Source organism: Phoxinus phoxinus, assembly GCF_949152265.1.
Source record: "Phoxinus phoxinus genome assembly, chromosome: 22".
In the NCBI taxonomy this organism is placed as follows: Eukaryota; Metazoa; Chordata; class Actinopteri; order Cypriniformes; family Leuciscidae; genus Phoxinus; species Phoxinus phoxinus.
The window spans coordinates 25,652,541-25,724,629 of NC_136897.1; the positions used below are offsets into that span (position 1 = coordinate 25,652,541).

General features: G+C 39.9%; 1 protein-coding gene and 1 long non-coding RNA gene across 3 annotated transcripts; one reads left to right on the forward strand and one right to left on the reverse strand.

Moving 5' to 3' along the window:
- Positions 1 to 25,452: 25,452 nt before the first annotated feature.
- Positions 25,453 to 58,321, reverse strand: wnt4 (wingless-type MMTV integration site family, member 4). Of its 2 annotated transcripts, none has more exons than XM_079597127.1 (5): positions 57,899 to 58,321; positions 29,695 to 29,930; positions 29,478 to 29,609; positions 28,313 to 28,455; positions 25,453 to 28,228 (listed from the first exon to the last, which is right to left on the reverse strand). In XM_079597127.1, exons 2-5 carry the CDS (start codon positions 29,816 to 29,818, stop codon positions 27,758 to 27,760), a joined length of 870 nt encoding a protein of 289 aa, XP_079453253.1. In that variant the 5' UTR covers positions 29,819 to 29,930; positions 57,899 to 58,321; the 3' UTR covers positions 25,453 to 27,757. The 2 variants fall into 2 exon arrangements, with proteins under 2 accessions (XP_079453253.1, XP_079453252.1); XM_079597126.1 differs by lacking the exon at positions 57,899 to 58,321 and adding an exon at positions 40,427 to 41,017.
- LOC306990364 lies at positions 28,499 to 31,952 on the forward strand. Its single transcript, XR_013795862.1, has 4 exons — positions 28,499 to 28,559; positions 29,722 to 29,926; positions 30,024 to 30,081; positions 30,977 to 31,952. It is a non-coding gene; the product is annotated as an uncharacterized lncRNA (long non-coding RNA).
- Positions 58,322 to 72,089: the final 13,768 nt, after the last annotated feature.

Genomic DNA, 72,089 nt, shown 5'->3' on the forward strand with positions numbered 1-72,089 from the left:
TCTATATGTGTACCGAGTTTCATATTATTACATGCAAGCGTGTTTGATATATGGACATGTTTTTGAATCCCATTCCAGGGGGCGCTGCCGAGCCCCCCTGCCACGCCCGGGTCCCAGCTTCAGTCCGGCTCTAATGGCCGCGGGTTCTGACATTTGTGCAAAGTTTCAAGAGTTTTTGAGCACGTTAAGGCCCCCAAAAGTGCCCAAAAGGTAGTAAAATAATAATAATAATAAAGAAGAAGAAGAATAATAAATAATAATCCTAAGAAAAACAATAGGGCCTTCGCCTTTTCAAGGCTTGGGCCCTAATAATAAAGAAGAATAATCCGAAGGAAAACAATAGGGCCTTCGCCTTTTCAAGGCTTGGGCCCTAATAATAATAATAAAGAAGAATAAGAAGAAGAATAATAATCCTTAGAAAAACAATAGGGCCTTCGCCTTTTCAAGGCTTGGGCCCTAAATATAGCTGCAAGCAGCGATTACGGGCCCAAGCCGGTGGCACCGCCACCCCGGTGCCTTTAGTTACACTAAAGGCACCGAGGTGGCGGTGCCACCGGCTTGGGCCCTCCATCGCTGCTTGCAGCTATATTTATATATATATATATATATATATATATATATATATATATATATATAAACCGCCACCCCGGTGCCTTTAGGGTTCCTGTGCACGACGGGCAATAACGTAACTCCGCTTTGACTGTCGAGAAGAAGTCTGCTTTAGAGCTTGCATCAGTGTGGGTTCTGCAAAAGTGCGCATCGAGGGCACATATCAACCACAAAGTATGCGTGAGCACCCTTCTGAAACCTAAAATGAAAAATTAGACACCCTACAGTCTCATGGACTTAACGGTAACGGACACATGAAATCAGCAGCCATTGTAAGTACACAAGACCAAAAATTAATATGAAGTGTGGTATATATATTCATTGAAATTACTGTACTTTAAAACACTTGTTTAAAAGAAAAAACACATGTATACATAGTATAAAACACTAGATGCCACAATATACCTATTTTTAATAGAGTCTTTCTGCCCCCCTCCCCACACACACAGAGACAGGGGGGCTGTCTGTGTGTGTGCCCTCCCTCCCCTCCCCACACAGACACACACGGGGGGGGAGTGTCAGACAGACAGACAGACAGACACACACACACACACACACACACACACACACACACACAGAATGGCAGGGGGAACTCTGTCGGAGAGAGACAAAACCACATTCAAACCAAAATATCTGACTTCCTGTTGGTCGGAGCTAATGACTGTAAATGAGAAAGTTGTCCGGCTCGATAAGCACAATATACAGACCGAGTTTTGTGACTGTAGGTAAAAATAACCCCCCCACTTTAGTCAAAAGCATCTTGAAAGTAACACACTTCCTGCTGCCAGTTGGTGGCGCTATAACTTTGACTCACATTAGTTACATCCATGTGATCGGCCTCTTACAGCGAACACACTGCTGAAGTTTCATCAAGATCAATAAATGTATGAAGACGTTATAACACATCGTGTTTCTCTTTTCTCGCCATAAATTCGTTTCCTCGCCATGGCCAAACCGTTCGAGATATCAAAAATCCGTCCGCAATTTAGCATCCTCAATGTCTTGACTTCATGCTGACCGAGTTTGGTGAAGATCAAATTAAATTTCTTGGAGGAGTATATAAAATTCCAGGGGCGTGCGTTTTCATACAACCCATAATAGCCGACTTCCTGTTGGGCTGGCGTAAAACTTAGAGCACGAAAGTTGTTCGGCCCGATGAGATCTATATGTGTACCGAGTTTCATACTAATTCATGCAATATTCAGTTTGATATAGGGACCAAGTTTTCGGACCACGTTCAAGGGGGCGCTGTTGAGCCCCCCTGCCACGCCCGGGTACCAGCTTCAGGCCGGCCCTGATGGCCGCAGGTTCTGACCTGTGTGCAAAGTTTCAAGAGTTTTCGAGCACGTTAAGGGCCCCAAAAGTGCCCGAGAAGTCCCACACAGCAGAGAAAGGGTTAAAATAAAGCCCCCCTCCTCTCTCACACACACAGACACTGAGAGAGACTGGCAAAATTCCCATCAAATCACATTCAAACCAAAATATCTGACTTCCTGTTGGTCGGAGCTAATGACTGTAAATTAGAAAGTTGTCCGGCTCGGGGAGATAAATATAAATACCGATTTTTGTTACTGTAGGTAAAACTAATACCCCATTTTTGACTAAAGGTGGCGCTACTGAGCCCCTTACCACGCCCGTTTCTGAAACTTCACACATGCCTAGTACCTAATAAATCTGATATGCATGTTGAGTTTCATGCAATTTGAAGCATGTTAAGAGCCTCAAATGCACCCAAAAAGAATATAAAAGTTTAAAGCGTTGCCATGGCAACAGTATTTAAGATATCAATAATTCTTTCACAGGTCTACATCTGCCGTGTGTTTACATTATACACATAAAGTTTGAAGCAAATCGGGTAAAAATAAGAGGGTGAATTCAAAGCATTTTGAAAGTGACACACTTCCTGCTGCCAGTTGGTGGCGCTATAACTTTGACTCACAATAGTCACATCCATGTGATCGGCCTCTTACAACGAACACACTGCTGAAGTTTCATCAAGATCAATTAATGTATGAGGATGTTATAACACACTTCCTGTTTCCAATATTCGCCATAAATTCGTTTCCTCGCCACGGCCAAACCGTTCGAGATATCAAAAATCTCCTCGCAATTTATCATCCTCCATGTCTTGACTTCATGCACACCGAGTTTCGTGGTGATTGGTTGAATCGTCTAGGAGGAGTACTTTAAATTCCATTGCATGTGTTTTTTAAACTACGCCAAATAGCCGACTTCCTGTTGGGCTGGGGTAAAAAGTCAGAGCACGAAGGATATATGAACCGATGAGATCTATAAGTGTACCGAGTTTCATATTATTACACGCAAGCGTGTTTGATTTATGGACCAAGTTTTCGGACCGCGTTCCAGGGGGCGCTGTCGAGCCCCCCTGCCACGCCCGGGTACCAGCTTCAGTCCGGCTCTAATGGCCGCAGGTTCTGACATTTGTGCAAAGTTTCAAGAGTTTTTGAGCACGTTAAGGCCCCCAAAAGTGCCCAAAAGGTAGTAATATAATAATAATAATAGAGAAGAATAATCCGGAGGAAAACAATAGGGCCTTCGCCTTTTCAAGGCTTGGGCCCTAATAATAAATAATAAAGAAGAATAATCCGAAGGAAAACAATAGGGCCTTCGCCTTTTCAAGGCTTGGGCCCTAAATATAGCTGCAAGCAGCGATTACGGGCCCAAGCCGGTGGCACCGCCACCCTGGTGCCTTTAGTTTCACTAAAGGCACCGAGGTGGCGGTGCCACCGGCTTGGGCCCTCCATCGCTGCTTGCAGCTATATTTATTTATATATATATATATATATATATATATATATATATAAAAAGCCGCCACCCCGTTGCCTTTCGGGTTCCTGTGCACGACGGGCAATAACGTAACCCCGCTTTGACTGTCGAGAAGAAGTCTGCTTTAGAGCTTGTATCAGTGAGAGTCTTTCTGCTTCCCTCCAAACACACACAGAAAAGGGGGGGGGGGGGGCTGTCTGTGTGTGTGCCCTCTCTCCCTCCCCTCCCCCCCACTCCACACACACACACACACACACACACAGAGAGAATGGCAGGGGGAACTCTGTCAGAGAGAGACAAAACCACATTCAAACCAAAATATCTGACTTCCTGTTGGTCGGAGCTAATGACTGTAAATGAGAAAGTTGTCCGGATCGATAAGCACAATATACAGACCGAGTTTTGTGACTGTAGGTAAAAATAACCCACCCACTTTAGTCAAAAGTATCTTGAAAGTAACACACTTCCTGCTGCCAGTTGGTGGCGCTATAACTTTGACTCACAATAGTCACATCCATGTGATCGCCCTCTTACAACAAACACACTGCTGAAGTTTCATCCAGATCAATTAATGTATGAAGACGTTATAACACATTGTGTTTTTCTTTTCTCGCCATAACTTCATTTCCTCGCCACGGCCAAACCGTTCGAGATATCAAAAATCCGTCCGCAATTTAGCGTCCTCAATGTCTTGACTTCATGCTGACCGAGTTTGGTGGCGATAGGATCATTTTTCTTGGAGGAGTATATCAAATTCCAGGGGCATGCATTTTCATACAGCCCATAATAGCCGACTTCCTGTTGGACTGGTGTAAAACTTAGAGGACGAAAGTTGTTCGGACCCGATTAAATCTATATGTGTACCGAGTTTCATATTATTACATGCAAACGTGTTTGATATATGGACCAAGTTTTTCGGACCACGTTCAAGGGGGCGCTGTTGAGCTCCCCTGCCACGCCCGGGTACCAGCTTCAGCCCCGCCCTGATGGCCGCAGGTTCTGACCTGTGTGCAAAGTTTCAAGAGTTTTCGAGCACGTTAAGGGCCCCAAAAGTGCCCGAGAAGTCCCACACAGCAGAGAAAGGGTTAAAATAAAGCCCCCCTCCTCTCTCACACACACAGACACTGAGAGAGACTGGCAAAATTCCCATCAAATCACATTCAAACCAAAATATCTGACTTCCTGTTGGTCGGAGCTAATGACTGTAAATTAGAAAGTTGTCCGGCTCGGGGAGATAAATATAAATACCGATTTTTGTTACTGTAGGTAAAACTAATACCCCATTTTTGACTAAAGGTGGCGCTACTGAGCCCCTCCACCGCGCCCGTTTCTGAAACTTCACACATGCCTAGTACCTAATAAATCTGATATGCATGTTGAGTTTCATGCAATTTGAAGCATGTTAAGAGCCTCAAATGCACCCAAAAAGAATATAAAAGTTTAAAGTGTTGCCATGGCAACAGTATTTAAGATATCAATAATTCTTTCACAGGTCTACATCTGCCGTGTGTTTACATTATACACATAAAGTTTGAAGCAAATCGGGTAAAAATAAGAGGGTGAATTCAAAGCATTTTGAAAGTGACACACTTCCTGCTGCCAGTTGGTGGCGCTATAACTTTGACTCACAATAGTCACATCCATGTGATCGGCCTCTTACAGCGAACACACTGCTGAAGTTTCATCAAGATCAGTTAATGTATGAGGATGTTATAACACACTTCCTGTTTCCAATATTCGCCATAAATTCGTTTCCTCGCCACGGCCAAACCGTTCGAGATATCAAAAATCCCCTGGCAATTTTTCATCCTCCATGTCTTGACTTCATGCACACCGAGTTTCGTGGTGATTGGTTGAATCGTCTAGGAGGAGTATTTTAAATTCCATTGCATGTGTTTTTTAAACTACGCCAAATAGCCGACTTCCTGTTGGGCTGGGGTAAAAAGTCAGAGCACGAAGGATATATGAACCGATGAGATCTATAAGTGTACCGAGTTTCATATTATTCCACGCAAGCGTGTTTGATTTATGGACCAAGTTTTCGGACCGCGTTCCAGGGGGCGCTGTCGAGCCCCCCTGCCACGCCCGGGTACCAGCTTCAGTCCAGCTCTAATGGCCGCGGGTTCTGACATTTGTGCAAAGTTTCAAGAGTTTTTGAGCACGTTAAGGCCCCCAAAAGTGCCCAAAAGGTAGTAATATAATAATAATTAAAGCTGCAAGCAGCGATGAAAGGGCCCTCGCACCCGTGCCAACCGCCACCCGGTGGATTTAGGAAGACAGAGCACGGTGGGCATTGTGCATTTAAGTAGGTAACTATAGGAGTATGTCAAAGTCAGTTACAAAAATGTCCTTTATTATGGGGATAATAGCATGCGTTATCACTCAGATAAGTGTTGCTAGCATGTTTTAGCATGTTTCTAGCATGTTTAGAACTCAATGGCATATTAAATATGTCGCTAGCAATGCATCACAGTTTAAAACGTGTCACTTCCTGTCGACAGTAGGTGGCGCTATTACTTTAACTTAAAATTGTCATGTAGATGTGTTCAGGGCAGGACTCTTATCAAACGTGTGAAGTTTGGGGCAGATTGAACATTGCCTTCTTCAGTAACAACAACTTCCCGTTTCATTGCATTAGCATGCTTTAGCACTTAGCTAAGAATTGCTAGCATGTTTTAACATGTTTCTAACATGTATATAACTCAATGGCATATTTAATATGTTGCTAGTAATGCATCGCAGTGTTAAACATGTCACTTCCTGTTGCCAGTAGGTGGCGCTATTACTATAACTGAAAAGTGTCATGTAGATGTGTTCAGTACAGGACTCTTATCAAACGTGTGAAGTTTGGGGCAGATTGGACATTGCCTTCTTTAGTAACAACAACTTCCTCTTTCATTGCATTAGCATGCTTTAGCACTTAGCTAAGAATTGCTAGCATGTTTTAACAGGTTTCTAACATGTTTATTACTCAATGGCATATTTAATATGTTGCTAGTAATGCATCGCAGTGTTAAACATGTCACTTCCTGTTGCCAGTAGGTGGCGCTATTACTATAACTGAAAAGTGTCATGTAGATGTGTTCAGGGCAGAACTCTTATCAAACGTGTGAAATTGGGGCAAATTGAACATTCAATGCCTGAGTTACAGCAAATTCCTATTTAATTGCAGTAATAGCAAATAGCATGCTTTAGCACTTAGCTAATGTTTGTTAGCATGTTTTAGCATGTTTCCCGTATGTTGTTAACATGTTTAGCACTTGCTGGCAATTTTTTATATGTTATTAGGAGTCTAAAATGGTGTTAAACATGTCACTTCCTGTTGCCAGCAGGTGGCGCTATTACTCTAACTGATTATTCTCATGTAAATGTGTTCAGGACAGAACTCTTATCAAACCTGTGAAGTTTGGGGCAGATTGGACATTGCCTACCTGAGTAACAACAACTTCCTGTTTCATTGCATTAGCATGCTTTAACACTTAGCTAAGAATTGCTAGCATGTTTTAACAAGTTTCTAACATGTTTATAACTCAATGGTTTATTTAATATGTTGCTAGTACAGCATCACAGTGTTAAACATGTCACTTCCTGTTGCCAATAGGTGGCGCTATTACTATAACTGAATATTCTCATGTAAATGTGTTCAGGACAGAACTCTTATCAAACGTGTGAAGTTTGGGGCAGATTGGACATTCAATGCCTGAGTTACAGCAAATTCCTATTTAATTGCAGCAATATCATGCTTTAGCACTTAGCTAATGTTTGCTAGCATGTTTTAGCATGTTTCTAGTATGTTGTTAACATGTTTAGCACTTGCTGGCAATTTTGTATATGTAATTAGGAGTCCAAAACAGTGTTAAACATGTCACTTCCTGTTGCCAGCAGGTGGCGCTATGACTGTAACTGAATTTGAGCATGGTCATGTGTTCAGGACAGAACGCTTATCAACCGTGTGAAGTTTGGGGCAGATTGGACATTGTTTGCCTGAGTTACAGCAACTTCCTGTTTCATGGCGAAACATCAAAATTTGTCAGGCCGCCGAGGACACGCCCTTCGACGAAAACTCTAGATCTTCGCAATTTAACGTCGCAAAGGCCTTAAGATTACACTCACCAAATTTGAAGATGATCAGATTAAAACTGTAGGAGGAGTTCGTTAAAGTACGAGGCCTGAAAATGGCAAAAACTGCACAAAAATCAGAGAGGAAGTTCAAAATGGCTGACTTCCTGTTGTGTTTAAGGCTATGCTCCAAGAGACTTTTTTGTAGGTATTGGGTCATTACATGTATGTTCCGAATTTCGTACACGTACGTGAAGCGTAGCGGGAGGCGCACTCCGTTGAACCTTTATAGGTGGCGCTATCGAGCCATTTTACCCTGCCCAATTGTGAAACGCATATCAGATGTCAATTTTCGCCAGTTCTGACGCGTGTGCAAATTTTCGTGAGTTTTCGTGCATGTTTAGGCCCTCAAAATTGCGATTAAATGCGGAAAATAATAATAATAATAATAATAATAATAATAAACAGAGCAATTCCAATAGTGTCCTCGCACCATCGGTGCTCGGGCCCTAATAATAAAATATATATATATATATATATATATATAAATATAGCTGCAAGCAGCGATTACGGGCCCAAGCCGGTGGCACCGCCACCCTGGTGCCTTTAGTTACACTAAAGGCACCGGGCTGGCGCTGCCACCGGCTTGGGCCCTCCATCGCTGCTTGCAGCTATATTTATATATATATATATATATATATATATATATATATATATATATATATATATATATATATATATATATATATATATATATATATATATATATATATATATATATATATAAAGCCGCCACCCCCGTTGCCTTTCGGGTTCCTGTGCACGACGGGCAATAACGTAACCCCGCTTTGACTGTCGAGAAGAAGTCTGCTTTAGAGCTTGTATCAGTGTGAGTCTTTCTGCTCCCCTCCAAACACACACAGAAGGGGGGGGGGGGGGCTGTCTGTGTGTGTGTGCCCTCCCTCCCCCCCCCCCCCCCCCCACACACACACACACACACAGAGAGAATGGCAGGGGGAACTCTGTCAGAGAGAGACAAAACCACATTCAAACCAAAATATCTGACTTCATGTTGGTCGGAGCTTATGACTGTAAAAGAGAAAGTTGTCCGGATCGATAAGCATAATATACAGACCGAGTTTTGTGACTGTAGGTAAAAATAACCCCCCCACTTTAGTCAAAAGTATCTTGAAAGTAACACACTTCCTGCTGCCAGTTGGTGGCGCTATAACTTTGACTCACAATAGTCACATCCATGTGATAGCCCTCTTACAACAAACACACTGCTGAAGTTTCATCAAGATCAATAAATGTATGAAGACGTTATAACACTTTGTGTTTTTCTTTTCTCGCCATAACTTCGTTTCCTCGCCACGGCCAAACCATTCGAGATATCAAAAATCCGTCCGCAATTTAGCATCCTTAATGTCTTGACTTCATGCTGACCGAGTTTGGTGAAGATCAAATTACATTTCTTGGAGGAGTATATAAAATTCCAGGGGCGTGCGTTTTCATACAACCCATAATAGCCGACTTCCTGTTGGGCTGGCGTAAAACTTAGAGCACGAAAGTTGTTCGGCCCGATGAGATCTATATGTGTACCGAGTTTCATACTAATTCATGCAATATTCAGTTTGATATATGGACCAAGTTTTCGGACCCCGTTAAAGGGGGCGCTGTTGAGCCCCCCTGCCACGCCCGGGTACCAGCTTCAGCCCGGCCCTGATGGCCGCAGGTTCTGACCTGTGTGCAAAGTTTCAAGAGTTTTCGAGCACGTTAAGGGCCCCAAAAGTGCCCGAGAAGTCCCACACAGCAGAGAAAGGGTTAAAATAAAGCCCCCCTCCTCTCTCACACACACAGACACTGAGAGAGACTGGCAAAATTCCCATCAAATCACATTCAAACCAAAATATCTGACTTCCTGTTGGTCGGAGCTAATGACTGTAAATTAGAAAGTTGTCCGGCTCGGGGAGATAAATATAAATACCGATTTTTGTTACTGTAGGTAAAACTAATACTCCATTTTTGACTAAAGGTGGCGCTACTGAGCCCCTTACCACGCCCGTTTCTGAAACTTTGCACAAGTGTACTAGGCAATAAATGTAAAGTGTCTGTCGAGTTTCATGCAATTTCAAGCATGCTAAGAGTCTCAAAAACTTTAAAAAAGAATATTAAAGTTTGCTGCGTTGCCATGGCAACAGTATTTAAGATATCAATAATCCTTTCACAGGTCTACATCTGCCGTGTGTTTACATTATACACATAAAGTTTGAAGCAAATCGGGTAAAAATAAGAGGGTGATTTTAAAGCATTTTGAAAGTGACACACTTCCTGCTGCCAGTTGGTGGCGCTATAACTTTGACTCACAATAGTCACATCCATGTGATCGGCCTCTTACAGCGAACACACTGCTGAAGTTTCATCAAGATCAGTTAATGTATGAGGATGTTATAACACACTTCCTGTTTCCAATATTCGCCATAAATTCGTTTCCTCGCCACGGCCAAACCGTTCGAGATATCAAAAATCCCCTGGCAATTTTTCATCCTCAATGTCTTGACTTCATGCACACCGAGTTTCGTGGTGATTGGTTGAATTTTCTAGGAGGAGTATTTTAAATTCCATTGCATGTGTTTTTTAAACTACGCCAAATAGCCGACTTCCTGTTGGGCTGGGGTAAAAAGTCAGAGCACGAAGGATATATGAACCGATGAGATCTATAAGTGTACCGAGTTTCATATTATTACACGCAAGCGTGTTTGATTTATGGACCAAGTTTTCGGACCGCGTTCCAGGGGGCGCTGTCGAGCCCCCCTGCCACGCCCGGGTACCAGCTTCAGTCCGGCCCTAATGGCCGCGGGTTCCGACCCGTGTGCAAAGTTTCAAGAGTTTTTGAGCACGTTAAGAGACCCAAAAGTGCCCGAATAGTCGTAAGAAAAATAATAATAATAATAATAATAATAATAATAATAATAATAATAATAATCCGGAGGAAAACAATAGGGCCTTCGCCTTTTCAAGGCTTGGGCCCTAATAATAAATAATAAAGAAGAATAATCCGAAGGAAAACAATAGGGCCTTCGCCTTTTCAAGGCTTGGGCCCTAATAATAATAATAAAGAAGAATAAGAAGAAGAATAATAATCCTTAGAAAAACAATAGGGCCTTCGCCTTTTCAAGGCTTGGGCCCTAATAAAGGCACCGGGCTGGCGGTGCCACCGGCTTGGGCCCTCCATCGCTGCTTGCAGCTATATTTATTTATATATATATATATATATATATATATATATATATATATATATATAAAAAGCCGCCACCCCCGTTGCCTTTCGGGTTCCTGTGCACGACGGGCAATAACGTAACCCCGCTTTGACTGTCGAGAAGAAGTCTGCTTTAGAGCTTGTATCAGTGTGAGTCTTTCTGCTCCCCTCCAAACACACACAGAAAAGGGGGGGCTGTCTGTGTGTGTGCCCTCCCTCCCTCCCTCCCCACACACACACACACACACACACACACACACACACACACACACACACACACACACAATGACTGTAAAAACACTAATGACTGTAAATGAGAAAGTTGTCCGGATCGATAAGCACAATATACAGACCGAGTTTTGTGACTGTAGGTAAAAATAACCCCCCCACTTTAGTCAAAAGTATCTTGAAAGTAACACACTTCCTGCTGCCAGTTGGTGGCGCTATAACTTTGACTCACAATAGTCACATCCATGTGATCGCCCTCTTACAACAAACACACTGCTGAAGTTTCATCAAGATCAATTAATGTATGAAGATGTTATAACACATCGTGTTTCTCTTTTCTCGCCATAATTTTGTTTCCTCGCCACGGCCAAACCGTTCGAGCTATCAAAAATCCGTCCGCAATTTAGCGTCCTCAATGTCTTGACTTCATGCTGACCGAGTTTGGTGGCGATAGGATAATTTTTCTTGGACGAGTATATCAAATTCCAGGGGCATGCATTTTCATACAGCCCATAATAGCCGACTTCCTGTTGGACTGGCGTAAAACTTAGAGCACGAAAGTTGTTCGGCCCGATTAAATCTATATGTGTACCGAGTTTCATATTATTACATGCAAACGTGTTTGATATATGGACCAAGTTTTTCGGACCACGTTCAAGGGGGCGCTGTTGAGCTCCCCTGCCACGCCCGGGTACCAGCTTCAGCCCAGCCCTGATGGCCGCAGGTTCTGACCTGTGTGCAAAGTTTCAAGAGTTTTCGAGCACGTTAAGGGCCCCAAAAGTGCCCGAGAAGTCCCACACAGCAGAGAAAGGGTTAAAATAAAGCCCCCCTCCTCTCTCACACACACAGACACTGAGAGAGACTGGCAAAATTCCCATCAAATCACATTCAAACCAAAATATCTGACTTCCTGTTGGTCGGAGCTAATGACTGTAAATTAGAAAGTTGTCCGGCTCGGGGAGATAAATATAGATACCGATTTTTGTTACTGTAGGTAAAACTAATACCCCATTTTTGACTAAAGGTGGCGCTACTGAGCCCCTCCACCGCGCCCGTTTCTGAAACTTCACACATACCTAGTACCTAATAAATCTGATATGCATGTTGAGTTTCATGCAATTTGAAGCATGTTAAGAGCCTCAAATGCACCCAAAAAGAATATAACAGTTTAAAGCGTTGCCATGGCAACAGTATTTAAGATATCAATAATTCTTTCACAGGTCTACATCTGCCGTGTGTTTACATTATACACATAAAGTTTGAAGCAAATCGGGTAAAAATAAGAGGGTGAATTCAAAGCATTTTGAAAGTGACACACTTCCTGCTGCCAGTTGGTGGCGCTATAACTTTGACTCACAATAGTCACATCCATGTGATCGGCCTCTTACAACGAACACACTGCTGAAGTTTCATCAAGATCAATTAATGTATGAGGATGTTATAACACACTTCCTGTTTCCAATATTCGCCATAAATTCGTTTCCTCGCCACGGCCAAACCGTTCGAGATATCAAAAATCCCCTCGCAATTTTTCATCCTCCATGTCTTGACTTCATGCACACCGAGTTTCGTGGTGATTGGTTGAATCGTCTAGGAGGAGTATTTTAAATTCCATTGCATGTGTTTTTTAAACTACGCCAAATAGCCGACTTCCTGTTGGGCTGGGGTAAAAAGTCAGAGCACGAAGGATATATGAACCGATGAGATCTATAAGTGTACCGAGTTTCATATTATTACACGCAAGCGTGTTTGATTTATGGACCAAGTTTTCGGACCGCGTTCCAGGGGGCGCTGTCGAGCCCCCCTGCCACGCCCGGGTCCCAGCTTCAGTCCGGCTCTAATGGCCGCGGGTTCTGACATTTGTGCAAAGTTTCAAGAGTTTTTGAGCACGTTAAGGCCCCCAAAAGTGCCCAAAAGGTAGTAATATAATAATAATAAATAATAATATAGCTGCAAGCAGCGATTACGGGCCCAAGCCGGTGGCACCGCCACCCTGGTGCCTTTAGTTACACTAAAGGCACCGGGCTGGCGCTGCCCCCGGCTTGGGCCCTCCATCGCTGCTTGCAGCTATATTTATTTATATATATATATATATATATATATATATTATATATATATATATATATATATATATATATATATATATATATATAAGCCGCCACCCCCGTTGCCTTTCGGGTTCCTGTGCACGACGGGCAATAACGTAACCCGCTTTGACTGTCGAGAGGGCAATATAGCCCTATGTATCACTCGATTTTATTTAACCAAATGTTTTTTTAACAAAATATGTTATTTATCTGATTCATCCAACCCTATACTGCACTCTTTTACTAATACTATATTATATTTCATCGTTTTCATGTCTTGCCCTCAAACATATCTGTTTAATCTGCTTATTTTTAAGTTACACATAATACATTGATTGAAAAAGAAACTCAAACTTTTTGTTTATGGTAATATTATTTGATACAGAAAGAAATAATAGAGTAATGAGACTGTGGGAGTGAGGGGAGGGTAATGACAGCCAAAGGGAGACAGAGACAGATAAGTTTTGAAACTAAAAAAATGACATCCTAACTTTGATAATGTTTAAATATACATAAAAATGCAGCATATCATTAATTGAAATTAGTGTACTTTAAAACACTTGTTTAAAATAAAAAACACATTTATACATAGTATAAAACACTAGATGGCACAATTGTTCATAGTCTTTCTGCTCCCCTCCCCACACACACAGACAGGGGGGCTGTCTGTGTGTGTGCCCTCCCTCCCCTCCCCACACAGACACAGACACACACACACAGACACACACACACACTTACACTCACACACTCACACACACACACACACACACACACACACACACACACACACACACACACACACACACACACACACACACACACACACACACACACACACACACACACACACACACACACACACACACAGAATGGCTGGGGGAACTCTGTCAGAGAGAGGCAGAGAGAGACAAAACCACATTCAAACCAAAATATCTGACTCCCTGTTGGTCGGAGCTAATGACTGTAAATCAGAAAGTTGTCCGGCTCGATGTGCACAATATACATACCAAGTTTTGTGACTGTAGGTAAAACTAACCCCCCCACTTTTGTCAAAAGTAACACACTTCCTGCTGCCAGTTGGTGGCGCTATAACTTTGACTCACATTAGTTACATCCATGTGATCGCTCTCTTACAACAAACACGCTACTGAAGTTTCATCAAGATCAATTAATGTATGAAGACGTTATAACACATCGTGTTTCTCTTTTCTCGCCATAATTTTGTTTCCTCGCCACGGCCAAACTGTTCGAGATATCAAAAATCCGTCAGCAATTTAGTATCCTCAATGTCTTGACGTCATGCTGACCGAGTTTGGTTGCGATTGGATGAATTTTCTAGAAAGAGTGTTTCAAATTCCAGGGGCATGCGTTTTCATACCACCCACAATAGCCGACTTCCTGTTGGGCTGGCGTAAAACTTAGAGCACGAAATTTGTTCGGCCCGATGAGATCTAAATGTGTACCGAGTTTCATATTATTACATGCAAGCGTGTTTGATATACGGACAAGTGTTTGAATCCCATTCCAGGGGGCGCTGTCGAGCCCCCCTGCCACGCCCGGGTACCAGCTTCAGCCGCGGGTTCTGACCTGTGTGCAAAATTTCAAGAGTTTTCGAGCACACAGCAGAGAAAGGGTTAAACTAAACTAGCCCCCCTCCTCACACACACACACATACACAGATCCCCCCCTCCCCACCCCACACAGACAGACACACACACACAGAATGCCAGAGAGACAGAGAGAGACACAATTCACATTCAAACCACAATATCTGACTTTCTGTTGGTCGGAGCTAATGACTGTAAATTAGAAAGTTGTTCGGCTTGATAAGATCAATATACACGCTGAGTTTTGTAACTGTAGGTAAAACTATAACTAAGTTATAACACACTTTATGCATCCTTTTTTAATCATAAATTCGTTTCCTCGCCACGGCCAAACCGTTCGAGATATCAAAAATCCGTCCGCAATTTAGCATCCTCCATGTCTTGACTTCATGCACACCGAGTTTCGTGGTCATCGGATGAATTCTCTGGGAGAAGTGTTTCAAATGCCAGAACATGCGTTTCCATACAGCCCATAATAGCCGACTTCCTGTTGGACTGGCGTAAAACTTAGAGCACGAAAGTTGTTCGGCCCGATGAGATCTATATGTGTACCGAGTTTCATATTATTACATGCAAGCGTGTTTGATATATGGACATGTTTTTGAATCCCATTCCAGGGGGCGCTGCCGAGCCCCCCTGCCACGCCCGGGTCCCAGCTTCAGTCCGGCTCTAATGGCCGCGGGTTCTGACATTTGTGCAAAGTTTCAAGAGTTTTTGAGCACGTTAAGGCCCCCAAAAGTGCCCAAAAGGTAGTAAAATAATAATAATAATAATAAAGAAGAAGAATAATAAATAATAATCCTAAGAAAAACAATAGGGCCTTCGCCTTTTCAAGGCTTGGGCCCTAAAAATATATATATATATAAATATAGCTGCAAGCAGCGATTACGGGCCCAAGCCGGTGGCACCGCCACCCCGGTGCCTTTAGTTACACTAAAGGCACCTGGCTGGCGCTGCCCCCGGCTTGGGCCCTCCATCGCTGCTTGCAGCTATATTTATATATATATATATATATATATAAAGCCGCCACCCCGTTGCCTTTCGAGTTCCTGTGCACGACGGGCAATAACGTAACCCCGCTTTGACTGTCGAGAGGGCAATATAGCCCTATGTATCACTCGATTTTATTTAACCAAATGTTTTTTTAACAAAATATGTTATTTATCTGATTCATCCAACCCTATACTGCACTCTTTTACTAATACTATATTATATTTCATCGTTTTCATGTCTTGCCCTCAAACATATCTGTTTAATCTGCTTATTTTTAAGTTACACATAATACATTGATTGAAAAAGAAACTCAAACTTTTTGTTTATGGTAATATTATTTGATACAGAAAGAAATAAGTGAGACTGTGGGAGTGAGGGGAGGGTAATGACAGCCAAAGGGAGACAGAGACAGATAAGTTTTGAAACTAAAAAAATGACATCCTAACTTTGATAATGTTTAAATATACATAAAAATGCAGCATAATCATTAATTGAAATTAGTGTACTTTAAAACACTTGTTTAAAATAAAAAACACATTTATACATAGTATAAAACACTAGATGGCACAATTGTTCATAGTCTTTCTGCTCCCCTCCCCACACACACAGACAGGGGGGCTGTCTATGTGTGTGTGTGTGCCCTCCCTCCCCTCCCCACACAGACACAGACACATACACACACACACACACACACACACACACACACACACAGAATGGGTGGGGGAACTCTGTCAGAGAGAGGCAGAGAGAGACAAAACCACATTCAAACCAAAATATCTGACTTCCTGTTGGTCGGAGCTAATGACTGTAAACCAGAAAGTTGTCCGGCTCGATGTGCACAATATACATACCAAGTTTTGTGACTGTAGGTAAAACTAACCCCCCCACTTTTGTCAAAAGTAACACACTTCCTGCTGCCAGTTGGTGGCGCTATAACTTTGACTCACATTAGTTACATCCATGTGATCGCTCTCTTACAACAAACACGCTACTGAAGTTTCATCAAGATCAATTAATGTATGAAGACAATATAACACATCGTGTTTCTCTTTTCTCGCCATAATTTTGTTTCCTCGCCACGGCCAAACCGTTCGAGATATCAAAAATCCGTCAGCAATTTAGTATCCTCAATGTCTTGACGTCATGCTGACCGAGTTTGGTTGCGATTGGATGAATTTTCTAGAAAAAATGTTTCAAATTCCAGGGGCATGCGTTTTCATACCACCCACAATAGCCGACTTCCTGTTGGACTGGCGTAAAACTTAGAGCACGAAAGTTGTTCGGCCCGATGAGATCTAAATGTGTACCGAGTTTCATATTATTACATGCAAGCGTGTTTGATATACGGACAAGTGTTTGAATCCCATTCCAGGGGGCGCTGTCGAGCCCCCCTGCCACGCCCGGGTACCAGCTTCAGCCCGGCCCTGATGGGTTCTGACCTGTGTGCAACATTTCAAGAGTTTTCGAGCACGTTAAGGGCCCAAAAAGTGCCCGAGATTTTGCACACAGCAGAAAAAGGGTTAAACTAAACTAGCCCCCCTCCTCACACACACTCACACACATACACAGATCCCCCCCTCCCCTCCCCACCCCACACAGACAGACACACACACACAGAATAGCAGAGAGACAGAGAGAGACACAATTCACATTCAAACCACAATATCTGACTTTCTGTTGGTCGGAGCTAATGACTGTAAATTAGAAAGTTGTTCGGCTTGATAATATCAATATACACGCTGAGTTTTGTAACTGTAGGTAAAACTATAACTAAGTTATAACACACTTTATGCATCCTTTTTTAATCATAAATTAGTTTCCTCGCCACGGCCAAACCGTTCGAGATATCAAAAATCCGTCCGCAATTTAGCATCCTCCATGTCTTGACTTCATGCACACCGAGTTTCGTGGTCATCGGATGAATTCTCTGGGAGAAGTGTTTCAAATGCCAGAACATGCGTTTCCATACAGCCCATAATAGCCGACTTCCTGTTGGACTGGCGTAAAACTTAGAGCACGAAAGTTGTTCGGCCCGATGAGATCTATATGTGTACCGAGTTTCATATTATTACATGCAAGCGTGTTTGATATATGGACATGTTTTTGAATCCCATTCCAGGGGGCGCTGCCGAGCCCCCCTGCCACGCCCGGGTCCCAGCTTCAGCGCGGCCCTAATGGCCGCAGGTTCTGACATTTGTGCAAAGTTTCAAGAGTTTTTGAGCACGTTAAGGCCCCCAAAAGTGCCCAAAAGGTAGTAAAATAATAATAATAATAATAATAATAATAATAAGAAGAAGAAGAAGAAGAATAATAATCCTTAGAAAAACAATAGGGCCTTCGCCTTTTCAAGGCTTGGGCCCTAAATATAGCTGCAAGCAGCGATTACGGGCCCAAGCCGGTGGCACCGCCACCCTGGTGCCTTTAGTTACACTAAAGGCACCGGGCTGGCGCTGCCACCGGCTTGGGCCCTCCATCGCTGCTTGCAGCTATATTTATTTATATATATATATATATATATATATATATATATATATATATATATATATATAAAAAGCCGCCACCCCCGTTGCCTTTCGGGTTCCTGTGCACGACGGGCAATAACGTAACCCCGCTTTGACTGTCGAGAAGAAGTCTGCTTTAGAGCTTGCATCAGTGTGAGTCTTTCTGCTCCCCTCCAAACACACACAGAAAAGGGGGGGGCTGTCTTGTGTGTGTGCCCTCCCTCCCTCCCTCCCTCCCTCCCTCCCTCCCTCCCCCCCTCCCCACACACACACACACACACACACACACACACAGAGAGAATGGCAGGGGGAACTCTGTCAGAGAGAGACAAACCCACATTCAAACCAAAATATCTGACTTCCTGTTGGTCGGAGCTAATGACTGTAAATGAGAAAGTTGTCCGGATCGATAAGCACAATATACAGACCGAGTTTTGTGACTGTAGGTAAAAATAACCCCCCCACTTTAGTCAAAAGTATCTTGAAAGTAACACACTTCCTGCTGCCAGTTGGTGGCGCTATAACTTTGACTCACAATAGTCACATCCATGTGATCGCCCTCTTACAACAAACACACTGCTGAAGTTTCATCAAGATCAATAAATGTATGAAGACGTTATAACACATTGTGTTTTTCTTTTCTCGCCATAACTTCGTTTCCTCGCCACAACTTCGTTTCCTCGCCACGGCCAAACCGTTCGAGATATCAAAAATCCGTCCGCAATTTAGCGTCCTCAATGTCTTGACTTCATGCTGACCGAGTTTGGTGGCGATAGGATAATTTTTCTTGGAGGAGTATATCAAATTCCAGGGGCATGCATTTTCATACAGCCCATAATAGCCGACTTCCTGTTGGACTGGTGTAAAACTTAGAGCACGAAAGTTGTTCGGCCCGATTAAATCTATATGTGTACCGAGTTTCATATTATTACATGCAAACGTGTTTGATATATGGACCAAGTTTTTCGGACCACGTTCAAGGGGGCGCTGTTGAGCTCCCCTGCCACGCCCGGGTACCAGCTTCAGCCCAGCCCTGATGGCCGCAGGTTCTGACCTGTGTGCAAAGTTTCAAGAGTTTTCGAGCACGTTAAGGGCCCCAAAAGTGCCCAAGAAGTCCCACACAGCAGAGAAAGGGTTAAAATAAAGCCCCCCTCCTCTCTCACACACACAGACACTGATAGAGAATAGGCAAAATTCCCATCAAATCACATTCAAACCAAAATATCTGACTTCCTGTTGGTCGGAGCTAATGACTGTAAATTGGAAAGTTGTCCGGCTCGGGGAGATAAATATAAATACCGATTTTTGTTACTGTAGGTAAAACTAATACCCCATTTTTGACTAAAGGTGGCGCTACTGAGCCCCTCCACCGCGCCCGTTTCTGAAACTTCACACATGCCTAGTACCTAATAAATCTGATATGCATGTTGGGTTTCATGCAATTTGAAGCATGTTAAGAGCCTCAAATGCACCCAAAAAGAATATAAAAGTTTAAAGCGTTGCCATGGCGACAGTATTTAAGATATCAATAATCCTTTCACAGGTCTACATCTGCCGTGTGTTTACATTTATACAGATGAAGTTTGAAGCAAATCGGGTAAAAATAAGAGGGTGATTTCAAAGCATTTTGAAAGTGACACACTTCCTGCTGCCAGTTGGTGGCGCTATAACTTTGACTCACAATAGTCACATCCATGTGATCGGCCTCTTACAGCGAACACACTGCTGAAGTTTCATCAAGATCAGTTAATGTATGAGGATGTTATAACACACTTCCTGTTTCCAATATTCGCCATAAATTCGTTTCCTCGCCACGGCCAAACCGTTCGAGATATCAAAAATCCCCTCGCAATTTATCATCCTCCATGTCTTGACTTCATGCACACCGAGTTTCGTGGTCATCCGATGAATTCTCTAGGACAAGTGTTTCAAATGCCAGAACATGCGTTTCCATACAGCCCATAATAACCGACTTCCTGTTGGGCTGGCGTAAAACTTAGAGCACGAAAGTTGTTCGGCCCGATGAGATCTATACGTGTACCGAGTTTCATATTATTACATGCAAGCGTGTTTGAGATATGGACATGTTTTTGAATCCCATTCCAGGGGGCGCTGGCGAGCCCCCCTGCCACGCCCGGGTCCCAGCTTCAGTCGGGCCCTAATGGCCGCGGGTTCTGACATTTGTGCAAAGTTTCAAGAGTTTTTGAGCACGTTAAGGCCCCCAAAAGTGCCCGAATAGTCGTAAGAAAAATAATAATAATAGGCACCAGGGTGGCGGTGCCACCGGCTTGGGCCCGTAATCGCTGCTTGCAGCTATATTTATTTATTTATATATATATATATATATATATATAATATATATATATATATATATATATATATATATATATATAAAGCCGCCACCCCGTTGCCTTTCGGGTTCCTGTGCACGACGGGCAATAACGTAACCCCGCTTTGACTGTCGAGAAGAAGTCTACTTTAGAGCTTGTATCAGTGTGAGTCTTTCTGCTCCCCTCCAAACACACACAGAAAAGGGGGGGCTGTCTGTGTGTGTGCCCTCCCTCCCTCCCTCCCTCCCCACACACACACACACACACACGCACACACACACACACACACACACAGAGAATGGCTGGGGGAACTCTGTCAGAGAGAGACAAAACCACATTCAAACCAAAATATCTGACTTCCTGTTGGGCGGAGCTAATGACTGTAAATTAGAAAGTTGTCCGGATCGATAAGCACAATATACAGACCGAGTTTTGTGACTGTAGGTAAAACTAACCCCCCCACTTTTGTCAAAAGTAACACACTTCCTGCTGCCAGTTGGTGGCGCTATAACTTTGACTCACATTAGTTACATCCATGTGATCGCTCTCTTACAACAAACACGCTACTGAAGTTTCATCAAGATCAATTAATGTATGAAGATGTTATAACACATCGTGTTTCTTTTTTCTCGCCATAATTTCGTTTTCTCGCCACAGCCAAACTGTTCGAGATATCAAAAATCCGTCAGCAATTTAGTATCCTCAATGTCTTGACGTCATGCTGACCGAGTTTGGTTGCGATTGGATGAATTTTCTAGAAAGAGTGTTTCAAATTCCAGGGGCATGCATTTTCATACCACCCACAATAGCCGACTTCCTGTTGGACTGGCGTAAAACTTAGAGCACGAAAGTTGTTCGGCCCGATGAGATCTAAATGTGTACCGAGTTTCATATTATTACATGCAAGCGTGTTTGATATACGGACAAGTGTTTGAATCCCATTCCAGGGGGCGCTGTCGAGCCCCCCTGCCACGCCCGGGTACCAGCTTCAGCCCGGCCGCGGGTTCTAACCTGTGTGCAAAAGTTCAAGAGTTTTCGAGCACGTTAAGGGCCCCAAAAGTGCCCGAGATTTTGCACACAGCAGAGAAAGGGTTAAACTAAACTAGCCCCCCTCCTCACACACACACATACACAGATCCCCCCTCCCCTCCCCACCCCACACAGACAGACACACACACACAGAATAGCAGAGACAGAGAGAGACACAATTCACATTCAAACCACAATATCTGACTTTCTGTTGGTCGGAGCTAATGACTGTAAATTGTTGGTCGGAGCTAATGACTGTAAATTAGAAAGTTGTTCGGCTTGATAATATCAATATACACGCTGAGTTTTGTAACTGTAGGTAAAACTATAACTAAGTTATAACACACTTTATGCATCCTTTTTTAATCATAAATTCGTTTCCTCGCCACGGCCAAACCGTTCGAGATATCAAAAATCCGTCCGCAATTTAGCATCCTCCATGTCTTGACTTCATGCACACCGAGTTTCGTGGTCATCGGATGAATTCTCTGGGAGAAGTGTTTCAAATGCCAGAACATGCGTTTCCATACAGCCCATAATAGCCGACTTCCTGTTGGACTGGCGTAAAACTTAGAGCACGAAAGTTGTTCGGCCCGATGAGATCTACATGTGTACCGAGTTTCATATTATTACATGCAAGCGTGTTTGATATATGGACATGTTTTTGAATCCCATTCCAGGGGGCGCTGCCGAGCCCCCCTGCCACGCCCGGGTCCCAGCTTCAGCGCGGCCCTAATGGCCGCAGGTTCTGACATTTGTGCAAAGTTTCAAGAGTTTTTGAGCACGTTAAGGCCCCCAAAAGTGCCCAAAAGGTAGTAAAATAATAATAATAAAGAAGAAGAAGAATAATAATAATAAATATAGCTGCAAGCAGCGATTACGGGCCCAAGCCGGTGGCACCGCCACCCTGGTGCCTTTAGTTACACTAAAGGCACCGGGCTGGCGCTGCCACCGGCTTGGGCCCTCCATCGCTGCTTGCAGCTATATTTATTTATATATATATATATATATATATATATATATATAAAAAACCCGCCACCCCGGTGCCTTTAGGGTTCCTGTGCACGACGGGCAATAACGTAACTCCGCTTTGACTGTCGAGAAGAAGTCTGCTTTTAAGCTTGCATCAGTGTGGGTTCTGCAAAAGTGCGCATCGAGGGCACATATCAACCACAAAGTATGCGTGAGAACCCTTCTGAAACCTAAAATGAAAAATTAGACACCCTACAGTCTCATGGACTTAACGGACACATGAAATCAGCAGCCATTGTAAGTACACAACACCGAAAATTCCTATGAAAGTGGGGTATATATATTCATTGAAATTACTGTACTTTAAAACAATTGTTTAAAAAAAAAAAACACATATACATAGTATAAAACACTAGATGGCACAATATACATATTTTTAATAGAGTCTTTCTGCCCCCCTCCCCACACACACAGACAGGGGGGGCTGTCTGTGTGTGTGCCCTGCCTCCCCTCCCCACACAGACACACACAATGGGGGGGGGGGGGGGGCTGTCTGTGTGTGTGCCCTCCCCTCTCCACACACACACACACACTCACTCACACACACAGAATGGCAGGGGGAACTCTGGCAGAGAGAGGCAGAGAGAGACAAAACCACATTCAAACCAAAATATCTGACTTCCTGTTGGTCGGAGCTAATGACTGTAAATTAGAAAGTTGTCCGGCTCGATGTGCACAATATACATACCAAGTTTTGTTACTGTAGGTAAAACTAACCCCCCACTTTTGTCAAAAGCATCTTGAAAGTAACACACTTCTTGCTGCCAGTTGGTGGCGCTCTTAACTTTGACTCACATTGGTTACATCCATGTGATGGGCCTCTTACAGCGAGCACAATGCTGACGTTTCATCAAGATCAATTAATGTATGAAGACGTTATAACACATTGTGTTTCTCTTTTCTCGCCATAAATTTGTTTCCTCGCCACGGCCAAACCGTTCGAGATATCAAAAAGCCATCCGCAATTTAGCATCCTCCATGTCTTGATTTCATGCTGACCGAGTTTGGTGAAGATCAAATTAAATTTCTTGGAGGAGTATATCAAATTCCAGGGGCGTGCGTTTTCATACAACCCATAATAGCCGACTTCCTGTTGGGCTGGCGTAAAACTTAGAGCACGAAAGTTGTTCGGCCCGATGAGATCTATATGTGTACCGAGTTTCATACTAATTCATGCAATATTCAGTTTGATATATGGACCAAGTTTTCGGACCCCGTTAAAGGGGGCGCTGTTGAGCCCCCCTGCCACGCCTGGGTACCAGCTTCAGCCCGGCCCTGATGGCCGCAGGTTCTGACCTGTGTGCAAAGTTTCAAGAGTTTTCGAGCACGTTAAGGGCCCCAAAAGTGCCCGAGAAGTCCCACACAGCAGAGAAAGGGTTAAAATAAAGCCCCCCCTCCTCTCTCACACACACAGACACTGAGAGAGACTGGCAAAATTCCCATCAAATCACATTCAAACAAAAATATCTGACTTCCTGTTGGTCGGAGCTAATGACTGTCAATTAGAAAGTTGTCCGTCTCGGGGAGATAAATATAAATACCGATTTTTGTTACTGTAGGTAAAACTAATACCCCATTTTTGACTAAAGGTGGCGCTACTGAGCCCCTTACCACGCCCGTTTCTGAAACTTTGCACAAGTGTACTAGGCAATAAATGTAAAGTGTCTGTAGAGTTTCATGCAATTTCAAGCATGTTAAGAGTCTCAAAAACTTTAAAAAAGAATATTAAAGTTTAATGCGTTGCCATGGCAACAGTATTTAAGATATCAATAATCCTTTCACAGGTCTACATCTGTCGTGTGTTTACATTATACAGATGAAGTTTGAAGCAAATCGGGTAAAAATAAGAGGGTGATTTTAAAGCATTTTGAAAGTGACACACTTCCTGCTGCCAGTTGGTGGCGCTATAACTTTGACTCACAATAGTCACATCCATGTGATCGGCCTCTTACAACGAACACACTGCTGAAGTTTCATCAAGATCAATTAATGTATGAGGATGTTATAACACACTTCCTGTTTCCAATATTCGCCATAAATTTGTTTCCTCGCCACGGCCAAACCGTTCGAGATATCAAAAATCCCCTCGCAATTTAGCATCCTCCATGTCTTGGCTTCATGCTGACCGAGTTTCGTGGTCATCCGATGAATTCTCTAGGAGAAGTGTTTCAAATGCCAGAACATGCGTTTCCATACAACCCATAATAGCCGACTTCCTGTTGGACTGGCGTAAAACTTAGAGCACGAAAGTTGTTCGGCCCGATGAGATCTATATGTGTACCGAGTTTCATATTATTACATGCAAGCGTGTTTGATATATGGACATGTTTTTGAATCCCATTCCAGGGGGCGCTGGCGAGCCCCCCTGCCACGCCCGGGTACCAGCTTCAGTCGGGCTCTGATGGCCGCGGGTTCTGACATTTGTGCAAAGTTTCAAGAGTTTTTGAGCACGTTAAGGCCCCCAAAAGTGCCCAAAAGGTAGTAAAATAATAATAATAATAAAGAAGAAGAAGAAGAATAATAAATAATAATCCGGAGGAAAACAATAGGGCCTTCGCCTTTTCAAGGCTTGGGCCCTAATAATAATAAATAATAATCCGAAGGAAAACAATAGGGCCTTCGCCTTTTCAAGGCTTGGGCCCTAATAATAAATAATAAAGAAGAATAATCCTTTGGAAAACAATAGGGCCTTCGCCTTTTCAAGGCTTGGGCCCTAAATATATATTTAAATAGAATGTTAGTTTATTTAAAATATTTCACATTACTGTATTTTTGATTAAATTAAAGCAGCTTTGTTTAAAAAAAAAAAAAAAAAAATCTTACAGACACCTACATTTTGAGTGGTAGTGTGTTCCATGATAAAGGAATTTTTAATTATTATTATTATTATTTGTGGAAAGTGGACCTTAATTCAAGCTGTTGGGCAACAGCTCAGCGAAGTGGTGCTATTCTTCTTAAGATATTAGTACATTTTGTATAAAATGTAACTTATTCCTGTGATAGAAAAGCTTCCAGAATCATTACTTCAGTCATCAGTGTCATGATCCTTCAGAAAACATTATTATTATTATTATTATTATCAATGTTGTGCTGCTTTATATTTTTGTGGAAACCATAATGAACAGAAAGTTCAAAAGAACAGCAATTATTTCGTTACATTATTAATGCCTTTACAATCACTTTTGATCAATTTAATGTGGCCTTGATGATATAAAATAAAAGTATTCATTTGTACAATTTTTGGTTGCGGTTTATTTTATAATATTCCCCATGTACAGTAGGCTACATACGATGTACTTGTTACAGTAATTACAATAACTGGGTAATACTGACCCTGAACCTACTCCTAAACATAACCTTAACCCCTGTACTTACCTTATATTACCAGCACTGTCTTGGGTGAAGTACATCACATACTGTAAAATAAAGTGCAACCCATTTTTTTTTATATGATAAAAATCATACTGACTCCAGACTTTTCAATGGTACTGTAACTTAATTCAATATTTCTGGTTTAGTACAAGGCATAATATATTGTTAATGGCCAGTTTTTTCACACTTTGGCCTGGTTTCAGAGATAGGGCTTAGATTAATCCAGGATTAGGCTTTAGTGCAATTAGCACATTTAAGTAGTCCTTACAGTTAAGTATTGGTAAAGAGAAATGTGGTGGTAAAGTATTTAAGTTATAAAACGTGCTTTAAAAATGTTTACACATTACTGGTGCATCTTGAGACAAATCAATGGCACTGATATATTTTAAGATACGTCAGTGCAAGTTGCATGTTAAATCGGCTCAATACTGCATTTTAGTCTGCGACTAGACTTAAGAGTTTATATTTTAACACCCAGTATTAACCTATAATTCAGTTTAACAGTGATTGTAAGTATCCTAGAATTTTTATGTTCATTTTTTTATAATGAAAATGAGTGACGAGTCCAACTTAATGTTTGTGGGAATCAGCATTACTCCACAAATGCTGTCAACTGAGCTTAACTTGAACCCGGGATGTTACTTTACCATCGACTGCTGCAAGATTGCAAAACCAAACTTTACAAAATGTAGACTTTTCTCCTAGTGTGCAACCCATCAAACAAGACCAAACTATTGTACCCAGCTAAAAAAAAGAGCAGATTGGTCAGCGTGGTCTGTTTGGTGAAGCTAGTTCACTGCGGATACCTCCACGTACTGTCATTTGCAAAGAGCAATAAGCACAAGCACGAGGATGTCAGTCTTTGACACAGCATATATTTCAATTTAACATACATTCATATGAAATATAGTCCTCTTCAGTGTATAAGTCTTTACAAACCTATGTTTCTTTTAAAAGCATACTGGATAGCAAGTTGTACTATAGAGAAGCTTGGAGTTATGGTATCGTACATAGTCGCCATAAATAATTCAGTCACTCTGACTAATGGAGCAGGGAATGCTGGGGGATTTGTTTATTTGTGGTATGTGCGTCTGGAGAGGAAAAGTGCTAGAGTCATCGTGCACAGAATCCATGGTCGGTCCAAGCATCCCAAGCGGGTAAACAATTTATGTTTGTGAGTTTTGCGCCAGATGCATGGTTACAGCTCAGCACCAATGATCTGTCTGCGTCACTACGACTTTATTTTCAGAGCGCTCCTTTTGAACGGCTTGTTAACACTTGTGATATTTCCACTCCGCCTTGTTCGGAGTTGGTTCGCGTCCCTTCTAAAGCAGGGCTCGCTTTAACACTCATCTGGATACGCTATCGGTGAGTGATTCTTGAATTCAAGCAGCTGGAAAGTACATGTACGCCTGGACCGCATCTCAGCGCGTAGCGTGCCGATAGTTCGGTTAGTCCCATGTCCATCTTTCAAGATGAAGCCCTAAAGCAGCAGCTTTTAAACATTGACCTTTCTCCATATTCATGTGCCCCTGATCCCGCCGGGTCAACGTCTGTCAGTAACCCCGTTCCCAATGGCACTCCTCTGGTGCGCGTCACATTAAAAATTCACTCTCTATTCGATTGCAATAAGTTAAAAAATATACATATACATATAAAAATAAGAGAGCAACCGCAATTAAAAACAGAACGAGGAGAGAGAAAAATACTCTCAATTGGGACGTCAGATATATAGTCTCATGTATGACATGTTCCTCTTTCGTTGCATGAAATGCTCGGGAATGTCTCTGTCTTCCCTTGTGTGTGTTTGCCTAGTTTCCCTGTGCGTGTAGGGAAGTGTTGAGGGGAAGTTGCGCCGCCCGGATCACCGGCACGTGTGCATCTCTACCATCTTGCGACACTGTTTGCACTTGACGTAGCAGCACCAGTGGAACTTGCAGCTGCAGCGGTCGACCACCTCCACCTCCTCGGTGTGGAAGCCACGACCGCAGCACATGAGCTCGCAGCCGTCGATGGCCTTCGAGGTCTTGTTGCAAAAGCGCCCTGCGGTTCCCATTATGCCCGGCGTCCTGGGGTCGTGCTCGCAGAAGTCTGGGCTCGGGTCCAGGTACACCAGATCTTCATCCGTGTGCGGCTTGAACTGCGAGTTTCGTGGAACCAGGACCTTGGTGGTGCCCACTTTACGCAGCTCCACTTCGGTAGCGCCGTCGAATTTCTCCTTGATGACGTTGCCCACTTTGCGGAACGGTGGCATTGCTTTCCAGCAGGTCTTCACCTCGCAGGATCCTGAAACCCCGTGGCACTTGCATTCCACTCGCATGTGGTTCAGAATCGCCTTGGGAATGGTAAAAGAAATATCATTTATTACCAGATCACGAGTGTGAAAACGTTCAGTGGTGATGTTTGCACAGCCTCTTACCTTCCTCCCTGCCTCATTATTGTGAAGGTTCATGAGGGCTCTGTTGGAGGACTGGCCTTTACTTCGTTCCCTGATGTCCACAAAGGACGTGGAAAAAGCAACCCCGTATGCAATATTATCTGAGCATCCTGACCACTGGAAACCTGTCGAGATGAAGACGGTCAAGAGTGTAATGAGAAATCTGGAGTTTTGTCAATCAGTCCAAGGTACTGGATTGGTAAATCATCATTCTAACAAAGTTTTCCAGGTTAGTAAAATCAAATATTTGAATGTCATTTATAGTTTAGTATGAGAAGAACTGTGTATTTAGCTATTTTTTTATTTTAGTAATGAATATGAAAAAGTGTGCCATTTTTACTGCTGAGGGTTTCAAACCTTATGATGACTTTTGACTCAAATCACTCAAATATTATATGGAAACAGTTTATTTTGTATTATGTTGATAGCATATTTATTTTATATCCATTGAAAGTGTAATGTTAGGTGTATAGATCTTTAAAATAAACTTTAAAGTAACTATAGCTGACTATATAATAAAATAATAATAAATCACAATCTAATTATTTCTGCCCAGTTCTCAGAAAGCAGACTGAAACAATAATATCATAGAAATATTCAATAAATGTTTTAAAATTATTCTGTTAAACATAATATCTTAAGGTGACATATTTAATAAACATTTTAAGATGACAGAATATATATGAAGACTTCAGATGCAAAAGCCTCTAAGTCCTTCTAACGTTTTTATTTAATATTGAAAAAAATGATCTTGGCTCCTATGAATAGGTACCGACATTTCTGAATAGCTGGGATTTAGTGAGTTTGAAGTGAAGGTATTTGATGAACGTATACTATGTGTGGAGAACATTCACTCAATATTATCATCTCATTTATTCATAGGAGGCTTTTGCATCGGAAGTCTTCATATGTATATATTTGTATAGTATTATATTATTGTATTACAATGTCTTAATCCTCATAAACGGCACCTGTGAATCGTGACTGATCACTTCACATGTCAACTCTTCCTATCAAACTGGGCATGCTTGCTTTAATGACCAGAACTTTCACCGTTCAGTCTGGGTATGCAACAATAATGTTTGTGGGTTCATAGCAATGCTACTGATTAATCATCATAATTATTCTTCAGATGAAGCACACACACCTTCTGGACTGACACCGTGCACATTGCGGTCACAGCCACACTTGTCCAGCTCTCCACTGCTACAGGCTCTGGTCACTGCGAAGGCTACGCTCGCAGCCGATAGAGCGTACACAAATGCAGCTTCTCTGGTACCTGTGCCAGAAACAAGCAAACATTAAGCATCACGTGCTTTTAAGCAGAGCTGGCTTCATGTTCTTTTAAACGGGACTCTACTTACCTTGTGTGACCACTTTCCCGAACACAGGAACGCTCTCTAGCGTGGAGCAGTTCCAGCGCCGGTTGCGGAACTGAAACTGGCACTCGTCGATGGCGAGCTGGGCTCCCCTGCGGACCGCGTCCATCACCTCCACGTTACGCTTGCAGATCTGAACCTGCCTCTGGATGAGTCCTCGGAGCTTCTCACAGGTTTCTTCATCAGAGATGCTCCCCACTGACGACAGCTTTGCCAGGTATCTGAGGACAAGCCAAGAGACGGGTAATCAAGACGTGTTCATAGACCCATTAACAGACATTTGTACTGAAAAAAATGTTTGACTTTGTTTCTAGAAGCTGGATGTTTTTGGAGCTGGAAGAAAAAGAGTAAATATCACATGGACCATGCAAGGTGAATAAAGTGATCTATGCAAGGAATTTTTTTTTCCAGTTTTTTTTTTTTTTTTTTTGAGTTTTGTAGTTTTCAGTATGTTTAGTTTGTAATACTTTAAAACCAGTTTAAATTTGTTTTACATTAGTTATATCACTGGCTATCATTAACTAAAAATGAACAATAATTGTATTGCATTGGAAATGGAGTATTACATAGCCTATGTATTTGCATTTGTGGAATCTGACATTGAAATTTATCAATCAAATTAGCTAATCTATTCTAAACAAACATGTTAAAAATGAACAATTTATATTAGTATATTTAGTATGTTGGTGTATTATTATTAAATATTGTATATTTGTTGTTATATTTATTCTGTAAAACAAATGTTGTTCATTATTAGTTTATGATAACTATTGCATGAATTAATGTTAACAAGTTTCAACTTATTGGAAATGGTTGTTTCCAAAAGGCTTCCAAAGTTTAAGTGATATTATTGAAATAAGTTCAGTGGTGTTAAACTTTTCAGTTCTCCTTATTTAGTGACATTTTCATGTTTAATGAAGGCAGGTTATAAAGTTGTATACGGAGTTTATAAAGCTATATTTAATTTGCGGTCATTTTATTTATTTACGTTTCAGGTTTTAGTTTAGTGCAATTTTCCCACCAAATGATGCTATATATATATATATATATATATATATATATATATATATATATATATATATATATATATATATATATATATATATATATATATATATATAAATTTATATATATATATATATAAATGTATATATATATATATATATATATATATATATATATAGTTCAATGCTTTCATGTAGTTATTATAGTTTCCATTAACAACAACATTATCACACTAACAGGTTTTTCCATTGACTCTCTATAGCACAAACAGCACACACTCCTGTGACGTTCTTGGACGGCTGTGCTCGACAGAAGAGGTAAGGCTGATGTTGAGAGAGGCGGATAGAGACTATCTTCACCCATCACCTCCAGGGCCAGGGGGTCGGGGCAACACCATCGCTTCAATGGGTCTGCTGAGCTCCATCTCTTTAAAGCACCTTATAAAAATAGTCCTATACCACAACGCAGCGCACAGATTTCCTCCGTACACACCAAGCTTGGTCTCATTATCATCAAGAACGGGTGGAGATCAAAGTCTTGACTGTTTAAGTTCTGCACAGATGCATGTAGTGGGTTGCGTGCAGGTGATGTTTGCAAGAGAGCTCACGGACGGCTTTGTTTTGTGTTATTTGTCTCTAAAGGTCTTTTGGTGTGGTAGTGAGTAATTCAAATGTATCGCGGATGAAAGTCTCAGAACGGCTTTGAAGGTGCTGAGCTGTAAATACTCATTTAAGTTACAAGATCACAGCGATGCCATCGAGGAGCCATTTCTGCTTCCCCAAAGAACCTTTCAATGATCACTTCTTAAGAACCATTTTCTTTCTATAAAGAACATCTTCAAATTCAGATGTTTTTTCACCATAAAGAACCTTTAGTGGTGACGCTTTACAATGATTCATTTGTTAACTGGATAACATCAACTAACAATGAAAAAATACTTCTAAAGTGTTTATTAATCTTAGTTCATGTTCATTTCAACATTTACTAATACATTATTAAAATCCAAAGTTGTATGTGTTAACATTATTTCATGGTCCTCAGCTAACATGAACTAACAATGAGCAGTTGTGATTTTATTAGCTAATGTTATCAAAGATTAACACATTATAATAACTAATGGGACCTTGTTACGTGTTACCCCTTTTATGGAATGGAAAGTTTCTATGAATTTGGAACCATAGATGCTAAAAAAGAACCTTTTATTTTTAAGAGTTTTTGCATTCCAATGTGCTGTTTTCTATTGTTATTTTATGTTATACTGTTGCACTCGCATCTCACAGTTTTTTCATGGCATGGCCGCTGTGTCCAAAATCACATACTGTATACTAGGTAGGCCTAGGTACTACATTTAGTTTGAAACATACTTCCCGACTGTTAAAATAAGCACATTCAATATAGTACATGTGTGTATGATTGAAATTCTGACGTGCTACACCCACAATGCTGTCACTGTCATGTGACCTACCAGCATCAGTTCACTTCCATTCAAAAAAATCCACTCCGGTGCCTCATGGGATAGGAAAGTGTTCATCATATGCACACTACAGAATCTCAACGCTTGTTTTCCGGGTACTTTTCGCCTATCGTTTTATCAATGTTATGTATTTGGACAAACCACTCGGCTCACATACTGTGTTTTCGCCTATTATATGGAAGTAAACATTCAGACACAGTGAATGTTCTAAAAACTCATCTCTCTAGAGTAGACCTTGCTTATTTTTCATATTACTGACCTACATCTCCAACTTTTAACGCCATAAGCATGTTCCCTATACTAGTCTTGAGGTCTGCTTCGTTTCAGAGGCTGGAGTTAGAAAGGGCGACTGGCAGCGGTGCATCTCACCCTCTCCGTTGTTGACAAGAGCTGATTTTGAAGGCCAAGGCTGGGGCAGATAAGACACAAACACCTCCTTGTTCACGAGACCATCTCTGCTCTCACGAGCTTTGATAACACACTTCTGTCCGGCCAGAAGATGAAGCATGACATCACCGGCCAGATGCAGACGCATTCTGCATGGCGGGTGATCGAGTTTCTTTGTTATCATGTGTAGCATCTGTTGACGATCGCATGTTCTTGCATGCGTGTTTACAGCTTTTGTTTGTTACACCAGTAAATTAGCTCTGTGATCCTGACCTGATAATGAATCTGGCAGCCAAATGGCAGCGGAGGCCCGTCCGTTCTGCCGGGATAAGCGCTGGAATATAATATATCAGTGCCAGATGCTCTCATAAGACTTGCGCTCGTATCAAGCTCGGGGTTTTGACAAACAAGCACCTGAAGAACGGCCCGCTGCATATTTGTCTGGGGAAAAGATTGTCTGAGACCTTGAGAGACTCTTGTTTTCATTGCTCCCCATTTCTAGCGTTCTCTTCTACTTTATTTTCCTAAAAAACGTTCTCGCTAATCGCAACGCTAAGTTTGGGAAAACAAGGGGAGCCGACGCGACTGTGGGATTTTGTAAAAGAATGGGAGATGTTTCTGGGAGGTTTTTGCGGAGCATTCCACCTGGAGCACGGTGCCTTCTTCCTTTTGTGTCATGTTTGTGTTGAATTACACAACCCTGGCCTCCGAGCGCTGTTGGCTCCAGATGGCTTAGCCAAGCGCGACTTAGCACGCAACCAGGCTGTTCCAGAGGGTTTGGAAGAGAATGAGAGAGAAAAAGAAATCGCCAACTCATACACACCAGGCTGTATATATCCGCTCGCCTCCTACTACTGTCAACATATAAACAAACTTAAAGTTATATAATATACACTACCATTCAAGAGTGTGGGGTCGGTAAGGTTTTTGAAAGATGTCTCTTATGCTCAACAAGCCTGCATTTATTTGATCAAAAATACAGTAATATTGTGAAATAATATTACAATTCAAAATAGAGGTTTTCTAGGTTTTAAAATGTAATTTAATCCTGTGATCAAAGCTGATTTTTCCGCATCATTACTCCAGTTTTCAGTGTCACATGATCCTTCAAAAATCATTCTGATATGCTGAATTGATACTCAAGAAACATTTCTGATTATTATCAATGTTGAAAACAGTAATATTTTTGTGGAAACCGAGATTTCAACATTCTTTTGATGAATAGAAAGTTCAAAAGAACATCATTTATTTTAAAACAGAAATATTTGAAAATATGAAAAAAGTTTACCTTAAAAAATAAATATTTAGTAAAATGACCCTGTCTTTTGAAAGGTGTGTGTATATAAATCACTGTAGACACTCTAGTGGAAAGTGTTTATAATTTTTACAGAAACAAATACTGTAAAAATGCTACTGTAAAAACCGTACAATATACGCTTCACTTCCTCTCAGCATCTTTTCTGTGAGTTTATTGAATAATCAAACGACGGCTGTTGACATTTCCTGTCTCTCTGGTAAATCGGTGAAGGTAAATATCAGACCTGTTCAGGCCACGACAGCAAGTAAACATGCATGCTGCGGCGTCCAAGGGCCACAATTTCACGATGCTTATAAAAATATTTGATATTTACATATTTGTCAGCTGTGCGTCACAGGGCGACACGTCTGTGTATTAAAAGCTGTTTGTCCGACACAAATTCAGCGTCAGGGGCGTTTAACGAAACTGATTACACCCACGTATTTCCATTTTTGTATTATTATTAAACCACCTTCATTTAACAACATTTAATGTCCCTCAGCAATCCCAATGAGTTTGTTTTGAACAGAAACACTGTTGCTGTTACTATAATGCATGACTGTTGGCATGGCTCATACTTATCCAAAAACTTTGTGGGTAACTCATCCTGCACCGTTTGTGGCACAGACAGGAATGATACATTAAGTAGTGTGACTTGTTCATGATTTTCCTATTACTCTGAGCAATCAGATTTGATTTGCAGCTTTAAGATGATGAATTGCATGCAACCACCCATGGGCCAGTTGCATAAAACTTAATAACTAGTTTGACTCAGTCTTACTTTTCAAATGTACGTTTCCAAATAAAAATAATGTCTTTACTGACACTTTCGATCAACTTAATGCATCCTTGCTGAATAGGAGTATTAATTTTGAAACTTTTGAACCGTAATGTAAAGATGATGATAGTCACACTTCATTTCTCCTCACAACATTGAAAACGCAGTCAAGATGATGTCCAATAGAAAGGACCCAAAATGTGAATCCAGCATCTATCACGGGACGCGACATGTTTTCAGAAACAGATGTGTCATTCTTGCACAACTGGGTTTCTCTGATAAACAGCGCTGGTTTCCTCAATACCTCAGTGACTCATTGGTATTTGTAACTCTCGCAGACTCTTAAAAGCACATGTACCAAAAAGTAATTTGCTCATTTGCTTTTAGTTATGATTATGAACATTTGCCTGGAGCTACAAGACAGTCTTTAGAGTTGCATGTCTGTGTATCTGCATGTCTAGTGGATCTGTCTTTAACTCTAGAGGGCAGTGTTATCTCATTTATTGACAGCAAAGATTAGCACTACGATTAACTGAACATGGTCATTTCAATCAATCATATGGATCTCATTTGGCGTCCAAGAAAATATCACATGTCAATTCCAATTGTTAATATTTATTTAAGCTGGTTTCCATCTCTTCAAACAGATTAAATATGTACCAGATGTACATCATGAAGATACTTCAGCGCACCAAAAGTCTTTCTGAGAGGTAAAACATGTACAATTAAACACATTAATTTGGCATTGCTAATTGTTGTATATGAATCTGCTCAGGGTACACCTTTTGAATCATACCCAGCTAACAAAAATATCTAAGAACATTTTGCTAAAATTCCCATTTATGACAATGTTATTTCTGACATCCATTTTTTTTAAACGTTTTAATTTTTTTTTTTCTAATGTTAACATCATTTTGCAAACTTAATGTGAATGTTACTTTTGAATGTCTGCTAAATGTTCTAAATCATGTAGTAACATTTTAAAAAATGTTAGATTAATATCTTTTAGATAAAAAAAAAAAAAAGATGTTCCATGTACAATGTATAAATAGCATTTTTGTGCTACATTTTTAGAGACCAGATAACTCTGAATAAGCGTTCTGTTAATGTTACTGAAGAGTTTTTGCCCATAACTTTGAGAAAACCTTGCCAGAACTTTAGCCAAAGTTCTGAGAACGTTCCCTGTTAGCTGGGCATATGCCTTTAAACCAAATGAACTACTTCCATTAAAAACAGAACTACTTATGTAAAATATAATTTGAATCATCAATTCAAGAAGTATATACGTGCATGTGTATATTTCGAAGACATCCCTGCTTCTGATCTCTAAAGAACATCCTAAACATCTTGGAACAGAACATCAGAACGCAGATCTGTAAAAGTGAAGATGGATAGACAGGAGGCTGGAGGAAATGCACTCAGGTACAGTAGGGAAAAATTAAGAGAAATTACTTTTTTCTGTTTTTTTTTTTTGTTTTCCATAAAAATACAACAGCAAAGGCCAAAAAAAATGGCGTTAAAATTAAAAGGTGTTAAATTGAGCTTATGGCCTCTCAGAAGGGTTTATGTGGCTCTCAATCTCAATTAGCATTTGTAAAAGGCATTATTACTGCAAGAAAATGATTAATGGCCAGTCAATAAGAGATTGTTCAAATTCAACTTTTCAATCTCTCTTTTACTGTATATGTCTATCACCTATTTTTCCACATGTAGTGTAATATTGCTGTTTGTAAACATAAAAGTTCTGCAAAGTTTCAGAAATCAAAGTGTAGATTATTGTTTTCTGAACTGCATGAAACGAGTCGTCAGTAACTTCAGTCTCTCTTCCTGCATGAACGTCTTATGACCGTCAAACACATTATTTGTAGCTGAGCGTGGTTTGTGTTGTCGACATGTTGAGAAGACGCTGTTTTCTGCTCTTCAAAAGTAAATGCACTTTGCATGCACTTCCGATGGTTAAGGACTCAGATGAATATGCTAAAACCGAAGTTATCGGTCCTGTTTTAATGCTGAGAAAGATCAGTGGTAGACCAATCACAACAGGCTGGGCCATCTGACCAATCAGAGCAGAGCTGGCTCTCAGAAAGGAGGGGTTTAGACTTAGAGAGACCGGACCCTTTATCAAACCATTTCAGTCACTGTGTGAAAAGAGCTGATGCTGCAATGTATATTACAAGAAATAACTAGATATATTGTTATAAAAAGTGTGTATTACAAGAAATTTAAAGTGTTTATTGAATTTTTTTACTTTGGATGCATGTAAAGCTTCTGTAGGAGACTCCAAAACACGAGGAACCTTTAAAATTTAATGAGGATCAAAGATAAAAGCCGACCTGCTTTATTAAGTTAACCTTTTAATAGGCTGTTGTATGAGTGGAGGTATGTGACAACAGGTTTTACAGCTTCATTACCCTGTTGTCACTGGTGTTATTTGTGTTATCAGCCCTCGGCGCCAGAATGTTTTTCACATTAGAGGTTTCTCTCTTCTCATGTTGCTCATCAGCTGTGAACTATTTATTGACCATCCATGTGCAAACGTCTCCACCACTGTTCTTTCCGTCCCATGCGGAGAGCGACACTGCATCGCATCCGGACGAACACGACTGCGTGGTTTTCTATTCACGATCATAACTGCAATCGAGTAGTTGCATTAGTGAGCCTTCTGTGTCCTCGGCATCTTAAAACCCATCTCAGCCTCAGTGTTTGACAGAGTGCAACTCTTTCTTTAGTTCTGAAATTATTGCATAATGGAACTAGGAAAATCCATCAAGACAAACTTTAAACTTTAAAAACCTTTGAATTGTGAAGGTTGCCTAGGCCTTATGTAAGGTGGATACTTAAAGACTGGATTGAGGATTTTTATAGTCTCTGGATATTTTGGAGGATATTTGGAAATGGGAAATTGTTCGATCGGTTAAAAAAGCCAGCGCACTAATGCCGGGTTCAGACTACACTATATCAGACTGATTTTGGCTTGATCAATTTGACGTAGGGTGTCGTAGTGATTCGTAAATGACAATGGGCATTGATAGTTTTTTCTCGTATAGTGTGTCATAGATGACAGCCGACACCGCGTCTGAGACGCTTCACGATGTCCTGAAAGAAAGACTAGCATGTTTCTTTTTTTTCCGGTCCTCCACGACAGGTTTCGTCACATCTGTGACGTTGACCAATAGGAGCAAACACGCCGCTTCGGTAGCCATTGTTTATTCATGCTCTTGTTCACGGAAATCAGTCGCTAGTTCCGCCTTCTCAATGACATCATGCATGTCATTAAAGATGACAGGCGATGCTTGGTCAAGAAGCAACGTGTAGTCTGACATGTTTCTTGTCAATAACACGTTGAATTCAGGAGCCAAAATAGCATAATCTGAAATAGTGACTATCGTAACAGACACAAATATTGTGTAGTCCGAACCCAAGTTAGAACAGACTGTGCAAAGTTTGGTGGATTTCATTTAAAAGCTCTAGGAGTTTCAGTCAGAAATGTTGGTCTCCTCTTAAAGGGACAGTTCACCTAAAAAATTAAGATTCTCTCATCATTCACTCACTCATGCCACCCTAGATGTTCAGAAGACACTGATTCGTCCATTGGGGTCGTGATGACCGTTATGATCGCTGTGTGTGGTTTTTCAGGCGTTGAACAAGTGGCGGCCATTTAAAGACTCACAGAGATGGATTATTTTCCTAAAAATCTTTGTGTTTATCTGAGGGTGAGTAAATGATTTTTGGGTGAACTATCCCTTTAAGGATTTTGAAAGTTTGATCAATAACCGTATGCTGTCTTTGCCAAGCCGAGATGAAAGCAAGAGTCGCCGCTTGTCAAAATGCATTCGAATAAGTATTGAGTGACCATTTGCAGTATTTATTTAGAAAAGAGTTTGTTTGATAACATCTACCATCTGTTATTTATGCTCTCTAATTAGTGATTCATTCCTGGAGTTCTAACACAAAACGACCGCAAATAGTCATTGATAAAAATTGATAGAGCAATGTATGCTTCTATATGCATGCACAAGCACACGCTGTAGGTTTGAAGATGTGCAGGTGCTCTCGTGACCCGCACCTGCACCATACAGGTGCTCAGCAATCATACATTCACACATCCCACAAATGAAAAGCTGTACTTCAAAACATTTAATTGCGACTGTTGAGTAAAAGTGGACTTTTATTGCAGCTTCAGCATCACTGATCTGAAGAACCTATAATGAAACAATAGCTTTTTTTAATCTCTGAAGAGGTGCTGAATTTCTACAGAAAAACCCTCGCAGGTCCTTTATTTTTAAGGGTGCGTGCAGGTGCTATTGAACTGAATGCATAATAGTTCACAGGCTGCTTACATGCAACAAATACGAAACTAAACAGAATGAGTTTGGTTACTCAATCTTATCTGATTTTATTTTAAATGAGTGAGACAAAACAAACAGTGTGTTTTCTTAATCTTACCTCACATCTACATGTCATTTTGAGATCAGACATAACGTGCAGCATGTTTGTTTAAGACGAGGTCACTATTGATTTCATTTAAACTAGAATAACAGTGTTGCTTAGAAGATTTATGTGTCTGAAGATGGTCTTCAGATGCTATTCACAGTTGTCATGCTGGTTCCATTGATTGCTTTTTCTACTAATGTATTTTATCTACAAATAATAAACCTTAAAATACTTCCATGTTTTTTTTTTTTGGGAGGTGTTTTACATTTTTACATCGAATCTCTCAAAGACCTATGCCCTTTCCTTGTTGGTCAAATACATATTAACTTAACCTTTCAGTTCTTATCAAACGTTTTACTTCATGTCAGATATTTATGACATTAGTTAATAGTTTTCCTATCAATATAGTGTTTCTTAATAGACTACACTACAGCTTCATGCCCACGTGTTGCTCATGTAACTTGAAAACTTGTCTAATGTCTATTTGGCTACTTGCTAATACCTGTCCTGGGATGGGGTTGGAATAGTGAACAGGCTCCTGTCAGAATGATCATATTTTGTAGACAGGTAGGAGGTTTTCCTTTAGTGTAAAGCGTGTCTGTACATGCCCCAAACCTGTCACCTCGCCTTTAGTTAAAAACACTCTTCCGTCGAAAACTCAACTGCATCTGGACAGATTAAATGATGTGCTATTCTGCCCTGAGGATACAGATAAATAATCTTAAACAGACAGAAATGCAAACAGAACAGAAATCTTGATATGGCCTAAACCAAGCCTGCTATTTAACTTAACCACTATGAATGTCTAAATCAGACCATTGCTTCCTTGGTATACTCGTAAACTACTATGAAATTGATTTCTACAGCTCTGTTCAGCACTGTAAGTATGACGAAGAATGTTGTTACTGCTGTCATATTCCTGCGTTGGTCTCCAAGCTGCGCGCAACCGTGCCAAATGCACATGAACGTTTGTGATGTCAGTCTCCAAATAACCAGTTTCATTTCCTTATATTTTATGCTCTCCCTTCAACGCATGATTTTGTTTAAACTGACTTTATTTTCTATTATAGGCCACATTACACTTAGTTTTGTGACTACTTCATGTCTTCTGCGCGTTCAAAAATGTGCAGCTTTCAGGTATGCGATCTACAAAAGGTAGTGCTGAATATTCTCATTTATATGATCATATCATCATCAGTCAGATTCGTGTTGCCATGGCTCATAAATTGTGGTGCACTGACACGCTACACATTTGCTTTTGGGAATCTGACTGACTTTAGTCATAACAAGACAACATAGACGTCAAAACATCACATGAATGAAGAAAGTGATATTCACTTACAGCCAGTTGCTCGCGTTGGCGGAGAAGAGTGCTAGAAAGAGCATAAGCAGTGACCTTATCAAATACTCCGATGACATCTTGAGAGGAAGAGAGGATACAATCAGGTAAAGGTTGCCGGGATAAAATCCTCAGGAGGAGTTTGTCAGGGGCACTGCGCTGAAAAGTTGCATCGAAAAGCGATTAATCCATCATTGCGCATCCATTTGGATGAGAAGCAGGTCTGTCCGGATCAACAGTTCTTGCCTCCGCGTAAAAAACAAGCGCAAGTGCTCAAATAGTTAGTATAGTGGGAGTAAAATCACACTGAGCGGTATCCTCTGATGCGATTTCTTCAGAGCGCGTGCAGCGGTTTCCACGGTCCACTTTTACGCAGCATCAGGTACAGATGAACCACGCGCGGCCCCGCCAGTAAAGTGAGTCTAAATGACAGTCCCGGTCCTGCGCATGCAGTTAATTCATGTAAACGTGAAGTTCAGCTCGGTTTGGTGACCCCTGTAGATGCCACTCTGAATTCAGTCTGAGAGTGAATGCTGAATTTACTGACTCCTGAAGGGTTTGGTAGGGGCGGCGCGTCATTTGGGGGAGGTTTTGATGTGTGAGAAAGCAGATAAAGGCGGGTTTACTGCATGCATATATGTTTTCTCTCGCGCTTGGCTGCCAAGTATTTTTTGAGTTCTCCAGAGGGACTCAATGCGGCAGCTATTCGCCGTACTCGAGGTATATCCTCTTATACTTTTGGCAAGGTGTATTTTCCCTGGCCTCAGTGCCCCCAAACGCAAGTACTTTGTGGTTAAGATGCTGTTTATAGACTGCCTTGTATTTTGACAGCTTTGTATAAAAATAGACATTGTGGCACATCATTAATGCGGTTATAGCCTATAGTTGTCATTTGAATGAAAATTAAGATTTATTAATATCAAGAGTCGCTTCGAAGACACTTCATCACCAAATATCGCATTTATTAGGTTTACATAAATTAAGCCAGGTTTTGTATCGAACAGTGTTTTCACTTCGGTTGTTTCCTTTCAGTAACAGCAACAGTTCATCATATATGTGTGTGCTTGTGTGTTTAACATATGCAATAGGAAACCACAGACATCTTTCTATGCTGGTAAATCATACGTGTAATTGTTTTTTTCTGGCTAGTACTGGACTGACAGACAAGTGTTTGACGGGGTCACTCAAAATCCCTGTTGACCAACAGAGGGAGAAAGTGAGTAACAATGACTGATGCTTGTGTCAAGGTTGGTGTTTTTTTAATTGAAGGATTTGTGTTCAATCTGTGAGATTGTTCTGATTAATCTTTCCATTTTTAAATTATGCCACCAAATGATGTCAGTTTTTTTGCCCATTTTTTGTAACTTAATGTTGCAAAATGTGAACTTTCTGAGCCCAGGTGAGCGCCACAGCTTAAAGAATCAGATCATTTCTCTTTTTTGAAAACATGCTTTCGTGAAGGACTATTCAAAATGTTTCAGACTTGATGCCATATGCATTATTTTTTGATTGAAACTATATTTTATTTTCATTAAAAGCTAAATTTAGGTAGAATTATTATTTTTGTATTATATATCACTTATTAAAATGAACGGAGACATGCAATTTGTCAAAATACTGATAAAAATAAATTTTCAATGATTTCAATTAAAAATAACTATTTTCTGCATTAATATATTTTAAAATGTAACTTATTCCTGTGATCAAAGCTGAATTTTCAGCATCATTACTCCAGTCTTCAGTGTCATATGATCCTTCTAATATGCTGATTTACTGCTAAAGAAACATTTATGATTATTATATGTAAGTGTTTTGTGCTGCTTAATATTTTTGTAGAAACCGTGATACTTTCTTTGATGCATGGAAAGTTCAATGCATCAAAGTTGACAAAGTTCATCAGCATGATGAATGGAAAAACAGCATTTATAAGAAATATAAATCTTTTGTAACAATTAAAGTCCTTTAAACTGTTGATAAATTTAATGATTCCTTGCTGAAAAAAAACTTCTTTGAACAATAGTGTGGCTAATTATGTATGTATATATCATACGAGTAATATATAATATATATATATATATATATATATATATGTGTGTGTATGTAATATACGTGTAATATACACCTATAATATATATGTGTGTGTGTGTGTGTGTGTAAGTATGTGGATTTACATGAGTATGCTGTAAATAATGCCATAGTGCCAATTAATGACATAAAAAAAAATACTTGCCAAAAAGTTGTATTCATGTTTAGACTAAATGCATTCTAACTGTATAATGTCCCTCCCATCAGGCCCAGTCAGTGCTGTTGATGTCTCAGACTGGGTGTCTGGACTCACGGGGGACCAGAACACACTTGCTGCCGGTTCTGTTCAGTTCTGCACCTCACTGCTGCTGATTTACTGAGCCTTGGCCCGCGTGCAATCCCACACTCACAAAAGAGGTGCGATCCGTTATCCTCACAGACCGACGCCACCGATGAGAGCAGGACTGGATGGAGCCAAGGAGACGAGGTTTGGACGGTGGACAATCTACATGACACTAGTTTTTCACAGTTGTTGTGCTTAAACTCTCTCTTTCCCATTGAGCAAATCAGCAGCCTTAAAACCACAACCGGTGGAGGCAGATTGCTCCGAGTAAGTGCGGCATTTTTCTCCAGCCACAAGTATTATTATTTTAGGCTTATTTTATCTTAATGCAGATTAATTGACATGGGCACTTGTGTCCATCATATACTGTAAATGTGCCAGATTTAGCCATACAGCCAAATTTTCATCTGCAGTCTGTGGCAGTTTGATGGCAAGAAGAAGAAAAGAAGCACAACAACATAAGTTACACATACTTGCACTGTAAACAAAAATGTTGGTTTAACTTAAAAAAGCAAGTTTGTTGCCTTAAAATTTTGAGTTCGTTGTAATACAAAATTTGAGTTAATACAATTAAGAAGAATGGTTTAATAAACAGAAACTCAAAATAGTATGTTATCTTCACACAGTAGTTATCGAAGTTGATTTGACAAAAGATAAAAAGTTGTGATAACAAATCATGAAAATATTATATATAATTAGTAAAACAATGACTCTATAGTACATTAAAGAATCATGCAAAAGCACATGCAAGTAAACCGATACACAAACGGTCACAAAATGACTTAAAATATAAGCTGATAGAAAAAAACAAGCCACTATTCTCCAGGTTATGACTGGTTTGATTATCCAATAACCACTGTTTCACAGATTTATAAAATGAGTTAAAATATATAATATTCCCACAGTTTCTTATAAAAATGTGAAAATTGATTTTACCCTGCTGATTTAGTCTCTTTTTTTCCAGACCAGTTCAGCAACAAGACCGTTCTAGACGTGTGTGTGTGTGTGTGTGTGTGTGTGTGTGTGTGTGTGTGTGTGTGTGTGTGTGTGTGTGTGTGTGTGTGTGTGTGTGTGTGTGTGTGTGTGTGTGTGGATAAACATGCACTCAAAGATGCCGATTTACAACCGAGAAATTATAGACATGTGCCAGCAGTGAATGAATCCATTCTTGCGGTGCGAGCGCTGCAGACGTCTGGACAGGCTCTTCACAGCATGCGCTGAACATGCGAGTGCACAACAGTCATTGTACAGCAGACTGCAGTGCCTTCAGTGCCTAGCAACCTTCTCATGACTCCTGCATAGAGTTTGCTCTTCCTCCGTCTGGAATCCTTCTAATTAGTCTGTCAGCCCTCATCAATACTTCAGTTTGCAGTTCATGAGACTCTGTGAAATAATATTGTCCTTTATACGTCAGCCTGTTTTCACATTTCGGCCTCTAATAAACAGTACTTTACTGACGCTTGAATCTGATGACGAAGGCGTGCAATTATTTTAGGGAAACGCACGGCTAAAGTAGCCTGGCTCCGCCCTCCTACGTACTTCCGCTCAATTTTCATTTTCCTTCAGTACTAGGTCTGGGATTGTGATATATTCTTGGGTTTTTTCCGATCAATTTTTTGCAGGTTCAATCAGCGAACAGAGGGAGTGGCTGAGAACGATGGCGATGATGTTGAGGTTGTGCGCTAGTTTGTGTCGTCATACGTCACGACCAAACGTTAGCGATTGGTTATGGCAGATCCAGAGTGGCTCTGGGCAGATCCAATAGTTTTAAACTTCAACAGAGGACCCGCCTTCAAGTTAACGCTTGTCAATGGAGAGAGGCCAGACTCTGTACAAATGAAATGTACGAGAGTCTGGTAGAACCAGGCTACGGCTAAAGTAGTTCCAGGCTGGTTTTGACCGCATTACAGTTCCATATCACTTCGCCAAATTCTGTTATTTCAAAGGTCCTTACAGCTTACAACAAAAAAAAGAACCAAAACTCACAACGACTCTGATCAAGCAAATACATATAATAAACAAAAGGATGAAAACAACAAATTCTTTCCATGTTTAATGTTTTATGTCTTCTCCTGTTCTCCCACTTAAACGCGCACACACACATATACAGTACGGACACACACTCGCACAGAAATGTGTCGTCAGCGCTTCTCTGACGATTTTATCAGTAAAATAGTTTAGCAACTTAAAAGCTACATGACATTTGTCACTAGAGAGGTAATAACACCGCTGTTCTTGAAGCAAATAAACATACAGTTTCATTATTAGTAGAGACGGTGCTGCTGAGACACTGTTGAGAGACACATAGTCTCTCTCTCTCTCTCTCTCTCTCTCTCTCTCTCTCTCTCTCTCTCTCTCTCTCTCTCTCTCTCTCTCTCTCTCTCTCTCTCTCTCTCTCTCTCTCTCTCTCTCTCTCTCTCTCTCTCTCTCTCTCTCTCTCTCTCTCTCTCACTACATTAATAACTGTTTTAGTTCAATGGCGCAAGCCTCCGACACTAGCTCTAAAATTAAGTTTTGGAATTAGTAACTGAGGTGTGGGATGAGATGCATAAGATATTAGTCCTATACACACAAGAGCGTATTACGTACAAAAACTTGACAAATATCTTGAAGTAAAACATCTGAACAATTTCTTGAATACAATTATTATGAATATATCGCGTTGTCATTACCACCTCGGATGAGCATTGTTTTCTAATAATTCAACGCCTATCGTTAATTGTTCCTTACTTATTTAATTACATTATATAAATATTATATTAACAATATTATAAATATGTATTCGTAATACTTGTTTTGTATTTATCACAATCTGATGCCATCAGTGAACCAATGTAGACTAGGAACTGTCACTAAATACATTTTTTATCCAGTTGTTGTCATTTATTTTAAAATAGAAGCTTCTGACTGATGAAGTTTTAGATTGAAACGAACATGGAACGAGTTATGCGGGCAGTTGCGTTTTACTGTGCGCATACTTTGGAAAGATCCAGGAAATGACATCAGTATCTGTGGCCCATCTGCTGCGATTGAGTTCAAGAGAGGACGTTGAGCCCAAATTAAAATCAGATCTAAGGGTGCTGATCAGATCTGCATTCTTTGTCATGAATACATATATTGTTGTCTTTTCAGACCAAAGCAAGCTGGCTAGAATCAGGCCCTCAGTGTTGAAGTTAGCCAGAAGTGAGCAGAGAGGTGCAGAGGTTAGGCAACAGAAGGTCGATCTGATCATCCCTGTCTGTGATAAATTAAATCCAGAATGAATGACTCCTGGGAAAGGGGAAGAAAAGGGCTTAGTCATGAAAAGGCGTTCCTGAGCCGTCCCGCCCTCCATGGCAACATGGATTGGCACATATATCTGATCACAATGGCATTCCGAACACAAACAGATTTTATACAGCTTGTGCTTGCAGAGCCGTCGCCAAGGAAACGGCTTCCCAATGGCATGTTAATGGTGGTGCACCGGACCCCTTTAACATTTACACTGAGCGTTGGGTACCATAAACATTTCCCCTTTGCGTTCGGTTGACTGTGAGTTATGGCGTATTATGGTCAAGGGTCTTTTCCGGCCTCTCACAACAACGCCTGCTATCGCAAAGATTTAGCCAATAAAAATGACTGTCAGATTTTGTTTTAGATAAGATTTATTCATTTGGTGGATGCTTTTTTTCCAGAGGGACACCGTATGACACAAACGATTAACATGAGAAGTGATGCAAGATACTTTCAAAGTTGCAAGAAAATTTATTTTGTCTAAAATGTAATAATTTAATCATAAATTACTCTATTATGCAGCTCTAATCATACTTGATTTTGATTGGTTCATCCTGGCATTTTATGCTGCATGTCATAATTACCATAATTACGAGATGACAATTCGTGACTCGGAATTACCTGTATGCGTTTCTTTGGCAACATTATCAATGTCAAAACAACGGTACAGCGGTCAGTTGGAAGTTGCAATTTGGAGAAAAAAAAATTAATTTACAAGTTTACAAATTTACATGCGCCAGAGACACAAGCTCACCATCTTCAGGATTTTGTGTTTGAATTTCTGTTTTGCGGTAGCTCTGTATATTTCTATGAAATCGCTGTTAAAGAGATGATAAGCTGGTGAAGTGGATTTACTGTTTGTAGCGTTAACAAGTTATCATGAGCGTTGTAATGTTTGAAGTGGATATCATAAGGATTCATAAGGTGTATACGAGGACGTGAATACTTTTTAGAAGTCAGAAACTCACAATTACGGTTATTAAACTCAAATTAATAAACTATGCCCGACCGTTTATTTATAAGTAGCTGGTTAATAACTGAACTTGTTAACACTGTTTGGGTTTATTTTCCATTATTGCATTATTTTTTACTTTAGAAGGTTTTGTGTGTGTGTGTGTGTGTGTGTGTGTGTGTGTGTGTGTGTGTGTGTGTGTGTGTGTGTGTGTGTGTGTGTGTGTGTGTGTGTGTGTGTGTGTGTGTGTGTGTGTGTGTGTGTGTGTGTGTGTGTGTGTGTGTGTGTGTGTGTGTGTGTGTGTGTGTGTGTGTGTGTGTGTGTGTGTGTGTGTGTGTGTGTGTGTGTGTGTGTGTGTGTGTGTGTGTGTTCGTGTGTGTGTTCGTTCGTGCTCCTAGCATCGATCATGGCAACCCTTCCCTCTGGAAATCCTGATGAACACAACACGGGTGTCATCCGAGTGAAAGTGTTTACGGGTTCCTCTATCTCAGATCACAACAGGTTAAGTTTGTTCTCCTTTCCCCTCTGCCTTAAAACATAAAGCAGATCTTCAGTCAATACTGCACAAATATTGACCAGACTGTTTGTAATACTGGAAAACTGGTCTACACAATTCACGTGGTAGGAACCCAGGAACTGTGCTGCCATACCAGCCGGCGCAATGATATTACAAACATAGTGCCGGTCACGTTGGAAGTTTCCTAGCTGGGGACTATTTTCAGGCGCTGCGTAATATCATTGCGCTGCTTGTACGGCAGCAGTTCCTTGATTATTACGCAGGAATGAAAGTATAGTTCCTAGTCATATTGGCCTAGAAAATCTCAACTTTTCATTTTCTGTCGATCTTAGTACACGATGTAACTATAGAAGAGTCAAGTTTTAAATAGGAAAGATATCGAAACTCTTTGGTAATTTGTTTGAGAGAGATGCTAACGGTCTAATCAGATTCAATGATCTATGCTAAGCTATGCTAAAAGTGCTACCGCCAGACCCGGAGATCGACTGAATGGATTCGAAAACGGTAAAACTGTTTAACTCTAGAGGAGTTGGAAAATGAGCATATTTCCAAAAAAAGTGTAGTGTTCCTTTAAAGTGTCGATTTTTAATGCGGTAATGCCTTAAAGAACATACACCAATAATAGCATACATCCTCATTTTCAAATACATTTATAATATTATTATATTCTGAGCACTCTGAAAATGTCCTGACCTCTAGAGCTATGTTTGCCATACAAAAGATCTCTCAATGTTATGGGTGTTTTGTTCCTTCTGTACTTTTTGTCTGTTCCCGCACGTTCACGAGAGCACCTTTATCATGTCTTTATACCTTTCTAGGCCTTGAAAGTGGTAGTTGCGTAGGCTGTCAATGGAGAGTACAAAAAGTTTTCAGATTTCTTCAAAACGATCTTCATGTGTTCTGAAGATGAACGAAAGTCTTACGGGTTTGGAACTACATGAGTAATTAAAGAATTAACCCTTTAATTCAGTAGTTTAAAAAAGTAACCCAAATTACACCAAAAAAAAAAAAAGTAATCTGATTATGTAATGCATGTTTCTTGTGACTGGTTACCCCCAACACTGCTGGTGAGAGTGGAAGAGGGGGATGTTAGGGCACCCAGGGGTCAGTACTAGAGATTGTAGGAGATGAGCAGTGAGCTGAGTTACTCAGTAACTCTTTCTCTCACACAGCAGGGTTTTGGACCAGCGCAGGATTAGATCGACACTTAAAAAGTCACTCCTGTTTCTAAGAAGATCTTATTTCGTAAAGCCTCTCTCACCAGTCTATTCATATCATTCGGTTTTGTTCTTTTTTATCTAACTTCTTCTTCTTTTTAATCTCATCTCATCCTCTCTTTCACATGCAGTTTGGCATTTCACTTACATGCTTACTAATGTGCATCGTGTCATGTTTTTCCGTTATCGGTTTATGTGCACTCTCTCTCCCGTCAGGATGTTTTCTGTATTGACTCTCTGGTTAAGGCGGAAACCAGCAGGACGGATGATGTTGAGTAAATGTTAGTCCACAGTCAGCCTCAGTGTCAGGGTCAGGGATAGCAGTGTTTGAGCAGAGCCGTCCTCACACATTCACAGCCTCGCCGGGCCTGTTGTTACCAGAGACCAGACTCTCAAACGCTGGAATGCTAATGGCGTAAAATGATAACTATAATCTGACAGTTGTGTATGAGCATCATGACAGCCACAACAATGAGCCCAGAGCATGGAGACATTAGGGATATTGCTTGAACAGATGCATTTTACCTATATTTCTCTGAGCTTGTTCTTTCGTTGCTCAGGGGAATATATATATATATGTATACACACACTTCCATTTAAACGTTTGAGGTCTATGATTTTTTTTTTAAGTCTCTTTTGCTCAACAAGGCTGCATTTATTTGATTAAAAGTACAGTAAAAAAAATGTTTTCTATGTAAAAATTATTTAAAATGTCTATGTTTATATTTTAAAATGCTATTATTTATGATAGCAAAGCTGAAATGTTTTTTTGAAACAGTGATACATTTCCCCCAGGATTCTTTAATGAATAGAAATTTCATAGAAATAGTTTGTATCCATTTAAAACTCTTTACGGTAAATTTTTTTATCAATTTAATGCATTCTTGTTAAGTATGGTCTTTTTTTTTATTTATTTTTTACATTTTTATAATAAAAAAAAGTATACTGACCCCAATTTTTTAGAGTGGTAAGATCATGCAAAAAAAATATTATATTAGAGAAATTGTGATTCCACCTCCCCCCAAGTCCTATAGAATTATCATTATTGTAATAGACAGCAAAAAAAATAATATATATTACGTATTATAAACATATTATTATAGCCATTGGGGTAATTGAGTTTCCAGACAACCAAATAATGTAAAAATGAAACGCAACAACTGTGTGTGTGTGTGTGTGTGTGTGTGTGCTCCTAGCATCGATCATGGCAACCCTTCCCTCTGGAAATCCTGATGAACACAACACGGGTGTCATCCGAGTTAAAGTGTTTACGGGTTCCTCTATCTCTAATATAAAATTATTATATTAGAGAAATTGTGCTTCCACCTCCCCCCAAGTCCTATAGAATTATCATTATTGTAATAGACAGCAAAAAAAAAAAAAAAACATATTACATATTATATACATATTATTATAGCCATTTGGGGTAATTGAGTTTCCAGACAACCAAATAATGTAAAAATGAAACGTAACAACTCGTATATTGCATTAGGATAAATTGGTCAACTTTTAAATGGTGGACAAATTCACACCAAGTAAAAGCTAGTTAAATTACTGTACTGTAGGTCATTTCCCGCATAGACAGGTAAATACTAGATGAGGTAAAATAATATTTGACCCAGACTATATGGGTTATATTTGGTAGTGGTACCCAGTCAGTACGTGATGTAAAATCTTGTTCCTCAAGCAAAACCAGTTGATAACCTACTGGTCTAGTTTCTTGAGCTGGTGTGATGTTCAGACTCAGACTGTGACCTGCACTTTTGGGGGGTTTTAAGGGCTTCTCTAGATGCTGGTTTGGGTGGTTGATGGGGGGTGTTGCAAGGTTGAAGGGTTAGGCCCCTTAAATGAACAGCTGAGTTATCTTATTTAGTCTGTATAAAGGCAGCCCAACTGTCATAACAAAGGAACAGGACAGCAGGGCCCCTCGACAGACAATGAGGAGTCAATGGCTCCAAAGAGCATCCCTAATACACAGCTCCCCTGAAAAGAGAGGCCGTTTGAATGGGATTGAGGGAAGCTCAAAACAAAGCTGGATCCCGACTCAATTGGGGGTATCAATCAGAGCTCTCGCGGCCTTCTGCATGTCGGCCACTTTGTAGAAATTAAATGTACACGTCTTGTAAAATTGATATAGAAATGCATGTTTTTTTTTTTTTTACATTACATTTGTAGCTCGTTATTGCCTTATTGCTGTATGTGACATTTCCAAATTTGAATTAAATAAACCTGTAAAACGTATCACAAACTATTTGCTCACTTCAAGGTAAATACACAGACAACCAACCAATATAGCTTAAATCTCACCATTTTACATTTGTTTTAATTAATGGATCTTTTCCACTCATGTTAAGGGTCAGAAATTTATGGAGCCCGTAAAGGGACATGGTGATGGACTTACAGATGGGAGAAAAAATTATGTCAATGCTTTTGCATTCTCTCGCAAAATGTTTGCATTCCCCCCTAGAAACTTTTGAGTTCTTTGCGGGCGAACGCAAAACTTCTCAGTGGAACGTAAAACTTTTGCGAGAGAACGCAAAAGCACTGAAATATGTTTTTTTCCCCCATCTCATATTTTTTGTCCCTTTTGGGGCTCCATAGAAATGTAATGATTACCAGGTTGCCCCGTGTTTGACTTTTTACACTCTGATTTGTGACATAACTTCCCAAATCTTTAAAGGGTTAGTTCACCCAAAAATTAATGTCATCATTTTCTCACCCTCATGTCGTCCCAAACCCGTAAGACTTACGTGCATCTTTGAAACACAAGTGAATATCTTTTTGATTAAATCTGAAATCGAGATTGACGCTTCAAAAAGTTAATAAAGAGATCCTAAAACTAATCCATATGAATTGAGCGGTTTAGTCCAATTTTTCTGAAGAGACTTGATCGCTTTATATGATGAATATCATTTTGGGTGAACTATCCCTTTAAAATTAGACACAAACAGAAGTGTTTTTTATGGCACAAAGAATAAAAGGAATTATCTTTCAGTCATGACCAAAAATGTTGTCAACGATGTCAAAACAATTCCCTTTCACATGATTAACAAAATGATTAAAAACGCTGTATTCTGCTGCCAGGCCAGTAGATGGCGATGTCCCTTTGTAAAGAAACACTACAGACTGAAGATGTAATATGCATGTGCATGATGTCACCGGTTTCACAAATCCGCGTTTTTGTGTGTGTGTGTGTGTGTGGTTAACACCCAGACGATAACGGTATCGTTTTCAAAAACTTGCACTTTGAAACCCATTTTCAAAAGTTCGCATTTTCAGGTCCCCAAAACACTGTTGTCGTGTAAATGAATGACCAAAACTCATAAAAAGCTTTCCCTTTTTTTCTTTGAAAACGGTGTCCTGTCAATGGCCTCTATAAGTCTGTGGGATTATTGGTGCGTTTTATCGTTTGTCAGTCTGATCACTGTGAACATGAATATAACACCTCTTTTCTGCAAGACTTTGATGTGACTATGTCGCACAAACAGTGCAGGGGAAGTTTAATAATTAGCCTTAGCAACAGCTACTTATATTGAACTATTTAAATCATTAGTGCAGTAATCTTACCTGAATAACTTTTGCGATGAAAAAGAGAAGCAAAACACATCTAAACTCTTTCCTGTGTTGCCGTCGATTGACGAGAGGTTATGGGCGGGAGCATTAGAGAAATGTGTAACCGAGAACAATGACGCTTTTCAGACTGGATGTCAGCAAAGTGCTGTCAAGCAGATGTTCACACACATTGTCAAATTAATGATTAAGACAAGCTTTGCGCTGAGACTGTGTTTTATTCAGTGTTTGTGATATAGTGAGGGCCAGAGGTGGCCAGCGGTAGACTCCCTTTGCTCTCAACCCTCCCCCAGGTCTCTGTTCCCCTCGAATTCAATGCCGTCGGCCTCGTGGTATATGATTCACTTCGAGTTCACTAATTAACACATTTGTGACCTACATTTCCCGGTTCCCGACTCTCCTGTACACACTTGCTTCACCTTTAACCTAGTGTAAAAAAAATCTTTGAAACACAAATGAAGATCTTTTTGATGAAATCTGAGATCTTTCTGTCCGGAGGATTGACAGCTACACAACTACCACTTTGATGCTTCAAAAAGTTCATAAAGAGATCGTAGAACTAATCCATATGAATTGAGCGCTTTAGTCAACTAATTAACACATTTGTGACTTAAATTTTCCGGTTCCTGACTCTCCTGTACACACTTGCTTAAAAACGTTTGTAATCTTAATGAAAATTATATCATTAAAGATTGTAAAAATTCCAAAAAACGTTAATTGCTTAAATTTAAGGACGAATATGGTGACAAACTGTATAAGATTTAACAATACATTACATGTAATTTTACTGTAGTACATTTGGGGAAATTTTTGTTGTTTTGGAAGTAAAATGAGTCACTTTATGATTTATGGTGATAAATACAGATAGAAGTTCTTAAGACGTCCCTATATATGATGCATAATTTGATTACATTTTATTTCAGTTACTAAAAGGTTCCCAAATGAGTTTATGTCTCCGTATAAAAGTCTCTTTTTGGGAGTCTTAAATACTTCTCTGTAAAATAACGGTAAAATACTGCAGCAGAAACGCCAGCAATATACTGTAATTATACAGTATGAATACTGTAACATTTCTTTACAGCTTATTACTGTGAAAACAAAATAAAGTTTTATTTTATTTTACAGTAACATAGGCTACTGGCAACAGAGACGCCAGCAATATACCGTAATTCTATGGTATTATTAATACTGTGACATTACAGCCATATACTGTAAAAAATACATGCAGTACATTTCTGAGATATTTAATTTACAATGTGTATGGTAAACTGAAAATCACAGAAATGTATGGCATGTATTTTTTTACAGTAAATGGCTGTAATTTCACAGTATTAAATCCATGCATGTTACTTCCAAAACAGACATTTATCAGATATGTAAGTGGTGTGGAATTTATGTAGTTTAGTAATTTTTTATTGCGTTTTAGTAGTCGTGCAAGTCATGCAATTTACCATTTGCAATAGTAAGAACATTAAATCAGGTTGTTACACATTAACTATAAAATATGCAGGCGCCAAGTTGCAATATTACAATTTATCCTTTTATTTTTCATAGTAAATATCTGGCACAGCTGGCAGTTTCTCCTGTAGATTTAAACTGTGCAGGTTTCAGATGCACAGCTTGTCCAGTAATTCAGATGTAGCTTTGGTCGCCATGTGTATGCAAGTCCTTTTTGAATTATGACATGATAAAGAGAGTTATTGTTTTTTCTGTAAACATAATATAAGCCCTTTGAAAAGCAAGAACATCCATTAATTACACACCGAGCTTAGAGCGATCAGGGAGGGAACAGGTGCTGACTGTCTCTGAGCGAGTGCTCTGTGCCTGCAACACCACCTCTTATATCCCCTTACCCAATGATCCGAGGAACACACCACCGTATTTCTGAGAGAACAGACCCCAGCTGCGCGTCACACCTCATAACGCCTCAACGCCGCAGTGTTAGGAAGTTTGAGGTGGGTCGGCATCAGCGGAGAGAGTTTCTAGGAATGTAAGGAGTCATGTTTTACCACGGTTGCTATAACGGACTATTTGAAGTGCATGATTCAGCGTTAGCTCATGAGTAATGTGACAAGAATCCAAGTTAATGAGATCAATCAATCTATTGGAATTATCTCTGGTCCTCGCATGAAAAGAACCATAATTTCGGCTCGTAAAATTTGTTGAACGGTTTTTAGTTGAAACATGCCCCGTCTCAAGAATGTGAATGTGTCTGGAAGAAGAGATGCTGCTAGTATGAGAATGCAAAAACTGGAATTAGTTTGCTTAAATCCTGCTTAGAAATAATATGAATTCTTGAATCCATGAATCCTGGATCTAGTTTGGTTATTGGTGGATCAGATTAGCCAAAAAAAAAATAGCTAGCTGGGGAACGTGATCAAAAAGTTTGTGGAACTATTGCTGACTAAGGAATTAATTCACCCAAAAATTACATTTCTGTCATCATTGTATTGTTCCTGACCTGTATGAATTTCTTTCATCTGCTAAAAACAAAGGATGATATTTGGATGAATATGGGTAACTAAACAGTTGATGGGCCCCATTACCATCCATATATGAAAAAAAATTGTAGTATGTTTGGTTCGTGACATTCTTTAAAATATCTTCTTTTGTGTTCAACAGAAGAAAGAAATTCATGCAGGTTTGGAACAACTTGAGGGTGAGTAAATTTTCATTTTTGGGTGAACAATCCCATGAAGCTATAAGAAGCCAGGTATGAAAATCAGCACATATTTGGGGCACTTATATAGCATGATAGTCATGAGCACAGTGAAATAATCAGCACATGTTTGCTGAACATATATATATATATATATATTTGAAAGCCTGCACACATTCACTAATTTCTTCAGCGCAGATATGGCTGCAGTAAAAAAGCAAAACATTTTGCACCTGGTGGTTATGGTAGAAGTCAATCATTTTCTGAGTATCTGTTTTTATAAATTAATTTAGTTTATTAAATTAAAATTTAATAAACTTAATTAAAATTAAAATTTAGTTGATCACTTTTATGAAGATTTTTTTTTTTTTTTTAATTACAGTTTTGGTGTTAACTGCCCAGGTCACATAAACACAATCTTGCATCTTCCAGTTATTTTAGGAATATTTAATGTCCATCCCATTTGTTCGATGCAATATATAATTATTTAACAGGTGCTTTTATCTAGTACCTTACAGTAGCAACATAGGGGCTTAAAATCTAGGGCTTAGTGCCATAACATTTCCAAATGAAACCGGATATTCAGTGATAGAAAGTGCAGGGTTGACTTGATTTAACCCATCACGAAATGATTGGATCGCAAACGCCACCTGTATTCACTTCTGAGGAAGCCTTTGACCAAGACTTGGAGGCTGAAGGTCAAGGTCACCATCGAAGAGCATTTCGACGCATCCCGATGGTAAGATATTACATTTCGGGATCAAATGACTTTTGGGGCACAATTGTGGCTCATTCTGGGGCTCAAATCGACAACCTTCTGGTTGCCAGCCTTAAACTAGAACCACTACACCAGACCACGCTAGTTTCCAGCAGCCCACAATAGCTTGATCACAGTCTCTGATACATTAGTTCATGCCTCTGGAATTCCCAGTGGAATCGGAGTCCTGTGGAAATGTGACACAACCCAGCACTTCCATTCCCTATTAAAATGCGGCCATGGGACGCGGGTTCAATGCAATTCTTGCGAGTCAACAATGAGGTTAGAAATACCATCAGGCTTCTGAAACCATATGTCCCCAAAATAGGTTAGCAGAGGCCTTTTAACAGACCCCGCCAGGGGAGGTGGGAGACCTTCGTTCACAGGAAAGATTAAGATACCATCAGAAAGAGGTGCCAAGAGGGATCAGAGAGGAATGGGCCGAGGGATGAGCTCACCGACGGTGAGGCTGTGTGTCTCTGTTCCCGGCCGGATCGGACCCTCTGAAGTGCCACGGAGAGACTTGATTGACATGGATGCAAGTCATGAATGGTTCTAACAGAACTGGTTATTATTGCCTCTCTGTGAGCTCCTGTCGCCCGCTTATAAGAAATCTGCTGTTACTGTTCTCTTTGATTGACTGATTCAGATCGAATCTACATTTTCTTGAATAGTTGATAGGACGATTTAGTTATTAGTATATTTAAAGGTGTCATTTTTGCATCACTTGTTACAACAGACGACAAATAATGGCTGTTTTGAGCCTTTGTTGAGGTCAAGAAGTAAAATGGGGGTGGTACAAGTCTTTTTTTCCCCCTCATTTGACAGCCATTTAAAAATACTGTACAGTATTCTGGAGGGGGAAAAAAAATCTACATTTTTGCAAGCAACATACAAATCACTATTTTGAAATTCATATTAGAGCTATAGCAATTAATGCATGTGATTAATTTAAAATATTCAACACAATTTAAAAAAAGATATGATTAATGAATTAAATTAGTTGTTGTTAGATATTTTATTTAACTGACAGCACTAAAAAATAAATTATATTTCACCAGTGCCGGATTTTGAAAAGGCTTTTAACGGCAGGTTTTCCCTGTCTTCTGTTTTAACAACCCGATCACACTAAATGTGTCTCGCACGCAGTGTGTTTATCGTGCAATGTATACGCGGAAATTAGTTTTTACGTGCATAGGACACACATAGGGTCAAGGTTTAGTGTGTATTATACGTTTGGGTAGAATTAGAGGTGTAGTATATGCGTGTGTATATGCACGTAAAAACTAATTTTCAAATTTAGATGGAAGAAACCAAGGATTCATACTTTCAGGACTGCATGCATCAGCCAAGCAAGATGAATGGGAATGCTTACTGATAGCTCTCTCCATAGGTTAAAACTCTTTGGTTTGCACAGATACTGTATGTATAGTCCCAACCCCAAATGACACGGGTTGAACTAAAAGTTGTGCATTTACTGAATGAGCTGAGTGCATTTTTTGCATGTCATCATGTTTTTCTGTTTGTTCATTTGACAACTTGTGCTGTTGCAGGCAACATATGTTTAAATGAGACACTTCCTGGTTCAATTATGCCTTGTGTATTCTCTATAAATAAAAGTCACAGGCTACATCTACATTAATCCAGATAACATTTGAAAATGACATTTTTGTTTCAAAACGCTTCTGCAGTGCTTTCCTTTGGTTTCCAAAGGTCCACACTGAAATATTGGAAAAAATTTAAATATTTGTAAAACATATTAAAAGCTCCCTGAGATGATGCCGGCGAGAGACAAGACATAATAAAGGTGTCAAGCTATTTATCTGGCACAATCATCCACCACTTATTTGTTAGATGTCTGGTCAGTTGCCCTCATGTTTTGATACAGGACAGCAATTGCAAGTCAATGTTCTGTCATCTTTGCAGGAATATAGCGAGCAACACTGAAATTGAATAGCACAGCGATGCCAGAACAACCATAGATATCTCTAGGTACAATATGCATCACATGACTATACATGCGTCATCGTTTCGAAATACCTCCGTTTCCACAGTCCAAACTACAATATGAAAACTGTGAGTTCAAATTTATCCACATAAGGCCAAAATGTAGAGGAAAAAGATTAGCCACAATAAGGCCAAAAACAAAAAAAATCAATTACCTTTAGACGAATAGATGAAGTAGCATCACAAATATCCTTTGCGATCAACAACCAGGGTTTTTAGACGGCACCTTAAAGAACTTCCTTGTGCCCTAAATAGATTTTTTTTCTCGATCTCCACTTCCTTTGGCCACAGCATAAAATCTATTTTCGGCGATACTACTTAATCCAGTTCTCCAAGCTCTCCAGTGATTGAATTAAAAATACAGCGGGAGCAAAATGAAGACAACAAGCTGTCTTAAAGCCAATGGAGTCCAGTGACAAAAGCCTTGTCATGCTCTGGTGGGGTCTTGCCTCTAATCCAGAGGGTTTTAGAGGCAGCAGACACTGGCTTGTTGTTCTCTGGCGGGGATGGCTAGGCGCTAAGTAACTAGCAGAGCTACTGGCGACAGTTCCGTCCAGGAAAGATGGCCTGCTAATCCTAATCACGCCTGAGAATGCCGTCTGGGTCACATGACCTTTCACTAGCTTTAATGGAAGGGGTCATAATTGGGATTTATCACCGCAGAGGCAGACCGCAGGAGAGGTGCCAGTCAAAGGGTTCTGGGTCCGGGATGTCTGACGGGTATAGCGGAGAAGAATGAGTCATCTGAACGCTTATAGACACATTAAGGCCACACTGAGCATGAAGAAACATCAGACACTCATTCAAATGTACCTTTCAAATAAGTGTTTGAATGAATGTTGGCTGCGGCAACACTTTATTTCGATAGTCCACTTTAGACATTCTGCTGACTATGAGTAATTCTGCAACTATATATATACCAACTAGCAGTTATTAGAGTATTAGTAGAGTTTCTGCTTCATATCTGCTAACACTTTATTTTGATGCTCATTCTAATGACTGTAATAACTTTGCTCAACTTATTCTACTAACCCGAACACTACCCAGTCTACAAATACTCTAATGAGAGTTAGTTGACACGTAGTTAGTTATAGTTTATAGAATGTATGAAGTATAATGTTTAAATTTACATATGCAAGTACACTGCAAATAAATTATTTTCTTACACCGTATTTGGTAACACTTTACTTGAAGAGGTGTGCATAAGACTTCATAATGAATATGAAGGAGGTTTTATGCATGTTTATGACAACTGTTATTAAGTGTCATTCACTCAATTATGACATTTTTAATGCAAATATGACATTGTTTGAGATGTCTTTATGACACCTTGACCTAAACCAATACATCATAACCTGTCAGTATCGTTGTCATGACAACTTGACATTATTAAGACAACACAACCTGTCATAAACACGAGATAGCAGATTAGTTATCAAACGTAAGAAACCACTTAGCTTTATGGGTTAACATTACATTAAACTGTCAGGTGGTTGGTTTTGACATTGGATGTCATGAGGCCATCACAACATTTTAATGACAAATTAAATTTGTACCACTGTAGTTGAGTTCAAGAAAAATAGTCATGACACAGTTATACTGGCCTCATGACAGCCGATGTCAAAACCAACCACATGACAGTTTAATGTAATGCTATCCCATAAAGCTAAGTGGTTTCTTAAAATTGAGAATTAATCTGCTATGTCATGTTTATGAAATGTATGTTGTCTTTGTAATGTCAAGTTGTCATGACAACGACACTGACAGGTTATGATGTATTGGTTTGTCAAGTTGTCATAACAAAAACATCTCAAACAATGTCATATTTGCATTAAAAATGTCATAATTGAGTGAATGACATGCATAAAACCTCCTTCATATTCATGACATGTCAGTCATACACCCTTCAAGTAAAGTGTTACCTAGTTTTGTCTTTTTTCCACTCGAATCTAAACACTTTTAAATCAAGAAACATTTACTCAAGAAGCAAGATTACTTAAGATATAAAGTTAAATTAAGTGAGTTTATGCTTAAAAAAAAGAAGATCAAATATCGTAATATTTTTCTTACCCCTACTTTAAGTACTTACTCAAATTATTTTTCAGAAAACTGAAAGACTTAAAAGTTGGCATGAAACGAAAGTCGCCACATATGATGTATGAGCGAAACGGCTTTTCAAACAAGAACAAATGTAGGATAGGACTTGATTTTGTCTATGGGGAATTTATTTGGATGGTTCTTGTTTGCTATTGGTCGATCTTACGTGAGTGACATCAATGATGTGCATGAGTGGGATTCGAACCAGGGTGCAAATTTTTTTTTTTTTTTTTTTTTTTGCAAAACAGTGATACCGCACAAGAGAAATTTGCACAAAAACACTTAATGTTCCTACTTGTAGTCCAACTTGCTGTGCAGTTGTTTTATGTTGTCTTGTGTGAACGTAAGATCTCGGTCTTTCCTTCTATGTGGTGTTGTGTTTGAGACATGCATTGTGTTGTGACATCAACACGTACAAACTTTAGTGGATACATGAGTGCAGATTTTGCCCCCCAAATCCCGTTCCTACTTTTCTTGGTTAACATGAGGACTCTCCTTAAGTGTAGGCAGAAGTACAGATTGTTGTTTGAGATTGGCTGGAGGGTCCTCTTCAACAAGAAGGCCTTTTCTGTGTCTGGTGTAAGTCTATTCAGGGTGTCCTAATCCTGTTAACAAGATCCCTGACTGTGGGTGTCTGGGAAGTTGGATCAATATCAAATTCTCTCTTTTCACTGTTCTGCTCAGGCAAGTGATAGGCCAGCTTAAGAGGGTCTGGCAGGAGAATATGTCGCTCCATGACTTTGCTGTACCAACAGAGATTCAAACGAATTATCTTGCTTCCAAAATGACTATTTTACAAGCTAGAGGTTTAGAAATGTTTTTATTTGTGCTGTTTGGAATAATTTCTGTTGCTCATTCCTGGGTTTAGGGATTTAAACAAATCTAACCCTAAGTATTATAACTTGTTTGTGCTTCGGACAAGAATGATAGCTGGTTTGTTGGCTGATCACGTGGTTTGTTGGTAGTTTTCTAAGCGATCCGACGTGCAATGTTCATCTGATTGTGATTAATTTAAAATGTTTTACAAAAAATAAAAAATAAACCATGATTGATACTAATTCTGATATGAAATACTGACATTAATTCAGCTTCAACCTTTGCAATAAATTGTTGTTATATATTTTAATCAGTTACCAGTTCCCAATTTTTGAGAAGGATTTAACAGCATTTTTTTCCATGTCTTCTGTAAGGAGTTTTAATATACAGTCATCAGTCACAAGACATTTTTGGTTAAAATATTCCCGAAACAGATTGCAATAAAATAAAATAAAATAAAATTTTATATTTTTTTTATAATTTTTATTCTATTTTACTTATTTTATTTAAATTATTAAATTAAATATAAGTAAACTAAATTAATTCATTTATATTAATTTAAACATTTAAAACTGATATTTAAATTTAAATGTATAGATATATGGATTATAATATTTAAATTATTTACACAATATTAAATATCACATAATAAAATAATTATAAATTCAACATTTTATAATAACAATAATTTATTATTTTATTATATATAAGGTGTGCTGATGTTTTCAAAATATCAAATAATTTAAAATATGTATAATAATAATTTATATATATATATATATATATATATATATTAGTCTATAATAATTTTTATTTATTTGTAATACATACATTGTGTTTCTATATATATATTTATATACTGTATTATATAATAATACTCTGAATCGAATTAACAGTAGCAGATATCATCAGTGGTCCCAATTAGCAGGGTCCACGCTCAGGTGAACAATGGTCCTCCTCTTCAGACATGAAATATGCTCTCAATTAATCACGAGGGGATGTAACCTGATCTGGGGTATTTTCTCATCTTCGTCTGGACTGGGGCTGGATAATCCAAAGGCCTTGATCTATCATTGCCCTGTTGGATGTCTGCTGACTAATGTACCAGTAAATGATAAAATAAGTAAGAGGGGGTGGTACAAGTCAAGTGGAACTTAATTACCTCTGACATGAGTTTTCGAAGAAACGGGAAGAAAAAAAAATGGATACCAGATCACACACGTGGGGATTGTGTGACAACAATGACCAGCTCTCTAACAGTAAAGGTAATGTATACCACATGACATGAACTATTATTTAGAACCAGCAGTTCTTTATAGTTTTAAAGTACATGATGAATCGTACAATACTGGAAATCGAATCATTTCTTTTCCGATCTATACCACCCAGCAATCCGCCTCCAGAAAACATGTCTGTGTGACCGAGGCAAAATGACACGTACTGAGAAGTAGTCAGTCTCCAGGGCCTTCGATACAGCAAGCGTCCCGTGTTTCTCCTGGGGGTCCGAGCGCTGTGTGCATCTGGAAGAGATATTTGGCTGAAGTTCGACCCAGAAGGCTTTCACAATGTTGCCTTCCCATCTCCCGAAACGCATCAGAGTCGAGATCGATGTCAGGAAGACGAAACACAGCATTACCGTCCGAGAAGAACAAGAGGGTTTGTTGAACGTAATTGCACGGAACAATTAAACTAATCCGATGAATCACAAACACAAAACACATGGCTGATGTTCTGTTTATTTCATTAGAAACGTTCATCTCGATCTTTCCAGCCAACACGTATTATATTTCAAAAAATGATTTTGGATATGCAAGATGTTTATTTCAGGATCTGGTGAACCGTGGTTTCAGCTGCACGCCCTCCATGAACTCTTGCACTCTGACTGCTAATCTCAAGTCGCTCCCGATGTTCACACAGGAGCTTTTGGCCGTGCTAATTGTTTTGCTTATTTTTATCTGTCTTCCCATTTTCCTTTCAGCGCCGAGCGGAGGAGCAGCCAACACGAAGCAGGTCCAACAACATGCCTCTCAGCGCGAGCGGGAAGTCTAATTCTCACATCTGCTCAAGTGAGAGGCTTAAATCAACAATCACTTAAGATAACAAGACTATATAAATTACAATGGCAATGAATTTTACAAGCAAAGCTCTTAAACACCCAATACTGTGGGCGTCTGAAGGCCCAGCTGAGTTGAGCAACTGCAGTGAGAGTGAGTAACCGGTGACTCAAAGAAGTGGCAGGAGTTCAGATCGACTACAGGTTATAGTAAATGATACTGCCATATTTCTGCTGCCATGTTTCATATTCCTGGCAACGAGCGACTGCTTTACAGAGATGATGGAACATCAATATTAACATTAGACACTTTGTTCTGTTAATATCAGTATTGATTGCCAGGAAATTTCCTAAATTTGGCAAATTGGTAAATATCACATTTTAGTATTTCTAAGGAAAGCGTCACTCAGAATGAAAGTCCAGTGACTCACAAAGTGATCGTACTTTGATTTCACAGATAAAGCAGTCTAATTTTTTTTTACTGATGTACAGTTTACTATCATTCAGAAGTTTGGTGTCAGTTTTTGAACTGAATCTCTTATTCTCACCAAGCGTGCATTAATTTGATCAAAGAAATACAGTGAAAAATGATTGCAATTTAAAAATGACTTTTTTCTATTTTAATATATTTTTAAAAATAATAATTTTAATAAGTAACTTATTCCTGTGATGCAATGCTGAATTTTTAGCATCATTACTCCCGTCCTCAGTGTCACATGATCCTTCAAAAATGCTGATTTGCTGCTGATTAATGTTAAAACCGTTCGTGGAAACCGTGATCCATTGTGTTTTTCAGGATTCTTTGATGAATAGAAAGTTTCTTCCCAATAAAATGTAATCTGACACCAAACTTTTGAAGGAGGCATCTGAGTCATACTTAAAGAAATTGGTCTGTAGACTTGGGAAAAGTCAATGATGAAAGTTTGTAAGTCGATTACAAAGGCATAAGTGTTATTGATTCGGGACGTAAAAGTCTGGTTCATTTGTTCGATTATTGGGGTAATACATTTTTGCTCTCTCCCTTTTTTAATATGAGTTGGGACTGTTTGCCTAGAGTGGCATCTGCTGGGAAAGTATGGATGTGTATTGTTCTTCATAGCCATTATTATAATATGAATAGCTCGTTATACTGATAATCTTTTCTGCCCGCTATACTCTCAAATGTCAATTGATTTGTATTTTCAGTTTATATTCAATACTATAGTATAGTCAAATGTACCACATCAATCATTTCAGTGAACATCTAATTAAATATCAGTCTGATCCATACATAAAGCTATAGTATGACTACAGTAGACTTGTATACTAATAAAGAATGTTTTTGTCATTTTTAGTGCTTGACAGCCAGTGGTCACCATTCATTTGTATTGCATGATCTCCCGATGTATTCGACGGCGAACAGACAGTCAAGGGCTTTGGACTGACATGAAGGTGAGTAAATGATTTTAGTATTTGGGTAAACTGTACCTTTAATGTGTTTAAAAAGCTGAAATGTGTCTCCTGATAAACAGAGATTCCCGTGAGATGTTATGTTAAGTGTGTTGCTGGTTTAGCAGGTCAAATGTATTTAGTGATCTACACAATACAGATTTTTTCAAAGCAGTTTCACATTAGTCATCATGAAATCAAAAGTCATATTTTATTATGGAATATTGCAGTATTTACTATAAATTATTTATCCATACATATCTTTGCACTTTAGTTTAGGGTCCAATTCTCACTATTAACTAGTTGCTTAATAGCATGCAAATTACTAGGATTTGGGCTGTTTATTAGTACTTATAAAGCACATATTAATGCCATATACTGCATGACCTTATTCTACATTCCTAATCCTACCCAATAGCTAACTTTATCAACAACCTTACTAACTATGAAAAAGCAGTAATTAGCATTGTATTGAGGCTAAAGTCGTAGTTAATAGTTAGTTAATAGTAAGAATTGTACCATATATTTTTTTAATTCATGTGCCCTCGTAATCTTTAATCAAAATAACTTCCCCTCCCTCTTGCAGGATCTCTTCTCTGACATGTTTACTGACTTGAGGGCGGGGCAACCTGTCACTCACATGAGATCGACCAATAGCAAACCACAACCATCCAATCAATTCCCCATGGACAAAATCAAGTCCCGCCCATTTTTTTCTTGATCCATTTCCATTTCACTTGCATATACATCACAATAGGGTAGAAAAGACTATGGCAACTTGCTTTCATGCCGACTAAAAAAAGTGTAAATGTTGTAAAATGCATCAATTATGAAACCAATTCAGTCTGAGCTGTAAAGCAGCTCTACAGAAATTTAGTTCAGTGTTGTTTCAAATCAATTGAAAAACAGTGTCAATGTTTCAAAGTTCATCAAGTTCAATTCAACTATGAAGTAGCTCTTAGTGTCATAATTAAGCTCAATTCAGTTCAACAGTGATTCAATTCAGTTCAATAATGGTGTAGATGTTGCAGTGTGTCAGTGCAGGTGTGTGTTGTGATGTCCAGGTCTTAGAGTCTCCGTTGTGCGTCCACACTCAGTTTTCCATGTGGAATTTCCTACATATCCCTTGTTCTGTGACGACACCCTCGGGCACTATCTCTTCTCAGGTTTGAGAGTGCATTAGGGTGATGTCGCTGATGTTTTGATTGTGTATCGATCTTAATGGTCTCGATGACTTGTTAAGAAGAAAACGAGCACGCAGAGCTTCATTGCAGCATTGCGGTCGCCATCCAAACTGCTGTCTTGGGGATAATGCTTATACCGCAGACCGTTTCTTTTTTCCATTTATTATAGCTGAGAGCTGTGAGGAGCTCCTTCCGCTTGTTAGCATTCTGGAATGTGGCGGAATGCGCAAAAACACACGGTTTGCGGCAAGCATTCTTGGTCAGACGCTCATTTCAGGACTTTTTCCTGACATGGCACCCACATGATTAGCACAGGATCGGAAAACACAATGAGTTGTGAGACAGCTGGGAAAGAGCGTACCGAGATGATTCTGAGAGCCAAACCACTGTTGTTGTTTTTATTGTCGTCTAAGGGACTGACTACATTTACTGTATCTGAATAGTTAGGCCAGAAACATACTTTACGCAAGTAGAGGGTTGTGGGGTAAACTGTGACTTTTTATTTTTTTATTTTTTTACTTAGCCAGTCCTTTGTCGAGTAAACTATGCCAAGTTATTTCAGGATGCATGCTATCAACTGAAATTAGAGGAAAGAATCTTCGGAGCCACATTAATATGGCATTAATATTTCATTAAAATATGAAAATTTTAGAAAATATGAAAATGTGGTCCATTGTCCCATCGTAATGGTAAGTTGTGTCAAATTGTGTCAGAATTCTGGAGTAAGATTTTCTTTTAAATAAATTAATACCATACTTAAACTCTATTTAAAATAAATGCTGTTCTTTCTATTCATCAAAAAAATCCTGCATAATTATTTATCACAGTCTCCACATAAAAATTAAGCAGCACAACTGTTGTTGTTGAAATGTTTCTTGAGCAGCAAATCGAATGATTTCTGATGGATCATGTGACTGAAGACTGGAGTAATGATGCTGAAAATTCAGATTTACATCACATGAATAAATGACATTTAAAAATCAAATTGAAAACAGTTATTTTGAATGTAATATTTCACAGTATTACTGTTTTTCTGTATTATTTTATCAAATAAATGAAGCCTTGGTGAGTAGAAGATACTGTATTTCAAAAACATAAAAAAAACTTTTGAATTCTAGTGTAAATTATGTAGTTTTACACTTTCAGTAACATAATATGATGTATTTATTAGACCTAAATACATGCTTTGATATGAAGAAAAAAAAACAGTTTGAAACAAAATAGATTTTTCCAATCACCGGCAGTCGTTCCTGAGGTGACACATCTTACCCACTGACTCTGATTTCTCCTCACATGCGTTTGGGCAGTGTATTGCAAAATTGCGGTAAAAATCCTCAGTACTCAAGAGGGCGATAGAGTTCAAATTTGAGGGTTAATAAACCGTATATGCTATTATTTCGGCGGCTAGTATCTCTTCAAACTGTGTGTTGAAAAAGATTGCATTGCGTACTTGCATTGCGCTATACGAATTGTGCACAGAATCGAGTTTGCGTAGCTAGAAGGACTATACGCGCTTGTGTACAGGTGGATATTTCTCTTTGGGGCATATAGCTTTTGGGTGGGCCTGCCAACGGTGGCAATAGCACATTAAACGCATCTCGCATTTCACTTTGAAACCCAATGAGTCTAATGCATTTCAACCAGTCGGGATAACATAGCGTCTCTCGCTCCAGGTGCTGTTTCTCCGCTTCTGTCGCCACCAGAGACGTCGCCACCCAGGACGCTGAAACATCCCCAGGCCACGACTTCGAGAGCATGTTTGTGGTGCCTTCGCCAGCTTCCCTTCTGCTCTTTTGAGATCCATTCAGCAGTTTTATCACACCTCCGCAGGATCTCCAATGAGCTGATGTGTGTTTTGGGCCTGCGGGCGGTTGGTGAAACATGACTGATTTGTCTAAGGTGCATGAGTGATGTCAGGGAGAGAGGAGGGACATATTTCCACCCGGCAGGTCAAGGGTCAGCGTGAGGTTACTCTTAAACAGTGTGGCAGAGCTAAGCAGGGCCCGGGGCTTCTGCCTTTCACAGTCGGAGACACATACCTGTTTAGACAACAGTGTGAGGAGCTGCTTCAGTTTTAACTGTCTGACTTAGTTTACACGCTAAAGAATGAGTCAAGGTGCAAAAGCTTCCTTTCTGTAAATTGTATGCATCATTGTGTTTTTGCTTTATAGGAATAGTTCTCCCAAAAGTGACATTTCTCGCATGTTGTTCTAAACCCTTTCTTCTGTGAAAATTTACCAATTATAGTGCATTTAGTGAGCTGCCAACAGATTCATGTTAGGCTTTTATTCACATAAACGTTTATCAATACACACATCAGTTGTGGTAAACGGAAGCTCAAGCATGTTCACTTGAGGTGTGAGAACCAACGAGTTTCATTCTCGTGTTACGCAGCACGTTTGAGCTTCTGCCAGAGCCAATGAGGTTCATTCTCGTGTTACGCAGCACGTTTGAGCTTCTGCAAGAGCCAATGAGGTTCATTCTCGTGTTACGCAGCACGTTTGAGCTTCTGCAAGAACCAATGAGGTTCATTCTCGTGTTACGCAGCACGTTTGAGCTTCTGCAAGAACCAATGAGGTTCATTCTCGTGTTACGCAGCACGTTTGAGCTTCAGCAAGAACCAATGAGGTTCATTCTCGTGTTACGCAGCACGTTTGAGCTTCTGCAAGAACCAATGAGGTTCATTCTCGTGTTACGCATAATGTTTGAGCTTCTGCAAGAGCCAATGAGGTTCATTCTCGTGTTACGCAGCACGTTTGAGCTTCAGCAAGAGCCAATGAGATTCATTCTTGTGTTACGCAGCACGTTTGAGCTTCTGCAAGAACCAATGAGGTTCATTCTCGTGTTACGCAGCACGTTTGAGCTTCTGCAAGAACCAATGAGGTTCATTCTCGTGTTACGCAGCACGTTTGAGCTTCAGCAAGAACCAATGAGGTTCATTCTCGTGTTACGCAGCACGTTTGAGCTTCTGCAAGAACCAATGAGGTTCATTCTCGTGTTACGCATAATGTTTGAGCTTCTGCAAGAGCCAATGAGGTTAATTCTCGTGTTACGCAGCACGTTTGAGCTTCTGCAAGAACCAATGAGGTTCATTCTCGTGTTACGCATAATGTTTGAGCTTCAGCAAGAACCAATGGGGTTCATTCTCGTGTTACGCAGCACGTTTGAGCTTCTGCAAGAACCAATGAGGTTCATTCTCGTGTTACGCATAATGTTTGAGCTTCTGCAAGAGCCAATGAGGTTCATTCTCGTGTTACGCATAACGTTTGAGCTTCAGCAAGAACCAATGAGGTTCATTCTCGTGTTACGCAGCACGTTTGAGCTTCTGCAAGAACCAATGAGATTCATTCTCGTGTTACGCATAACGTTTGAGCTTCAGCAAGAACCAATGAGGTTCATTCTCGTGTTACGCAGCACGTTTGAGCTTCAGCAAGAACCAATGAGGTTCATTCTCGTGTTATGCAGCACGTTTGAGCTTCTGCAAGAGCCAATGAGGTTCATTCTCGTGTTACGCATAACGTTTGAGCTTCAGCAAGAACCAATGAGATTCATTCACGTGTTACGCATAACGTTTGAGCTTCAGCAAGAACCAATGAGGTTCATTCTCGTGTTACGCAGCACGTTTGAGCTTCAGCAAGAGCCAATGAGGTTCATTCTCGTGTTACGCATCACGTTTGAGCTTCTGCAAGAGCCAATGAGGTTCATTCTCGTGTTACGCAGCACGTTTGAGCTTCAGCAAGAGCCAATGAGGTTCATTCTCGTGTTACGCATCACGTTTGAGCTTCAGCAAGAGCCAATGAGGTTCATTCTCGTGTTATGCAGCACGTTTGAGCTTCTGCAAGAACCAATGAGATGCATTCACGTGTTACGCAGCACGTTTGAGCTTCTGCAAGAACCAATGAGATTCATTCTCGTGTTACGCATAACGTTTGAGCTTCAGCAAGAACCAATGAGGTTCATTCTCGTGTTACGCAGCACGTTTGAGCTTCTGCAAGAACCAATGAGATTCATTCACGTGTTACGCAGCACGTTTGAGCTTCTGCAAGAGCCAATGAGGTTCATTCTCATGTTACGCAGCACGTTTGAGCTTCTGCAAGAGCCAATGAGGTTCATTCTCGTGTTACGCATAACGTTTGAGCTTCAGCAAGAACCAATGAGGTTCATTCTCGTGTTACGCAGCACGTTTGAGCTTCTGCAAGAACCAATGAGATTCATTCACGTGTTACGCAGCACGTTTGAGCTTCTGCAAGAGCCAATGAGGTTCATTCTCGTGTTACGCATCACGTTTGAGCTTCTGCAAGAGCCAATGAGGTTCATTCTCGTGTTATGCAGCACGTTTGAGCTTCTGCAAGAACCAATGAGATTCATTCTTGTGTTACGCAGCACGTTTGAGCTTCAGCAAGAACCAATGAGATTCATTCTTGTGTTACGCAGCACGTTTGAGCTTCAGCGAGAACCAATGAGGTTCATTCTCGTGTTATGCAGCACGTTTGAGCTTCTGCAAGAACCAATGAGATTCATTCTTGTGTTACGCAGCACGTTTGAGCTTCTGCAAGAACCAATGAGATTCATTCTTGTGTTACGCAGCACGTTTGAGCTTCAGCAAGAACCAATGAGGTTCATTCTCGTGTTATGCAGCACGTTTGAGCTTCTGCAAGAACCAATGAGATTCATTCACGTTACGCAGCACGTTTGAGCTTCTGCAAGAGCCAATGAGGTTCATTCTCGTGTTATGCAGCACGTTTGAGCTTCTGCAAGAACCAATGAGATTCATTCACATGTTACGCAGCACGTTTGAGCTTCTGCAAGAGCCAATGAGATTCATTCTTGTGTTACGCAGCACTTTTGAGCTTCTGCAAGAGCCAATGAGGTTTGTTCTCGTGTTACACATCACGTTTTAGCATCTGCAAGAACCAATGAGGTTCATTCTCGTGTTACGCAGCACGTTTGAGCTTCTGCAAGAACCAATGAGGTTCATTCTCGTGTTACGCAGCACGTTTGAGCTTCTGCAAGAACCAATGAGGTTCATTCTTGTGTTACGCAGCACGTTTAAGTTTCTGCAAGAACCAATGAGGTTCATTCTCGTGTTACGCAGCACGTTTGAGCTTCTGCAAGAACCAATGAGGTTCATTCTTGTGTTACGCAGCACGTTTAAGTTTCTGCAAGAACCAATGAGGTTCATTCTCGTGTTATGCAGCACTTTTGAGCTTCTGCAAGAGCCAATGAGGTTTGTTCTCGTGTTACACATCACGTTTTAGCATCTGCAAGAACCAATGAGGTTCATTCTTGTGTTATGCATCACGTTGGTTTGGAACGATATGACGGTGAGTAATTAATGACATAATTTATGATGAAGAATGTTATTTCTTTTTTTAAATTTAAGGTTTTTTATTTGATTGGAATAGCAAAATTATTGTGGTTTGCTAAAAGCAACAAAAAAATGCGTCGAAATGCAACTAGATATATTATGATCTTGATTATCAGAAAGAGAATCACAGTTTTGCGCACAGCAAAGTCCTGAAATATTTCTGTTTATCTGTTTGGCCATCAACAGGAGAGGAGGAGGATCAGCAGGAGACTCGAGAAGGTGGCCACTGTCAGACAGGTATGAACAGCTCGTCAGATGAAAAATGAAGGTGCTGTTTTGTAGACAGTGCAAGTGTAATTAGCCCGGACAAAGGAGTTGGTCTACGCTTAGTAAAGCTTCTGTTAACCTAACGGGGTCGACAGGTTCACATACGTATGATGTAAACGCAACTCCTTAAAGGAATGTTCCAGGCTCAAGTTAAGCTCTATGGACAGCATCTGTGGCATAATGTTGATTATCAGAGAGAATAAACACTTTAAGGTAGCACTTTATTTTACAGTCCTGTTCCCCGTGTACATACTATACTTATCATAGTAATTACAATAACTGGTTAATTAGTTACTAACCCTGAACCTACCCCAAAACCTAACCTTAATCCATGTAGTTACCTGATAAGACCACTGTAAGTAGACGTAAGTGCACACACTGTAAAATAAAGTGCAACCCACTTTAATTATATATACATTTGACAAGTATACGGGCCAGTTGTGAACTTTAGATGCCTAGAGAACCGCTGCTTTTATTGAATTGTACTTTATTTTATGAGTTATTTTGCATTAAACACCTGAAGTTCTTTCCCTGTCATGTCTGTAAGGGCTTGTTTGGATGGCTCATGCTATCACAACATGCCACAGGCACATTTCTGTCTGACATTAAACACATTTAAAGTGTCCCAGGCCCCTCCGAACGCCCCCTTACGTGAACCGGAGTCTTGACATATTTAAAACAAATTGGGAAATCGGGGCAGCATTCCCCTTACAGGGAGACAATGCAATATTTTAACACTCCAGGCAGCCCACACAAATAAACCCAGCTCTCCGTGTGGGTCAGGCAGCCGCGGGCGAGAGGAGGATCATGGGAGGTATTGACGTTAAACTGGAAGAAAGGGCTTTTCACATGGGGTGCACAAAAAACCATTAAAGCTCTGAAAAGTGGACAGTTCATCAGTTAGACACATTTAACCTGTGAAGAGACAGATTCACGTGACATGCTCATGTTTTTATGCTAGCGCTGCTATTCACACGCAAGGTCGATTTGAGGAAAATTCTCGTTTTGAGGAAAAATCGATTTTCTCATTCATATTCAAAATGTTCTTCAATAGATCAAATCTTATTGCACAATTTTATTCAAAGCAAAAACTGTAAATTCTAACAAAGGTTATATGTGATTTAAACAATTTA

Coding starts and splice junctions, on each gene's coding strand:
- wnt4 (XM_079597126.1), bottom strand. CDS start 40,503: ATGTCATCGGAGTATTTGATAAGGTCACTGCTTATGCTCTTTCTAGCA. Junction 28,456..29,477: donor GCACGGTGTCAGTCCAGAAG/GTGTGTGTGCTT, acceptor TCATCTCGACAG/GTTTCCAGTGGTCAGGATGC. Junction 28,229..28,312: donor ATAATGAGGCAGGGAGGAAG/GTAAGAGGCTGT, acceptor ACCATTCCCAAG/GCGATTCTGAACCACATGCG.